This window comes from Haliotis asinina, chromosome 1 (genome assembly GCF_037392515.1).
Source record: "Haliotis asinina isolate JCU_RB_2024 chromosome 1, JCU_Hal_asi_v2, whole genome shotgun sequence".
Classification (NCBI taxonomy): domain Eukaryota; kingdom Metazoa; phylum Mollusca; class Gastropoda; order Lepetellida; family Haliotidae; genus Haliotis; species Haliotis asinina.
In genome coordinates this window covers 30,253,798-30,325,886 of record NC_090280.1, presented here as the reverse complement: position 1 = coordinate 30,325,886, position 72,089 = coordinate 30,253,798, and the positions used below count along the sequence as shown (strand labels likewise).

The 72,089-nt window shown below is 40.1% G+C and overlaps 4 protein-coding genes across 4 annotated transcripts in view; 3 read left to right on the top strand and 1 right to left on the bottom strand.

Moving 5' to 3' along the window:
- Nucleotides 1-20,358: 20,358 nt before the first annotated feature.
- LOC137290254 (uncharacterized) lies at nucleotides 20,359-52,023 on the top strand. Its single transcript, XM_067821030.1, has 6 exons — nucleotides 20,359-20,389; nucleotides 21,456-21,572; nucleotides 49,359-49,505; nucleotides 51,105-51,206; nucleotides 51,348-51,519; nucleotides 52,013-52,023. Exons 2-6 carry the CDS (start codon nucleotides 21,471-21,473, stop codon nucleotides 52,021-52,023), a joined length of 534 nt encoding a protein of 177 aa, XP_067677131.1. The 5' UTR covers nucleotides 20,359-20,389; nucleotides 21,456-21,470.
- Nucleotides 22,763-24,332, top strand: LOC137290261 (uncharacterized). Its single transcript, XM_067821044.1, has 4 exons — nucleotides 22,763-22,905; nucleotides 23,319-23,420; nucleotides 23,568-23,739; nucleotides 24,196-24,332. The coding sequence occupies exons 1-4, from the start codon at nucleotides 22,795-22,797 to the stop codon at nucleotides 24,294-24,296; spliced, it is 486 nt and encodes a 161-aa protein (XP_067677145.1). The 5' UTR covers nucleotides 22,763-22,794; the 3' UTR covers nucleotides 24,297-24,332.
- On the bottom strand, nucleotides 32,730-38,424 carry LOC137278417 (uncharacterized). The gene is made up of 5 exons (XM_067810733.1): nucleotides 38,392-38,424; nucleotides 37,129-37,275; nucleotides 34,433-34,534; nucleotides 34,113-34,284; nucleotides 32,730-32,871 (listed from the first exon to the last, which is right to left on the bottom strand). Exons 2-5 carry the CDS (start codon nucleotides 37,237-37,239, stop codon nucleotides 32,783-32,785), a joined length of 474 nt encoding a protein of 157 aa, XP_067666834.1. The 5' UTR covers nucleotides 37,240-37,275; nucleotides 38,392-38,424; the 3' UTR covers nucleotides 32,730-32,782.
- Nucleotides 52,024-62,982: 10,959 nt separating the features above from the next.
- LOC137271752 (uncharacterized) overlaps nucleotides 62,983-72,089 on the top strand; it is a 9,142-nt gene continuing 35 nt past the window's right edge. Inside the window, exons 1-5 of the mRNA XM_067804159.1 lie at nucleotides 62,983-63,084; nucleotides 69,924-70,070; nucleotides 70,323-70,424; nucleotides 70,570-70,741; nucleotides 72,048-72,089. The exon at nucleotides 72,048-72,089 is cut by the window's right edge and continues 35 nt beyond it. Coding sequence (XP_067660260.1) covers nucleotides 62,983-63,084; nucleotides 69,924-70,070; nucleotides 70,323-70,424; nucleotides 70,570-70,741; nucleotides 72,048-72,089 — 565 coding nt within the window. The remainder of the gene's footprint in view (nucleotides 63,085-69,923; nucleotides 70,071-70,322; nucleotides 70,425-70,569; nucleotides 70,742-72,047) is intronic.

Here is a 72,089-nt window from a genome sequence, read left to right as displayed (position 1 = left end):
TAACAGTTCTATTTTTACTGCAGAAGCAAAAGCCATATTAACGGCTGTCAAATATATTCAAAGACACCCTAAACATAAACAATATATTATCTATTCAGACTCTCTTTCTTGCCTTCAGGCGATTAAAAATATTTCTTGTAAACATCCACTTTTAATTGAAATTATTGAATTGTATAATGATCTTGCTACTGGCCAATACGACATCGTCTTCTGTTGGTTACCCAGCCACGTTGGCATTTCTGGGAACACGCTGGCTGACCTTGCTGCAAAAGCAGCACTCAACAAATCTGTGACACCACTTCCTATTCCATACACTGATTATAAAGCAATCATTAGGTCTTACATCCATGATCTGATGCAGAAGAGGTGGGACACCCAAGTAGGTATTAACAAATTACATGAAATAAAACCGTATATTGGATACACCTACTTGGGTTGTCAGTCAAGATTTGAAGAGGTCATTATGCGACGATGTCGTATTGGCCACACTAGATATACACATGAATATGTGCTTAAAGGTGAGGATCCTCCTTTTTGTATCCCTTGTGATGAAAGAATCACAGTCAAGCATGTCTTGCTTGACTGTGTGGAATATTCCATCACAAGGGATAAGTATTTCAAATCAAGAAATATGAAGGATCTTTTTAGTAATGTTAGTTATCATTTAATCATTGCGTTTTTAAAGGAAATAGACCTGTTACATGACTTGTAAATAGATAAATATTTTATGATTGGAAGTTGAATTAGCAACTGAGATTGTTAGTGGCTGTATCCTCGAAGGGGGTTGAAGTACCGTAAAATTATTGTCCTCCTAAGAGGGTACGTAAGTCCCAAACAGTTGCAGTCAGATTTAATGTTCCACGTTTTTAGTCGTAGAATATGTGTAATTTTAAATTGTGGCTAATCTTGCATACAGTCGCCAGCAGCTGAGGGGATGGTGTAAATCCAACTAGGAACCATGCAGGTAGCTGAGGTACTGTAAGTCCCCATGGTCCCTAGTATGGTGATCTACCTTCGGTTGTTGGCGATCTATGGCCTGTTTTTATATTGTACTGTCCCAATAGTGATAATATTAGCTTTTAAGTTTCTACGCTAGTTTTAAATACTAACTGTGATAGTCTAGTGGTTTTACTGTCCTTCGTCGACAGGTTCTTCATAATATGATTATATATTCCGTTTTATGTCACATATGTTCTCATCACAATATGGCTGCAATATTGCCGACGTGACGTTAAATGATAACTCACTCACTCACTCCAACCTCAAAGCCCATATATCATTTGGCGCCCTCGGTTATGAGGCGGACACGGGTATGGGACGAAAACTGTCAAATCCGTGTTAAATATCACACAACGCTATAACTCACCTTTTCGCTTCATTCTTCTGAAAATCTGAAGACTTTCACAGATTAAGCTGGGCCAATGATTATGAACTATAGACTAGAGGGGCCCATGTTAAGAAGCAAATGAAATATGTACGTAGCATCATGAAGGCTCCTACTGTTCTTTTTTCCCGGTACTGCACGTGTGCTGGCGGTCGGCTTGAAATAGAGACACGCCACTAATCAAGTACGTTCCCGTCGTTAACGATAAACCGTTATTAAATCCCTTGCCCTATACATATTGTTCATTATAGTGGAGTGTGTATTGTGGCGTAAACAATGAGTCCATTTGATCATGGCATATACTGTGAAGATAGTATGAATGATTCATTTCACCAGAATGTCTGATCAGTACATAATTGGAATCAACGAGTATAAAAGGTAACTCAACACTTATTAAAATCACCACAGAAGATACAATTATGGGTGCAGAGTTATATAATTGGTTTGTGTGTAGTTAGTGTGTGTGTAGGTTTTTGTTGTTTATTGTTACTTTTTGTTTTCAGTTAAAATGGTTGTTGTTGTTTAATTTTGATTGGTCCGAAAGAATACAATGTCATATGCAAACAAATGTGGTGCATACAGACAGATGATATACAGGTGTTATGACAACATCATGCTAAGAAACATAAACAAGTCAATAAAAGAGAATTATCATGCCATCAGGTTAAATTCATCAAATACAGGGAAGAGAAAGCCTCATTTATGATTGAAATGTTCGAGTTTACTTTTATTATGTTTTACAGATTAAGATAAATATACAGCAGAGAGGGTTCGGGTGATCCTGGCATATTCAGGCTGGTAAGGCTCTTCATCAGCTCAGGGCCCTTTGCCCCCTCTACACACAGCCCAGACAACGAAAACATGGAACTTCTCACAGGAAACACAGCCTAGTCGAACCCACTAAGAACTTTCCAGAAAATACGACGGCTCCCCAACACTGCTGCCTTCTGCATTACCCTCAGTGTGAGAAGGGCTGTACTCCCGCCAGAGAACCCTGCCACTCTCCAGATCTGCGCCATGAGAGGTACCAAACCAAGAGCACAGAAAACAGTGGGGAGCCTGACGACAGTGTACATGGAATGCAAGAGAGACATTTTAAATGCGCAAACTCGCATAATTAGCATTGTTTTTTTTTTCTGAATCTTACCACGTTGCTGTCAAGAGGGACAGAAAATAATTACTATTATTTCATTATTATTATATATTTATTTAGCATATATGGTTATCCGTAAAGAATTGTTATCATTAATAATGTTATGTTTGGATGCGCATTGTTAATGTATCCCTTTGCTGCAATGATGATGTGATTGAGTAACATATTTTGACGCAGAGTACCAAACCAAAACCATACGTTTTGATAATAGGAATGGACGAGGGTTAAATTGTTATGCCAGATTTGTAGATTTTTCCAAACCTTTTGTGTCTCCTGACATTTCCAATACACATGACAAACATTCCCATTTACGGTGTGTGTTGAGTTGTGTGTGTAGAAATGGTGTACGTTCAGTTGGTGTTTATAGAGACGGTGTAGAGTTGGTGAGTGTTGAGTTAGTGTGTGGTGTTTTGAGTTGATATGTGTTATGTTGGTGTGTGCAGAGCTGGTGTACGTTGAGTTGGTGTGTGTAGAGATGGTGTGTGTTGAGTTGGTGAGTGTTGAGCGGGTGTAAATTGAGTTGCTGTGTGTAGAGATTGTGTTTTGTTTAGTTGGTGTGTCTTGTGTTGGTGTGTGTTGTGTTGGTGTGTCTAGAACTGATGTACGTTGAGTTAATGTATGTAGAGATGGTGTGTGTTGAGTTGGTGTGTGTAGAGATGGTGTGTGTTGAGTTGGTGTGTGTAGAGACGGTGTGCGTTGAGTGGTGTGTGTAGAGATTGCGTGGTTTGAGTTGGTGTGTCTTGTGTTTGTGTGTCTTGTGTTGACGCGTATAGAATTGGTATACGTTGAGTTTGGGTATGTAGAGATAATATGTGTTGAGTTGGTATGTATTGTGTTGGAGTATGAATAGCTGGTGTACGTTGAGTTGGTGAGTGTAGAGTTGGTGTGAGTTATGTTGATCTGTGTAGAGGTGGTGTATGTTGAGTTGGTGCATGTAGAGATAATGTGTTTTGAGTTGGTATGTGTTGTGTTGGAGTGTGAATAGCTGGTGTTTGTAGAGTTGGTGAGTGTTGAGTTGGTTTATGTTGAGTTGGTGTGTATAGCGTTGATGTACAAGAAACTGATTTGTATCGATTGATTCTGCGGATTAGGTTTGTGAAGAGCAAAATGTGTTACATGACTTCACAAAACTAATTTAAAGAATTACTTTGTGAAATGTTGAAGTGTTCAGATGTATGAGATTGGAATTTTTATGAACATTAACATGTTTAGATTTGTGAAATTTAGAAATGTTCCAGAAGGCGTTTCTTCTGTCAACTGAATGTTTCCAAAATGATCTAGCACCTTGCTACGAACAGTCATTACCACCGACCTACATGTATCATATGTGTTGGTCCCATGGAAATCATAATAAATAAATGTCACATCAGCCGTTTCGTCAGTGAATGTGATCGAGTCGGACACCTAAACTGCGGACATACGATGATTTACGAATGTTTCACTCAATGCTGATAAACGGGTGTCATTATGGATGTGGCGTACTAAGGATACTGTACTGAGTATAGTTTATAGGGAACATGGGCAAAAGCTTCAAGAGTACAACCATTACCTGTGGTGGTCGGACTTTGGGTCACTGTGGTTCTCACTTGTGCCGAAGTGGTTGTCACTTGTGCCGAAGTACTTGTCTCTTGTGGCCTGAATGTGATTGTGCTGTCTGCCGTCAAAAGGCTTTGTGCGTTATCTGACGTTGACTGTAAAATGTGTTACATCACTTTAAAAATAATAATTCTTCAATTCAATTTCATAGTCAGATGGATGCAGACAGAATTTTCTCATGAAAAGGGGTGCATTTAGATTTGTTAGATTTAGAAACCTTTAATTCTAGGTGGCGTTGTTTCTAATGTCTGAATGGCTCTAAATGAACCTGCTAGACATGGTAGGTACTAACACGACAAGCCAGAGAGTCCGCACGGAGCTTGGGAATTGCTAGTTAGATCAACAGTTAGCACATATGTTTTCCTGGCACTCGACAAGGTTTTGTAGGCTTACCAAGTGAATAGAAACGTGAGTAAGACCCTTATATAGGTTCGACTCTTCATCTGAAATGTTTGTAAACTTTACCTTCGACAAAGAGGGTAAACCTTAAGTCTGGAAAGGTTATATTTTCTGTTCAGATGGTTTGTGCTGCGAGTATTTATATATCACTGCTGATTGCAGCTTCTGATACATGTGTATCATAGGGCAAACCATTTCAATAAGCTTCTTTATAACTTCGTATGTCCAAAAGACCTAAGTGTTTTAATACATATTTTCATAGTGCAACGAAATTCTGTCTCCTTTGTCTGTCCACCACCACTATCACTAGTACTACCAATCCTACTACAACTACCACTACTATTACTACTGCTGCTGTTGTTGCTGCTGCTTCTACTGCTACTACGACTACGACTACGACTACGACTACGACTACTGCTTCCAACACCACCACTACTACTGGAAACCTAGTGGTTATAGTGTTCACTACTTAAGCCGAGACCCAGGTTCGACTCCAAACATGGGTGAAATGTGCGAAACCTATATCTTGTGTTACCCGTCGTCATATTGCTCGAATATTGCTAAAAGCGGCGTAAGAAACACCTTCTACATTAAAAGTACCTCATGTATGATGTTCTCCGTCATCTGACGACACTCTCCAATAAGGTCCTCCCACTTGTCTGCAGTGCACCTGGCGGTGTCAGAACACGTACAGACAAAAGTTCGCAACGTTGAGGTATTCCTTGTAAGAACAGCTTGACTCAACAGATTACCCTGACTGTAACCCAGAGTCAGAACGTTGAGGACGGTAACAGCAGTTATGAAAAGATCCATCTTGTTCACGTTTCTCTCCGCCAATTAAACCGATCGAGTGAAATTTCACTCTTATAACGCAATGATGTTGTTGACAGTTGCCAATTAGATAAAGAAAAAAACAATGATTTCGATGACGGTTTCGATGACGGTTCTACTGTCGGTCATATTGATCTGATTTTCACTCATGCATCCTCCACAACATCGGTGGTGCCATCACAATTTCTGATCAGACTGTGAGGAACCATTTATGTGATGCTGGTATTCGTTCTAGATCTTTGCGTGGACCTGTCCTTAAACGTCAACATCGGCAACAACGCAGAGAATGGTGTCGCCAACATCTCCCATGGCCATTGCAAAGGTGGGGAACTGTTATCTTCAGTGATGAGTCACGTTACATCCTGCGACGTCCCGACGGGAGAGCACGTCGTAAAGAACGAATTGGATCGTCGTGTGCGACAGCCACAGACGTTAGCAGCTCTGTTTGTGACCTTGAGGGAAGAGTACCAGCTCATTCCCAGGCACTTCATCTGGATTCTGGTCCAGTCTATGGGGTGCCGATGTCAAGCAACCATTATTTCTAATGGTGGCCACACAAGATACTGACTGCTCTGAGACCTTGACCTTGGAACACTTGTTTTTTGTGACGTACTTTCTTGGAGCATTGGACCGTTAATGTTCATTCAGGTTTTCTTCATTACTGACCCTTAACAAGTTTTCAGCCATGCGTTTTTTTAGTAGTATATGTCTAGCGAGTTAATAAAAATTAATAAATGAATACATTATTCACCAAGCATGTAGACTGTTATGTAACTGAAGTTTCATAACCAATTTGAATGAATCAATTGTTTGTACTTCATGATCAGGTAAATGTCTTTGGGGCATCACGTCCTTGTCGACTGCAATTTTATTGAAACATTACAAACATACTGCATGTAATAAACCAACTCTTATGCTTATGCCGTGTCCATGTATATCACAATAAGATCAGTTACAAAACAATCATTTCAGAAATATTTTATAGCGTTAATGCGAAACAGTTTTGGAACTTCACCACTTCAATGAATCCAATTTTATTTCAACACCAAAACGGTGACATATCGTGAGAGTAGTTAACATACGTCACACTGCTTGACGGGCATTTACGTTATGGAAGGTAACATGAGAAGGTAACATGAGAAGGTAACATGAGAAGGTAACATGAGAAGGTAACATGAGAAGGTAACATGAGAAGGTAACATGAGAAGGTAACATGAGAAGGTAACATGAGAAGGTAACATGAGAAGGTAACATGTATTGCTTTAGCAACGTCTTCATCATTTACAACGCCACATTTCTGGGCTACGTCATAAGGTGAATGACAGAATATGATTTACACGCAATATATATAGTACGTACAGGAGGCCAGTGAGATAGATTCAAAGAATGGGATGAACCGAGGTCAAGGAGATGAAGTGATATGTTTTCACTGAGTTGTACAGTGGTCAAGGAAATGAAGTGATGTGTTTTGCCGAAGTCAAGCAGATGTATTGTTTGAAATGTACTGAGTTCAAAGAGAGTTTTCAAGTCAACTGAGAAAATATTTTCTGTTGAAGTAAAACTGTTTCAGGCTTGAAACATAACATTGCTAACATCAGTGTTGAATTAAAAACTGGAACTTATTTTGATGTCATTACTTCACACATACGCATCTTTACGCACACAAACACACTTGATCTGTCTCCACTCATCTCCAGTCCCTTCCATAGCGTCTATGGTGACGATTATGCATTAATTTCGGTCTGTTTAGAAACATCCACAGTTCAACAGATGTGCTTCAGGGGCGTCAGTTGAAATGTGCTTAAAGTACGAAACCATTAAGTGTATCAACTGAATTTCTGGATTACTGATTTGTATTCTGAAAAACAATACAGGAGTTAAAATGTAGACTGACAACTTTGCTATGTGCAGAAAGTACGAAACCATTAAGCCTATACACTGAATTTCAGATTAGTACTCTGATGAGAGAGATAATATTAGAAACGTAACTGTAAAATGTAAACTTACAAGATTAACAGACTTCTACCTAACAGGAGGAAAGAGATTGGTAGGGTAACCCTGAAAGTTTTAGTTTGTCACGCCTGTGAGATGGGCTCGATTCCACACATTGGCAATACTTCATACACATAATGCCCACGTATCCACGCTCGTCAGCATGCTCCTGGCCCTAACACATTATTACCCCCGATAACCCAAACTGTTCGTTAGCGCTAAAAGGTTATGCCACATGTATGACTTATCCCACCGGGTACCAATTTTCTGCTGGTGGAAAGAGGCAATTTCGAACAAACTCCCATGCCTAAGATGAGACCACAAATATCACATGTGTATGTTGTGGGGCCTGATGGAAGTTCTGGAAACTCTCAAGAGTCAAGTTGCCAAACACGATCACTCATACAACGACTCTCCCCGCCCAACGTTCATACAACGACTCTCCCCGCCCAACGTTGCATAACTTAAACTGATTTGTGAGCTGAGCTTTATGCCCAGGACCACAAACAGTAGAAATTATTTATGGTGTCTGCACATTGACTTACGCACGTACGCTCACTCGCTTGCAATCAATCAATCACAGAAACACTGCATATATCTTGGAGCTAGTACCGTAGGACAACAAAGCTAAGTCATTGGCCACTGCGTGGCTGCATCTCTGCCTTGGTCCACCAGGAGATCCCATCTCAACCCCACAGGACATGTATGCTACACTGTGGCTCGCAGAATACGCCAGAGAGTTCCTCTAGTACACAAGCAAGATATACAAGTTCTGCTAATGGAAGGAAATGTCACATTCAGTGTCTGAGACAATCAATGAGGATGAGAGTCAAGGATGCTATTGCGGACATTTCACCTGCCATTAACATTGTTCTCTGTTATATAGGTTATGTAGTTATCGGGACTGTATAGTATGCCAGAATCTTGAAAATGACTGTAAACGTCATACGACCAAAGTTATCAACACTACAACAACAAGCAACATCCCAGAGTCAAATTCACCATGGAGGCAGAAACCAACAACCAGATCCCATTCCTAGACACCCTTGTATCCCGCAACCATTCTAACCAGCTTCAGATAACAGTATACCGGAAACCAACCCACACCAACCAGTATGTCCACTATCAGTCCAACCACCCTCCACGAGTGAAGTCAGAGCTAAGAACGTATGTTCTATAAAACTGCATGAGGAGATCAACCACCTGAGAGATGTTTTTGTCAACCTTAATGATTACCCATCCCAGCTAGTGAACAGGAAAATTGCAGCAACGTTATCACCACCTACTACCAAATCCTCTCGACCTGAATCGGCTCCAATAAAGATTTCCATCCCATACATCGGCAAACCCTCCCACCAGATCAGCAGGCTTCTTAAGCAACAAGCAGGAATAGACACCACCTCTGTCACCATCAACACCCTCCTACAGGTCAATGGAAGAAAACACCCACAAGCCATAAAACCCAACCCCAAGGATGTAATCTACAAAACTGACTGCAATTGTGGGCACTCATACATAGGAGAAACATCCAGGCCTGTCGACACCAAAATCAAGGAACATCAGAAATCTACCATCAAATCGGACCAGAAATCAGCAGTGTCAGATCACATAGCGGCCCATCCCGATCACCAAATCAACTGGACTGACTACACCATCCCCTCAAAGAACCAATCAGACTTTACCAAAAGGAAAATAACTGAAGCAATCGACATCAAAAGATACCGACCCCTGATTAACAGAGACCAAGGTTACCCCATCCCCACAGCTTACGATGAGCTCATCAAACTACTCTAGCCTACTGTACAAACAACCCACTCTGTGTTCCTCACTGACTTACTTAGCTATCATCACTTTGTTAACTTGTATTCATACTAGGCTCTGTGCACTACTGGCTTCCATGTTATCCTTTTACCCGTTGTCTTTATCATCACTTGTTAATTAGTTTATGTATATGTATCGCCTGTTCTCTCCCTGTATCATTTACACTTTGAAAACGATACAAGAACCTGTATCGAAACGTCGTGTTCCACTATTAAAGAAGTTGTCATCCATATACAGTTATCCTATTTACTTCCAACTTCTAAAATATGCCTCTCAAGCAAGTCAAGTTTAACTCATTTTACAGTGACCATTGCTTCGTCTGTTTTGACACTGCGATGTTTGCGATGTGTTTTTTCATGTGTGCCAATGATAGCAACGATAGCAATTAAATAGTTAAACAGTTAAGAGGCGACTAATGAGATAGGGTGGTCGGGCTCTCTGACTTGGTTGACACATGTCATCGTATCCCAATTGCAAAGATCAATGCGTATGTTGTTGATCACTGGATTGTCTGGTTCAGACTCGATTATTTACAGAAAGCCTCCATATGGCTGGAATATTACTGAGTATGGCGTGAAACAACCAGCACACACACAAACAGCCAGCACACACACTGAGTGCAGTGTTTAAAATCAAACAATCAAAACTTGATGTATACCGACACATTCCTGTCGCAAAAGAAACAGACATCGTAAATTCTGTCCGTTATCTTTCTCACATGGTAACACCAAGCAAAAACTTGACAAACACTTTTTATGGTTGCGGATATCCACTTAGCAAATGAGCCCAGGATATTGTATTGTGAATTCAATTGCTAACACAGTCTGCTGAGAAATGCAAAGGATAGGAGTCCGTATTGTGATACCGCAGTTGTTACATCTTTCTGCACCACCGGTCAGCTGTTTACGGTATTGGTCGTGTCCAAAGATGCATATCCTTTCGGGTAAATCCCAGCTGGATCAGTAAGTGAAATATGAATCATTATAGAACGATCTGGTGCGTTTAAGTAACTGGAGCTATACGTAATGTTCAAATGATTAATTTAGACACTCTAGTTGATCCACTGATGCCATATTGTGCTATGCAATCCATACCTGACTCAGATGTTACTAATTTAACGTATTTCATTATTGCCCTCATGCTTGTTGTAAAAGGCGACTAACGGGATCGATCGGAGGGGTGCGTTGGGGAGTGGGGGGGGGAGGGGCGGCAGGCTCGCTGACTTGGTTGACGTATAACATCAATTGCTATCTATGCTCATGCTGTTTATCACTGGATTGTCTGGTCAAGACTCGGATATTTACAGACCACATTCGAATCCCCACATGGGTGCGTAGCCACGACAGAGGGTAGAAGTATCTACAACTATATTGAGAGGATACAAATAGTAAATAGTCATACCTACTGCCGCCCTGAATGTTTGTATATTTCAAATAAATTTAAGAATTTAGAGACATCGGTGACAAAAATGATGTCTGTTGCAGTTCCCTGTTTTAACTTATACTATACGTTCCCGAATTAGTTCAGATGAACACCTGGCTAATCTTAACATATGTTTATGATGTGGGTGCAACACTTGGGGGAGGATACGCTTACCTGTTCGCGAACACCTGGTATCATCACTATTTTATAGAGACCGATAAACACATGCATGCTCTGTCACTGTATCACACTGTGACAATCGCAGGATTGACTGGTTCAGACCACAAGCAACATCCAACAGCCTTAATAATCCTGAAACAAATATAATACTTATGATATAACCATATATATACATAATAGGCTTGTGTCGCTTGTACGTACAATAACTAGCAGCTGGTGGAGAAAGAGAGAGAGACACATGAATGGTTCCCTAGGTCACGAGATTTCACGAGTGACGATTACAAACAATTATAAGTAAATATGCTTTTCTATGAAAGAAATGATAATGCGCGATGCTATCATTTTAAACGCCGTTAACCCACGTCACCCAGCTTGATAGCTGCTTTCATAAGTGTGTCCGGCATCCATTTCAAACAGAGGTATCTAGCACAGAATTTACATAACAAACAACCTTATGTAAATTTGATGAAACAGAATTTAAACTTTTTACGTGTAATTGCTATTTGCCTGTCATCAAGTAACAATATCTCAAATGCGGTTTGACAGGGGTTTTTTTTCACTTATTACTTGTATTTCTTGCCAGTTTCATGAAATAATTGGCAAAATTCAACTGTACCAATACTAAAGCATCAAAAAACAACGTTTATACTCAGCATTGTAAACGAAAGTCATCGTAAGTATGTTAGTTAGTGCGTGAGTAAGTATAGTTTTGCAAATTGTCACGTTTAGCAATATATCAGCAATAGCACCGCAGATATGGGCTTCGTCATTGTACCAATGTTCGGAATCAAACCAACTCTTCGGCGAGGAGCGAACACGTTGACCACTAGGCTATGTGGCATATGTTCAAGAAAACATTAGGCATCATCCCACTTGTCAATGATAGAATACTGAATAGTTCATATCATGATCCCTATAATACTTAAATATTTAGTACTGGTTTGTCTTTAACTTTTTGTGCTGAGTATACTTTTATCATTTATGTACATGACAGCATCAAGGAAATATTCACATTTCATGTATTCAGTTCCAGCAACGAAAACTCCTCACGTTAGAAATATTTGTCACGGCGCAAACAGCAGTATCCCAGCTGTAACATGTAATAGGACACAATAAAATACCATGGTATGTGCGCATACCGTATGCGCGAGGCGGGATGGGACAGAAGGAGCGCGCATTTATGTTACGCAGTCATTTCCCTTGATCCTGCTTCTAATCATACTACATGATAGTTTGGCCACACAAGCATTTATCCTGAGATAAACATGGGCAGGAGGTATCTCTCCTTATCTGACTAAATTCGGGTATGTTTTTTTAATTAGAGACAATTGATACCCTCTTGCAACATACTCTTTTTATTTTTGAATATTAATGTAAAGTGAAAAAATCATTCCATATATAACGGTATCATTATACAAAATGTTTTTGTCATTGATGAATCAATAGTGTTTTATAACTCCTGTTTTTTTAGAAGTTAATTAATTTGTCAAAGCCTACATATTGCCTTGAAAATTCGTTGTTCTGCTTTATTTCATATCAATACTGGAATGTCTTTAGGGAAAACACATACTGATAAATAAAGGCAAACAATTTACTTTTAACAGACATTTTTTTGACACATTGCTTTTAGAAATGGTGCCACAAGAGCAGCCACTTGTCAAACAAATGCAGTGGTGACTTGCTGTTTTTATTAAATAATTAGATTCGGGACACATTTTTCTACAAAATGTAACCAAATTTAACAATTTCGTATGAAACCCCCTTAACATGACGGACTATATGTCATAACGTACAGATACCATGACAGTCAACCATGTCACATGATACAAATGATTGTCCAAACAAGGCTAACTTATAGTTTATAGTTCTAGTTGTGCACTGTATTCTGACCTCCACTACAAAAACAAAGAAAAACACACATGTGTAGTTACAGTGAGTGAGTTGCCAGTTTATGTTGCCAACTGTCTGTAAATATTTCGAGTCCGGATCAGACAATCCAGTGATCAACAGCATGAACATCGATTTACGCAATTGCGACACAATGACACGATATGTCAACCACGTCTGCGAGCCTGACCACCCGATCCCGTTAGTCGCCTCTTATGATAAACATGGATTATTGAAGATCAATTTAGCCCGGTTCTCCAAGAGTAGAAACGAGTAAGGCAGTAACTATATTGCTGGAAAGACTGTGTTGGACAAATTAGAAATACTGATTACAAAACACATACAATATAAAGTTTGTATGTTTGTCTGTTGCTTAACCGTCCATGTGAATTCACTCATTAATTAATCACACGACAGCCTATCAGCTTTTCACCATATGTTCCAGCATCACGAAATTGTTGTCTTCTTGAATCAACGGTAAGAAAAGTTAATATCGATCAAGAATGAGAAAAGGGTTTTGAATTTTGTGTGACAGGTAAAATTTCGTTGACTGTAGAATGTAGACATACAGCTCGGATGTACGGATGTCAGTCTGTATAACATAACCTTCACCTTGTGTGTTTGTGTTCTCAACAAAACAGCAGACAATATGTACAAAGAGGACAGTGTATAACGTCAGTTTGTAAATATTGTCTGACCCCGAGGTTACTGTTTCAGAAGAAAATGTTTCTTGAATGTGACTAGACACCAGTTACGCACCTGACACAATACTCCCTCATTGATGCTTAAAACTGCGCAGTTATAACTGGTCTTTTTGCGGTTGAAGAAGAGAAGAGAGACTTCAGATTGTAAAATGTATGAACGCATATATTATACTACCCATCAAAGTTTAGACTCACTAGTGTAAATGTGGCCACTTACTTCGGTCTAAAATTGATTTTACAAAAATTGTCCAAACTGTTTAAGGGTACTGTTTACAGGTTTGCTGATGTATTGTGAAACACATTCCTAAAGTTGAAAAGATTCTTGACATGAGTTCAATGAAAGATGAAACTCAGTGACAATTGGCGAATTCTTAACCAAACTTTACATCACTTTACATACTATATTCACGTGAAACCATATTTGCACATGCTTTTCAGCAAGTCGATGCATGGTTCTCGTGGAATTCGACATAGTTTGCAGTCTGTTGGTTCGTGGAGAAATTCATCAACATAAAGTTTGCAGTTGGTTGGGTAATTGGAAAAATTCATCGACATACAGTTTGCAGTTGGTTGGTTAGTGGAGAAATTCATCGTCATAAAGTGTGCAGTTGGTTGGTTAGTGGAGCAATGTATCGCCGGTGTAACCATGTATATCTACATAACATATGGCGAGTGCCTTAAGTGTCTTAACGTTTGATGAGTAGTATGCATCACATTATAAATAGACAATAAACTGCTGGTTAGTGGAGAAATTCATCGTCATAAAGTGTGCAGTTGGTTGGTTAGTGGAGCAATGTATCGCCGGTGTAACCATGTATATCTACATAACATATGGCGAGTGCCTTAAGTGTCTTAACGTTTGATGAGTAGTATACATCACATTATAAATAGACAATAAACTGCAAAGTGCACATGTACTTATAGAAGAGGAATCAAAGAGCAAATGAACTATTTAGTGATTAAACTATCAATTAATATGACATAATTTTGGGAGAAGTGTAATCCACAGGCAATGTGTTTACTATTGACAGAATACAGATTAAGATCATGTTTCTTTGGAGAGTTTAGATATACATGTACGTATAGGGGTGCAATCTAAAAGCAGTCAAACGTATGAACATTGACGATCAAAATAAATGAATGCAGCAAAGCCTGTTAGAGTGATCAGTGGGCGTGATAGCGCCAGCCTAGTGATCCAGGGAACTTGAGGAGCCGGGATCGAGCCCACCTGTGACCGTGTGTAAAGCCGTGGAGTCAACTTTGTTTTCAGACTCTTTGTCACAACCCCTAGTGTGCAGTACATTGTTCTTTGCACTTATAAGAGCCCACGGATCCGTTGTTTTTGGATCGGACGGAAGCCACATGAATACGTACAAACACAAACTTGCGGGTACTATGTGTCCCAGTCCACCCAGCTGTGACTGGGTACCTCGTACGGACTGGGAAAGTCATTATGCGCCTAGTTGCTGCACGAGTTGTATATTCCCCAGTGATTGGAGATTGATAATGCGATGTGCCGTTTGAGAGTGACATTCAATGATAGAAGGAAAAGACAAAGCGCCTTCGAGCAGATGAGCAGGATATTTGTGCTACACAAATACTAGCATAGTGGTCAGGCTGGTTCATCATCAGTCCTCGCCCCCTCTTCACGCAACTCACACAGAAAAAACGTCTCCACGAAAGCGACCTCACAAAGAGCAGAGAATATGCAGACTGCCCAACTGCGGTCTTCTGCATTACACAGTTCTTCAGAATTTCTGTGCTCCCAGTTGACCTTCATGCCACCAAGAGGTGCAAAACCAAGGGCACAGACAAGGTACAAAACCATGGGCACAGACAAGGTGCAAAACCAAGGACACCAACAAGGTACAGTGAGTGAATTTAGTTTTACGCCGCACACAGCAAAATTCCAGCTATATGGCGGTGGTCTGTAAATAATCGAGTCTGGCACAGACAATCCAGTGATCAACAACATGAGCATCGACCTGCGCAATTGTGAAATTGCGGTGCATATTTCCTGCACATGACTAACAAGCAAATTTGTGAAAGTATACTGAAGTATTAAATGAAGTAATCTTGATTGAACAATTTCTAAGCAAGGTGATGTGAAGCTCTTTGAAGTCTTCTCAAATCAACTACCAATGGTTAGTGCATATGTTTATATATATTTATTTCGCGGTTAAAGAAGTGGTATTTTCAAGCGATTCTCCTGTACATTACATCGCAAAACTCCCATTTTAGCCACGAATAGGGTTCCCAGATTGTCAGAAGACAACATAAGTGTGAGGAATCTGTTCCTACAGACAGATTCGTTGACAGATGTTTATCACCGCACAGAGCAATATTCTAGCCGTAAGACAGCGATCTGTAACTAGACAATGTTACTCAACTACCAACCGATATCAATTATGTTGACTTGCCGAGGATAGTTTCACTTTCATCACCAAGTGTTGGTATAACTGTTATCAGCTGACTCGAGGGGGAGATACTATTCATAATCCATAAACACTCTTCATTAGTTTTCACTAAGAATGTACATATCTGAACACGATACTACCATTAGACGTGCGATGCAGCGATGTAATCGCATTATGACATCACCACATTCATGACATTCATATACACCAAACCAAATATACTGTTAAAAAAGGAAACGCATAGACGAGAAATATGATGACTTTCGTATTTTCTAACATGCATAACTCGTCTACAAATAGACTTTTGTGCATGATATTTTACATCAGTTTTAGAAGTAGGTAATATCTATACAACCAAACTGATACGATGTTGACGTAGCACGACCCCGACGTCGGGCTTCCTGGCTCTCAGACCAATCCCTTTCAACCTGTCCTGTACAGTTTGACCTAATATCCGCTGAAGTCCAGGCACCCTGGCTGCTGTGCTGTCACCCGTGGATGTACGATCACGCAACTGTAATGCCCGGATGTACTGATTTTCGGCTGCAGTGGTAACTCGAGCTCTACCTGTACGGGGACGGTCATTTCTTATACCTGTTTGGTTGCAACGAGCTGCAAGCCATGATATCTTGTTCAGACTAACATTCAAACGCATGGAAAAGGAAGACTAGTAATCTCCACCATGCATTCATTCATTGGCGGTGTTCAGTGTTGCAGAGTCAAGACGTGAAGTAGCGATAGACCTTGAATTCATTCAAACCGAATGCCAGTTTCTGAACGTAATCTGGATTTTTAATGCCAGATAGTGAATGCTCTTTGCTGCACAATTTCAGCTGGAAGGTGATTTCTGTTGCGAAATTCTAATCCTTGTAAGAAATCTCATCACCATCAACATTTTCCGGTAAAATCGATTGTTTTTACTTGTGAATCATGTAAGATCATGTTATCAACACTTTTGCTGCATATTTTGATGAGTGGTTTGAACACAGTAGATAATTAATAGACTTTTGGATAATACAAATCGCCGATGCGTTTCTTTGGGGGAATGAATGAATATTGTTTAACCCCGCATCAGCAATATTGCAGCTATTCGCGGCGAGAAAAAGTCTCTCGTTGTACAAAACACCGAAAAGAATAAAAGTGATGTTGAAAATCACTAAAGTATCAGTCAATAAAGTATCCAAACTGATCTCTGAAATAAAAGCTATATTTTGTCGTAAAGTTTGATTTCTTTCAAATATGCTAGAAACGTTGTTAAGAAGTGCACGTAAAGTAGGGACATCGTCATAAAAACGCTCTCTAATATGAGCGAAGTCAACACATTCCAGCAAAATGTGCTTGATAGTAATCGGTCTATGGCATGGGATGCAAAATGGTGAATCTTTACCTTTCAAAAGAAAGGAATGTGTATAGTAATTATGGCCGATACGACATCGGCGAAGCACAACCTCATCTTGACGACCAAGTCCATTAAATGGATTTCGTCCAATATTGGGTTTAATGGAATGAAGCTTATTTGAGGCTTGCTCATCCCAACTCCGCTGCCACCGATCTGTTATATATTCTCGAATAGCAGACTTGAGGTCAGAAAAAGGGAGAGTAGTGTTGGTAACTGAACTTCGTAGAGCTTCTTTTGATGCGGAAGAGTTACCTCTTATACCAGAGTGGCTTGGAAGCCAGAAAAATACAGTAACCTTCCCAGTCATAGATATGTCGAAATGGTGACTTAAAATTTTGTCTAAAAACGGGTGATTATGTTTACGGTTTTTGATGGCCTGTAAACAGGACAAACTATCGGAAAAAATGATGAAATTGTTGTCTCGAGATTTTTCAATAAATTGTAATGCAACTAAAATTGCCATAGATTCAGCAGTAAAAATGGAACTTTCATCAGTCAGTCTAAGGGAAAGGGTGTTATTATCAGCAACAACAGCTGCAGACACATTATTGCCATCTTTTGATACATCTGTTTAAAGGCTTTGGAAAGAGGAGAATGTATTTTTAATTTCTAAGAATGCTTGTTGGTACAATAATGTATTTGTAGCAGCTTTCTTCAGTTTTGTCATATCTAAATTCACATCCGGCTGTATGGACTGCCATGGCGATATTTCTGAAATGTTAAATGGTGAGATATTCTCAAAATTGAAAGGGACATCCCTGATATGGGACTGTATACGAATACCTAGAGGTGGGGTTGATTTGGGCTTATTAGCATATAAATCCTTATAGGAAGGATTGAATTCACAGTTAAAAGCGGGGTTAGATGGACTTGAGTGAAGCTTAGCAATGTACTGAAGCGCGAGTTTGATTCTCCGTAACTTTAAGCACGGTTCGTTTGCTTCAACCGACATACTCTCTATTGGGGACGTTCTGAATGCCCCCAAACACATTCTGATACCTTGATTATGAATGGTATCGAGCTCTCTGAGATACGATTTGCGAGCTGAACCATAGATAAAGCAGCCATTGTCAAGTGTGGATCTGATCAACATCTATAGATGTGAAGCAGTGTTTGTTGTCTTTTTGGGGATAGTATATAATTTTTCAGAAATACTTTTACAGTGCATAACAAAATTTGTATTGGTTGATACTTAACTGATCTGCAATGAGCATACCGGATTCCGTTTACCTCATCTGAAACGACATTCCTATTTTGGCCAAAAAAACATTGTTCTGAAAATGTAACTGTCAAAACTAACTTTGTCCTATTACCATACTGAACATATCGATCACACGTAAACCCATGCAAACAATCATTAGTAGAAAAGAAAAAAAATGTTAAGATGGACTGTCTGACATCCCGTGTGTTACCTCTGGGCAGCGTTACCCGTAGCAGTGTGGATGTGATTTAGGTCACTCTTTTACAGAATACACACATAAACGTATGAAGTTGTCACAATCCTTTTCATTGCAAGATTTGTTTCCTTATTATAAACTGTCACGCACCTCCATGCGTTATCTGAACATTTATCCTGTTTACTGAAAGGTTGAACGCAAGTACGACTCGTCAACAACATGCCGGTCTGTGTTCATAGCACGATGAAGTTTACTTTGCATGTTTAACAGAATGATTTCACTTTGGTTACTAAGCATGATGTCGAAAGTAAACATTGTCTAGGACATATCTTGAACAGAAGCAGGTAATATAAAATAATCTCCCGTCTTAAAAATTACCGCTGACATGTTTTGGAAGCGCCTATGTCAACCTGGCCTCTTGCTTCAATAAACACATCAAAGGAGGTTTCTTCTACAGGTATCGTTCACAGACGTGGAAAAGGAAACAATTCATGCTTCTACAAAGTAAGATTTAACCTGGGGTTTGACATTGTTTCGCACAACTGGTCGGCTGTAACTCAACAAATAAATATATTTTATTACAGTTTGTGCTTGTGTTTAGAAATGTGCCAGGCACTGGTGAGGAGCAACCAGGCGCTATTGTGACAGAAGACGTGTTCAATTGCAATCGATACGGATGTTATTTTAATGTCTCGAATTTTTCGAGTGTGTAATTTAGGTCACCTCGTTATCATCGCCACTTGCAAGTTGTCAATTTCTCGTTTCATTTTGGGGATAGATTTTTCGCAACAGGTTTTTTCCAGTTGTGCGTTGAATTCAGGGGGAAATCAAGACCCGAAATCTCATGCCTTTTTCTCTATTAGGGTTGGAGTGAGTGGGTGAGTGAATTTAGTTTTACGAAGCATTCAGCAATTTCCAGCTATATGGCGGCGGTCTGTAGATAATCGAGTCAACAACATGAGGATCGATTGGCACAATTGGGAACCGGTGTGTGTGTGTATGTGTGTGTGTGTGAGAGAGAGAGGGAGAGAGAGAGAGAGAGAGAGAAAGAGTTGAGTTGAGTTTTACGCCGCACTCAGCAATATTCCAGCTATATGGCGTTGGTCTGTAAATAATCGAGTCAACAACATGAGGATCGATTGGCACAATTGGGAACCGGTGTGTGTGTGTATGTGTGTGTGTGTGTGTGAGAGAGAGAGAGAGAGAGAGAGAGAGAGAAAGAGTTGAGTTGAGTTTTACGCCGCACTCAGCAATATTCCAGCTATATGGCGGTGGTCTGTAAATAATCGAGTCTGGACCAGACGATCCAGTGATCGACAACATGAGCATCTGGGAACCGTTGACATGTGTCAACCAAGTCAGCAAGCCTGGCCTCTCGATCCCGTTAGTCGCCTCTTACGACAAGCACAGTCGATTGGAATAGCAGGCATGGATTGCTGAAGGTCTATTCTACCCCGGGACCTTCACGGATCCTCTTAGGGTTGGAAGCTCCGTTACTGTGTTCTGTTTGTAGACAACAGTAACATAGAATTACTCACAAAAGGAGAACATTTCGAAGAACCAATCACTGTTTGTGGGACTGTTGTCACAACAGTCATTGGTTGCTTTCCTCAGTGACTAAGTGTGTCCACCATGTGCAAGTCACGAGGTCCTCCTATAATCAACCATGATTGGACATATGATTGTTTTGTGGCAATAACGTGTCAAGTACATCGGATATAAATACCAGTACGTAGTACGACTTGTCACAGACGGTGGCCAGATACTGATGCAGTATTCAAATACTGGTGCCTCGACAATAAAAAAGGTACGTTCTTTCAGATTGCTGTCACATGTCTGAGCTGTTAGTCTTCACACCATTATCTAAGTTTAATATTTTGTATATTGCCTAAGTCACATATCCACTTAAACCACGAAATAATATTTTACGATGCTCAACAGGGCAGAAGATCGGCAAAATCGAGTGATACCCGATGGAGAGCTGGACGGCGACATGTGGCCATAGGCTATGTTTTTTTGTTTTTGCTGACTTTTCTTGACATCGGAAAGACCACGTTGACATATCGTGGGGTAGTGGCACATCGTCCTTCCATCCACCAGCGACCCCCAGACCGCATGATCGGATGGGTTTTTTTCAGTGCTCTGGTGTGGTATGGTCACCACAGGATAACATAAAGTTGTCTGCCAGAACTCGACTGTTTCCGTTCATAGACCGTATGATTAAACAAAGTCTGAAGGCGGCTAACATTAGCCAGGGTAAGCATCGAGTAGGAGTCACACAGGCATTCTTCAGGCACCGGTAACCTTGAAGTACCTGGTCCGGTATATAGATAATGGTCAGATTGGGACTGCCTGACTCACCACTGGTTGGACTCCGTATGGACTGTCAAAGAGCCCGATACTGTCAGAATGTCATTTATGCAGTTGCAGGAAGAAAGATTGGGTAGCAAGAATAGAGTCGTAATGGAGCCGCCCTTGACTGTTGCGTCGTCCCGAAGACGGCCAGTTAAAAGCTCTGATGCTAGAGCTGGTGAGGGAGCATCATCTCCTCATGTCCACTTAAATGTTGATTGTGTCAAGCACCATTTTTGATTGTGTGGGCTCTTTTTCTAACAAGCGGGAACCGGGCGGTATTAGGCTAGCTTGAAGCCTCTTCTTGGTTTCAGAAGATGACCGACCGATTCTGGTAGATGGCCCCTCAATCATTTGACAAGTTTTGCCTTCCATTTGTTTCAGTGACTAGAGGGGTATCTGCCGATCATTGCAACTATTGCACCGATGTGACACAGATATGGGCGAAAATCTGTCGCATGCCATATTGGGAAACCCACTGATGTCCCAGCAATAACTTAAGCATTACTTTCACGTTTCAGTCCACAAAATCCACAATGGCGATGCTTCTGATGAGCCTTGGTCTTGTCTTGTCATCTGCTGCAGCAGCAACAGTATCAGCACCACCAACAGCAGCAGCAGCGACACCAGCGTATGAGGTAAGTGCACTGCATTTACGCACAGTGGTAAATCCTTATTAATTGTAGGTTAGATACGCGGTGAGGAATAAACCTAAACCACACTAATGTTGTCTTAATAGTCACTTAAGTCACCGTTTAGCATGGATACCCCGTGTATTTTATTGACTGAGAGATAACTAGTCCTTGTCCAGTGCTAAAAGACAATATTTTATTCTGAAATCTCCACCTGCCAAAAGGCACCAGTACACCACCGAACCTATCTATGTGTCGGAGTTGGTGAAGAATTTAAGTCAAAGTCAAAGTCGTTGTCATGGAATTAAAAACAGAATACAAAAATAGAATTCACACACTATAGTACCCCACAAACGGCACATCTATGGATCATGGTGAGTATGTGTACCAAGTTTGATAAAGTATAGTTCGGGAGATCTGTTTCAGGCAAGATAACCTCCTCAAAGCCTCAACCTGAGCCATGCGCTTCATTCCCTGCCAGAGTGCTTGTTACAATTATCTAAGATCCTCAATCTTGTTTGTTGTATAGCATGTTTTATGACAACGATCCTGTGGGCGAGCTGGCTATGGCGCCAGGCTAGTGATCCAGCGAGGTTGAGGTGTCGGGATCGAGCCCCATCTGTGACCGGGTGTAAAGACCTTGGAGTCAACATTGTGTGTAGACTCTTTCAGTGTTGTCACAACCTCTAGTGTGCAGTACACAACCCCGTGCACTTAAAAGAACTCGCGCATCCGTTGGTAAATCACCAGATGGTGGCCACATGAATACGTACAAACACCTAGTTGCGGGTACAGCAATGTGCAGTAAACGTTGACAAAGTACCGTGACTATATGTCTCAGTCCGCCCAGCTGTGAATGGATACCTCGTTAGGATGAGAGAGCCTCAATAAACTCAGTGCGCCAAGTGGCAGCAAGAGTTGTACACTCCCCATGGAGTTGAGATTAAAATACAATGTGCTGTTGAGATTAATATCCAGTGATCGAGAGGGAAATAACAGCGCCTCGAGCATGCACTAGTGCGTGAATATGTGCGCTATATAAATATCCTATGTCATATCATATCATATCATGTCAGAACGATACATCTAATGAATGAAATTTCATTCCTTGCAGCTGATAATCAGTGTATCTTGTGTATTTGTTTTGCATCTTATGTGTTTTGGGAATATTGTTTAATTCATATATTTGCAGTGGAGAAATATCAACGCCACATACGGGGATGCGACAATGCTACTGAACGTCGCAATCGGAGATGGCATCATTGAACTTCACTCCCACAAACCAGACAATTCGCCGCCCTCTTTCAAAGAAACAAGCAATATCCACGTGTTTTCCAGGGTGTTTGTTGTCATATTTTTTATTACGAAATTAAGTTTCAATCTTTAACCGAAACTTGTAATCTCAATGTTCCTTGCAATGAGCAACTTTCCATATATACGTTATTGCAACACCATTAAGCCCTTGGAAATCAGATAGGTACATGGTAACATAGGAATTATGTTCAAAATTCTTCTCACTGCATACAAGTTATACCATGATCTGGCTCCATCTTATCTGCAAGAACTGCTGCACACATATTCTCCACCTAGAGCTAATTAACGCTACCTGAGACTGACCTGATTTGAGATGTTAACACCATTTGTACTGGGTTTTGCATATAGTCACTGCCTTGCCTGTTCATTTTTTATTTGCGCACCGCCTCAATACATCGGTAAAATTTCATGTCAGCATAATCTGTTATCTCATTTCAGCAACTTGTTGCCATGAGAAATTCCGTGGACAAAGAATGTTATGTCAGACATATCATAGAATCCTTTGAAGATCTGAAAGAGAAATTAGCCGGTATTGAACAGGTATGTACATATATGTGATGCTGATATAGGTCCATTTATCATCAATTAATGAGATTTAACATTTTCTAAACGTTTTCTTCATAGGTGTCTTGGGCTCTGACCTGAAACATTTGTTAATAGGACATATTCTTTTTTTTACTTCTGAAGCACGACGCGTCCAAAGGCAAGCTCTCCGAAGACTGGATTGACGTGAAGAATGTTTGCCCCATCGAGTCGTGGGCTGTGGAAGATCTCCTGGGAGATGAGATCGCCTGCTTCTGCCGCTTTCACAAGGTCTACTTCGTCGGTCTCGTACACACAGGCGTCGTGGACCTCACATGTATGTATTGTTTTGCATTGATAGTTTCTTTTCCTCAAACTTAAAACGTCCATTATATGTTTACTGTTACGCGTGGTCCACTTGTATTTTCCGGTTACATCAGTTAATATTAAAAACAATAAGCTTGGACTATAGAATCCTTGTCGCCAAAGCCTGTGATTATGCACTGCCAAACTTCGATTTACTGTTACACATTGAAATGTGTATTTCTATATTCTATAGTACACAAATGCCAACGTTCATCAGACTAACATAATTTGATCATTTTCTACATTATCTATTACAACTGCCACAATATATTGGACTTTATTGACTTAATTTCATCATTTTGTATGTTATCTAGTACAATGCTAAGATAAATTAGACTTTAGTGGCTGAATTTGACCATTTTCTATATTATCTGAAACACATGTCCCGATTGATTAGACTTTATCAACTTATTTTGATCATTTTCAGCTCCATCAAGACGACACAAGCGTGCTGCTGCTCGTGTATCTGTTGCCAGCGCTTGTTGCTGTTGCCCCCGGGAACTAAGCGCTCTCGAGGATGCCAAATAACAGTAGTATTATGCAGTTTCAAAATTCCAAATGATGTAATATTTACCTCAGTGGTTCAATAAATGTTTAAAAGCAATTACTTTCGAAACAATTTCGTGGGTTTTTTTAACAATTAGAACCGATATAAACAACGATTTTTACTATTTTTAACAACGCTCAAACAATTGTTCAACAGGCGGGCAGCATAATTCCTCAGATAGTTTGGGTAGTGGGATAGTCTAGTGTTTAAAGTGTTCGTTCGTCTCGCCGAAGTCCCTTCACTGTGCGAACCCCATTTCTGGTGTCCCCAGCCGTGGCTTTGATGGAATATTACTAAATGCGGCGTAAAAGTAAACTCACCCAGTTTTAAGATATTGAACGATATACATGCACTTTTGTGTAATAATGGTATGGTATCAAGAACAAATTGTACCTGTACATATTTACATCGCCAACACTTCATCGACCCGTGAAGGTCCGGGGTAGAATAGGCCTTCAGCAACCAATGCTTTGCGGTAAAAGGCGACTATGCGTGTCGTAAGAGGAATCGGGTGATCAGGCTCGCTGACTTGGTTGACAAATGTCATCGGTTTGCAATTGCGGAGATCGATGCTCATACTGTTGATCACTGGATTGTCTGGTCCATCCTCGATTATATACAGATCGCCGTCATATCACTGGAACATTGCTGAGTGCGGCGTAAAACTAAACTCACTCACTCAACACTTCATCTGTTTCACCTATCTTGTGACACTCAAACATACTATGATAAAAAGTATATGCTTCGTGGCAAACTTTGTGACATTCAAGTAGAAAACATTAAAAAGCATCCAACAAAAACTATATCTCCATGTTTTCATAAGAATTGGATTGCAAATAACAAAGGCTACTACATACAGTCATTGTGGTGACTGGGAAATGAATGTTCCATATGATGATTTTATATGAAACATCGACGCGGGTTGCTCCACATGAGCTGACACCATCTTCGTGTTGTGCTGTGAACGAGTCTCAATCTTCCACAGACGATCGTAGAAGTCCTGGATGGTTGCATTTGGAGATGTCCAAATAGCGGGCAAGAGGGTCGAAGGTTACACATCTGGCAATACTAATGTGCCAGAGGGCGCAGTCGGATTTGGAGCTTTCTTGTCAGCGGGCAAGAGGCTTCAAGGTTCTGCATCAGGATCTCGCCATATCTCGTACAGCCTTCTGGATCCAATACCGAAGCGTTTTTGACCTCGCTTGAAGTGACCACACCGCGAAAGGAGCGTATTTCTTAGATATCCTCCGAAGACAAGTCTCTTTTTGGTGGCATAGTTTTTTGGGTATATGCTATACTTATAAAAACAAATGTCCATATAGAAATCCCAGTACTATACCAGGAATATCAATACTACACCAGGATTCCCAAAACTATGCCAATACTATACCTCGAATCCCAATTCTATACCAATACTATACCTGGGATTCCTGAATTCCGGGATTTTCTGCACAGGTAGACTCCTTCCGGAACTTCGGCAGATTTTCTATGTTTACTACCCGGTGGTGCTGATACTTCCAACCCTTTTGGCCCGCCGTAGTTTGGTAATTGGTGAGGCATAAATTTTAAATTAAACCGTTGAGCGGGTTCTGATTCGTCTGATAGTAGCCGGAAAATACATTGATTATTCTTACATGGGCAATTCTTTGCTAAATTTCTAACGAGTTTTGTAAACCGTAGGGCCCATCCAGCACAGGCCCTATCATATAAATTTTCTATATTTTGGATAAACCCATATATGATTAGGCATTCTGGAACCTCCAGTGGGAGGCGGCTCTGAGATGTGTAGTCTATATCTTTATTTTGTCCATAAAACACATTGCTTGCTTCCAACGGTATGGTCAGTTGCACCACACGTACATTTGAATTGTCTCCATCAAAGATCAGAGGGCGGCCTTGATTAACAGTGAAGCATTTACCTTCAGGCTCCGAGCAGTTTGAGAGTATAACCCGCAGTTTTCCATTAACTGCGTGAAACTGGTTTGGCTGGAAGAGTTGAACGAAATCAATTACTTCTCCATTTTCAACATACTCATGGAGGATGCACAAATAGAGTTCTAGAAATTGTTTTGGAATTTGGTATTGTTCGTAGAAGATGTATCCCGATTGATCCAGGATTTGTTTCTCTTGGTCAGAGAGAAACACATGTGAGACACCTATATTTTTTTCTTCTTCAGAAGCGACCTGCGTAGGGGGTAGTGAAAGGAAGCCTCCATCATCTGAGGCCCCTCGGATTTTCATATATCGAGCTTGTGATATGTGATATTTTTTCTCCGCTTCCTGAACGGATATATTACCTGACCTGATCTCAACATAAGCTTCCCGCGATAGTTTGGTTCCTGGCATTTTATACCCTTTACTTTTTGTATTTTTAATTGCAGGTGCACTTTGCGTTGGGGTTACACACGTTATTGAAATATTTAGGGAGTCAACGGTACATAGTTTGCTATATCCATGTTAATCTTGTCAACAGTCCAGCCTTTATTAGTGTAAAGTTCTCAATATTTTTCTAATAACCGGTCAATAGCATCTGGGTGTGTTGTAACTTCCTGAAGTTATTAGCCCATTCACCTGTTGTTGGGGAGACACCCCACGTAGAACAATGTGAGTGGGTCACTTTGGAGTGGTTAAAAGGTTATGAAACATCCAATAGAAGATTAAAGTGCCTTTACTCCCCTCTGTCAAATTTATATGTGGATAGTTTTTGTAGATCGAAAAGTGGTCGTATAATTAGTACTAGATGTGGGTGTACCCTAGATTTCCCTGCAAATTTACATGCGATTTTGCTCTACGGTTGAGTTGCCTCGTTACCTATACTACTTGGGCTTACTTCCATCGAAACGAAGCCCTCGGGAGACCGAACCCAGTCATAGCGGGTGGAGGTGCACTCAAGTGTAACGACGGCTTCCGATTGGCTGGTTCATTTGCTGATACGCTGCTAACTCGTAGTGTGTTCAGAAAGATGCTGCGTTTGATATGGTGGTTGATTTGGGCCATCGCTTTCTCGCACTAAATTTTTGAGGCGAGAGAGCGATATCACGAGACGGGAAAGCGACAACACGAGACGAGAAAGCGATAGCACAAGACGAGAAAGCGATATCATTGTGCGAGAAAGCGATAGAGTAAGGAAGCGAGAAACCAATATTACCCACAATTCAGTCCTGTCCTGGGTACGAACGACTACAAACTGGAGCTTAATCGCCATTCGTAGTTTCTCAATAGTATAAAATGGTTTTCAGTAATGTTCTTGGTACTGTTTGACTTGACGTTTAGAGAAATGTAAGATAGATGTAGACTTTCCTTTGGCATACTATTTGAATGTGAAAGACTGGAAACATTCATTTTGTGAAGGAATTACATATTTTATGTCATCACTGAACTGGAACTGTCTTAACCAACTTAATGACATCAACCAATTATTATATGGGGGGGGGGGGTTCAAAAATTACAGCTGTACTTTCCTTGATTTCTTCAAGATGATAAAATTTATAAACTGACGATCTTCACCTTTATGAACCCAAATCGCTCTTACCCAAGGAACGAAGAGGCGCACTGGACAGTAAAGCAAAATTACATTGGTACCTAAATGTAGAAACAGAACCATTACACAGTCAGTGGTCTAACCTAGGCAAAAGGATGCAGTCCAACGTTCGTCCAGTCCTAGCTGAAAATATACAGTATACACTAAGCAATTAAACCCTGGTCTAAGTAACCATAGTGAACTTCGAGAGGTATTTAGCAGTTGGTGTGCTAAACAGTGGGGGTAGTTCTATGGATGTGCAGCTTCTTTATTATAATATAAGCAACGTTTTTGTGTATACACTGTTATCAAACACGTGATGTACAATACTGCAGGAAACGCTTAAGTGAGTGAGATTCGATCGATTTATGTCGCTCTTAGCAATAATCTAACAAACCGGAACCATTAACAATGATGCATGATGAAGCCATGTGAATAACAACTGTTTGCTCTGCATCACGTTTATCTGTCATACATATCATCACTTAGAGTACGTTGTGAATATATTATTGAGACAGTTTAAATGGTGCTTATATGTCGAAAGTTGGTGTGTAAAACATATCTGACAGCGTCATAACTCATAAATACACTGTTTTACCTGTCTCTGTTTGCATGTATTACATGTATATATCACAAACTGTACAGCTGCTCGTGGTCGCGCAGCATTTGATAAGCTGATTGGTGACGCGTGTATCCAATTAACCTTTTTTCAGTCTGTTTCAACATCATGAGTTTCGATCTACGTGATTGGGTAACGATGACATGTGTCAACCTAGCCAGCAAGCCTGATCACCCGATCCAGTTAGTCGCCTTTTACGGCATGTGCATATTTCCATTGTCAGTGCCTCTTATGTTTATCCTATCATGAAACAAGTGTCATGACATTCAAACATACCTTGGCAATGGCTAAACGATTCGTGGAACACTTTGTGATCTTTAAACAGAAAGCATGAAAAAGCTTCTGACGAAAACTATACGTCCATATATTTTATCACAAGAATTGAAGTGCACTGTCATGTCAAAGTGACATCAAAGGCTACTATTTACAGTCCTTGTGGTGTCAAAGTGACATCAAAGGCTACTATTTACAGTCCTTGTGGTGTCAAAGTGACATCAAAGGCTACTATTTACAGTCATTGTGGTGACTGAGAAATGACGGCTTCATATGCTGATTTTATATAAATACTTTGTTCGTTTACTTTCAACACAGATGTTTCGTGTTACAAACTGCATTATCGCGGTTCAAAATATAGTAAATATTCGCTTGTTGAGTCTTGTCGTTATGTTAAAATCATAACATCGTTCGAAAACTTTCTCGTTGGTAAAGCAATTGATTGAGTCAATTATTAAGTCCGCACTCAGTATTATGACAGTTATATGGTGGCAGTTTCGAGTTTGGACCAGCCAATCCAGGGATCAACAGCAAGAACATCAATCTGCACAATTGGGATATAATGACATGTATCAACCACGTCAGCTAGTCTGACCACCAGATCTTACAACAAGCATGGGTTGCTGCAGATCATTTGTAACCCGGATCTTCACGGGTATGTTGGATAACTATGAGCACCGGACGTCGGACATTAAATTACCCTGAACCCAAGACAGTTAAAGAACTCTGAACTCCTAAAATAGATGCAAGCCTGACTGTACTTTGAAACAATCATAGCGACACATGCATTGACTTTGAAATTATCAAAGAAAACATCTAAAGCGGTCGTTTTTCAGGGACAGATGTCAAGCCCTCGGCGAGATTGATTTAAATTTGATCTATCGAATCATAGTTTTACGCCACTTTTAGAATTTGTTCCAGTGATATCACGGCGGACACACAAGAAATGGGTTTCACACATTGCTGTCATATTGGGAATCAAACCCGGGTTCTCAACCAAGCTACCACACTGCCCCATGTCATCATGGAAGAGTTCATGAATATCCAGGATGAATGTACTACTGACGAACCAGTATTAGATGAGCCACGACCTAACAAATGACACCAGCTGGCATATGTGGGAAGGTCTCCAGAACACTCTATTTGAAAAATGAGTGAAACAGGTTGTCGCTTACAGCTTGACAAATTCAATTTCCTCGTGCGAAGCGGCAGTACACTGTCAGCGTGTATTGCACGTGCTTAATCCCTCAATCCCTAATCCCTCTCTTACTCGCTAATCACATCATGTACGTGTAATTGTGTTTTAATTATGTTTGATTTTTTGGTTGCATGTGACCTTTAATTGCCAATCTATCTGTAGCAACCATGTGTATTCGTCCAGATTACTTGTCCCGCGTACTTGTCACAAACGCGTTCACTGCGCTGGCTCTTTTAATACTTGTCAAGCAGTATATTAGTTGAAAGGTTGGCAACGTACTACCCACGCTTCGGATCAAACAATATTTTTCATGTCAAAATACAATATCGACACCATCAAAGGTACACTCTCATTTCTTCATTTGGTTGTGCTCTCAGATTTCCTGCCCCATGTTACTCACGTGAAATATGTTTTATTCAACATTGTAAGCGCCAATCGTGGTATTCAGATCGTTCTTCGCCTCCATTACCCTGTCAGCTTCCAATTGAACAAAGTGACGCAACAAGAATAAGCAGACATTAAAAAGAAATATCATACTGTCTGATTTTATCATTAACCTGTTGGAGTTTATTTTCTTATCTATCTTCGCTATTGTTAGAATTTTCGTAACATTTAACACTAATGGCACAATGGGCGAATGAAGCATGGGAGGTAACTGTAAATATTCCATATGGAATAATACCCTCCTGTTCCTTCACTCCGTTGAACCGGAAGCTGCAAGGGGTAATGGAGACGAAGAACTGCCTGATATACCACGAGTTGAACTTAAACTGTTGAATAAAACACACTGAACGTGAGTAATTGTTCAACATGGGATGGAAATGTGAGAGCACAACCCAGTATTTTGACGTGAAAACTATTTCTCGAATCGAAGCGTGGAAAGTTCTTTGCCATCCTTCGCTCGCTTCGCACACATGTACGAAAACTGGTCATTTTCTCTATGCTGCGCAACCCATTTGCGCTACAGTTTGCCCGTGACTAAACTCACTCACTCATGTTGATACGTGTGGTTAAAGCAAAATCAAATCAATCTCGCCGAGGGCTTGACATCTCTCCCTGATAATATCAAAGTCAATGCATGTGTCGCTATGATTGTTTCAAAGTACAGTCAGGCTTGTATCCATTTTAGGAAAGCTCTTTAACTGTCTTGGGTTCAGGGTAATTTAATGTCCGACGTCCGGTGCTCATAGTTATCCAACATACCCGTGAAGATCCGGGTTACAAATGATCTGCAGCAACCCATGCTTGTTGTAAGATCTGGTGGTCAGACTAGCTGACGTGGTTGGTATATGTCATTATATCCCAATTGTGCAGATCGATGTTCTTGCTGTTGATCACTGGATTGGCTGGTCCAAAACTCCGCCACCATATAACTGTCATAATACTGAGTGCGGACTTAATAATTGACTCAATCAATTGCTTTACCAACGAGAAAGTTTTCGAACGATGTTATGATTTTAACATAACGACAAGACTCAACAAGCGAATATTTACTATATTTTGAACCGCGATAATGCAGTTTGTAACACGAAACATCTGTGTTGAAAGTAAACGAACAAAGTATTTATATAAAATCAGCATATGAAGCCGTCATTTCTCAGTCACCACAATGACTGTAAATAGTAGCCTTTGATGTCACTTTGACATGACAGTGCACTTCAATTCTTGTGATAAAATATATGGACATATAGTTTTTGTCAGAAGCATTTTCATGTTTTCTGTTTAAAGATCACAAAGTGTTCCACGAATCGTTTAGCCATTGCCAAGGTATGTTTGAATGTCATGACACTTGTTTCATGATATGATAAACATAGGAGGCGTTGATAGTTGAAATACGGACATACCGTAAGAGGCGACTAACTGGATCGGGTGGTCAGGCCGCCGCCATAGAGGCGGAGTGCGGCTTTAAACTCACCCACTCACTCACTTTATCAACGAAGAAGTCATCGAAGGCTGCTACTGACGATCAGACTGTACGATTCAATAACATAATAAGACTGAACAAGCGAATATAAATGCCTCTGACATTCTGAACTCACCCAATACTATTTATAGTAAGAAACATGTGTGCTGAAAGTAAATGAACAAAATGTTTCATATAAAATCAGCATATGGAACATTCATTTCCCAGTCACCACAATGACTGTATGTAGTAGCCTTTGGTGCTATTTGCAAAACCAATTCTTATCAGAAACGTGGAGATATAGTTTATCATAGTATGTTTGAATGTCACAAGATAGGTGAAACAGATGAAGTGGTGAGTGAGTGAGTTTAGTTTAACGCCGCACTCAGTAATATTCCAGCGACATAATGGCAGTCTGTATATAATCGAGGATGGACCAGACAATCCAGTGATCAACAGTATGAGCATCGATCTCCGCAATTGCAAACCGATGACATGTGTCAACCAAGTCAGCGAGCCTGACCACCCGATTCCTCTTACGACACGCATAGTCGCCTTTTACAGCAAAGCATTGGTTGCTGAAGGCCTATTCTACCCCGGACCTTCACGGGTCGATGAAGTGTTGACGATGTAAATATATACGGGTACAATTTCTTCTTGATACCATACCGTTATGACGCAAACGTGCATGTATATCGTTCATATAGTTCATATAGCCCACTACCGAAACTCTCTGAGGAATTATGTTCACCTTTTGAACAATTGTTCGAGCGTTGTAAAGAATAGTAAAAATTGTTGTTTACATCGGTCCTAATTGTTAAAAAACACGAAATTGTTTCGAAAGCAATTGCTTTTAAACATTTATTGATCCACTGATGTAAATATCCACATATTACATCATTTTGAATGTCGACAATGCATAGTGTTACTCTATTTTGGCCATATTGAGACGGCTTACACTACGACGGATCCCGAGCGACAACAGCAACAAGCGCTGGCAACAGATACACGAGCAGCAGCACGCTTGTGTCGTCTTGATGGAGCTGAAAATGATCAAAATAAGTTGATAAAGTCTAATCAATCGGGACATGTGTATCAGATGATAAAGAAAGTGGTCAAATTCAGCCAATAAAGTCTAATTTACCTTACCATTGTATTAGACAACATACAAAATGATGAAATTGAGTCAATAAAGTCCAATATATTGTGGCATTTGTAATAGATAATGTAGAAAATGATCAAAATATATTAATAAAGTCTGATGAAAGGTGGCATTCGTGTAGTATAGAATACTCCAGTGGACAATACTATAGAATAAGATCAAACTATTGTCCAAACTAAAGTCCAATGTACCTTGGCATTAGATAATATAAAAAATGATCAAAATATGTCAATAAAATCTAATGAACGGTAGCATTTGCATTAGATAATATCGCAAATGAATAAATCAAGTCAATAAAGTCTAATCAATTGTGGTACGTGTATTATATGATATAGACAATGATCAAATTCAGTCAATAAAGAGTAATGTATCGTGGCATTAGTATTAGACAATACAGTCAAAAGTACTGCCAATCTGAATGTCAGAACAAAGCGTTGGAAAGGCATCAGAATATTACTACCCAGCTCACTCATATATTGTAAACTCAAACGCCAACAACGTTGACACCAACGACGCTATTATATCATCAACATACATGTTTCCACATACATACTACAATCCCAAACCTGACACCACACTGACTCACTTACTGACTCACTGATTCACTCACTGACAGACTGACTCACCCACTCACTTACTCATACATTGTAAACTCACTCACAGACTCAGTGACTCAAACGACAACAACGTTGAAACCCGTGACAGGAACCAAGCACCTGAACTCATTGCCCATGGGGTGTGCATAGAACCTCTCAGGTGTATCATCCAACTGGCAGCATCATTGAATGGCCCAGTGTCCGTTTTCAATCATTCTTTTTGTGAAACTTGTTGAACATCACATAAGCAAGAGCTTTGGTGTAAATATTTCAGTAGTCCTAGCTTCTTGTTAATCATTTGGAGTCAAAACTGATTTAATCGGAAATACACATGGCAATGTGTAACAGTAAAGTTTGGTAGTACATAATCACAGGCGTTGGCGACAAGGATTCTATAGTTCAACCTTATTGTTTTTATTCTTAACTGATGTAACCGGAAATACAAGTAGGCCATATGTAACAGTAAACATATAATGGACGTTTTAAGTTTCAGGAAAAGAAACTATCAATGCAAGACAATACATACATGTGACGTCCACGACGCCTGTGTGTACGAGACCGACGAAGTAGACCTTGTGAAAGCGGCAGAAGCAGGCAATCTCATCTCCCAGGAGATCTTCCACAGCCCACGACTCGATGGGGCAAACATTCTTCACGTCAATCCAGTCTTCGGAGAGTTTGCCTTTGGACGAGTCATGCTTTAGAAGTAAAAAAACAAACATAACCTATTTTCAAATGTTTCAGGTCAGAGCCCAAGACACCTATGAAGAAAACGTTTAGAAAATGTTAAATCTCATTAATTGATGATAAATGGACCTATATCGGCATCTACATATATGTACATACCTGTTCAATACCGGCTAATTTCTCTTTCAGATCTTCAAAGGATTCTATGATATGTCTGACATAACATTCTTTGTCCACGGAATTTCTCATGGCAACAAGTTGCTGAAATGAGATAACAGATTATGCTGACATGAAATATTATATATTAAGGTGACATGCAAAGAAAAAAATGAACAGGCAAGGCAGTGACTATATGCAAAACCCAGTACAAATGGTGTTAACATCTCAAATCAGGTCAGGTCAGTCAGCTAACGTTAATTAATAATAATAATAAGAAGAAGAAGAAGAAGGGGAATATTTTAGGGGGACTCCTTCAGTCCTTTGCTTTTTTGTCTGTCTCTAAATCCTTTGAGTTTTCTGCTCAATAGGGAGGAAGGGTACCATCCCGGACCTCCTCAGCACAGATCTCCAACACCTCTTACTCATCGTCTCTACATGGATGACATCGAGCTCCTTGCCAAAGGAGATACCAATTTGAAAGAACAGGTTCTCCTTGTCGAGTCCTTCTCTAATGATATTGGCATGACATTTGGACTCGACAAATGTAATACTCTTCATTTGAAACGTGGCAAGGTAACTAATGATGGATCGGTCAAGTTACAAGGGGGAGGAGTTATTGAGCATCTTGTGGAAGATCAGGCCTACACCTATCTTGGAATGCAAGTTCGAGACAAGCTCCAGAATGCCCAGATTCAAGATAAACTTCGGGCCGAGTATAAATCTCGTTTAAAGAAAATCTGGAGTTCAGAGCTAAATGCTCGAAACAAAGTCAAAGCCACCAATACTTTTGCTGTGCCAGTCCTCTCCTACTCCTTTGGAGTAGTTGATTGGACAAAACAAGACATCCAGGGTCTTGACCGCCTGACCAGAAGGATCATGTCAGATAACAGAGCACACCACCCTCGTTCGTCTCTTAATCGTTTATATATGCCAATCAATTCTGGAGGTCGGGGTTTGATTAATGTGGAAGCTCTTCGTGACAGAATTTTATTGTGTACTTTCGCACATATTTATTTGTCAGATGATCCTCTGGTGATGCACGTCAAGATTCATGATGAAAGCAAGGAATTCCACAGCTACTTTAAGCGTGCCAAGGTTGTTGGAGACAATTTGAAATTTGAAGTTGATTTTGTTGATGGCGATGTACTGCTGGACGGTACAGTGATGGGAGTAAACCAGGTGAAGTCTTTCACCAAGTCTGCCCAGAGTCGGTCCTTTGTGGAGAAGTTGTCTGAGAAGCCATTGCATCGTGTGTATATGCAGTGTGTGGAACAGAACAGCAATCCAACCGACTCCTTCGCCTGGATGAAGTCGGCTGGTCTCAAATGTGAAACTGAGGGCTTCCTTTTTGTTGCTCAGGACCAGTCACTTCCCACTCGCAATCGCCAGAATGTGATTCTTAAAGAAAACATCAATATGAAATGTCGTCTTTGCAATCAATTTACAGAGACAGTCCAACACCTTGTCAGTGGATGCCCTTCCTTGGCACAAACAGCATATCTTAAAAGACATGATGGCATGGCTCGCTGCTTTCATTATCGTCTCCGCAATGCCTGTGGCTTTGACTCCGAGGTCCATCCATGGTACGACCCTGAACATGTCCAGGGCGTCCTGGAAAATGATGCTTTTAAACTTCTCTGGAATAGGCCAATATACAGCCTGAGAAGAATTCCAGCCAACAAACCTGATCTTGTCCTTTTTGATAAAACCAATGAAATTATTTATATCATTGAATTTTCTGTCCCTTTTGACAGCAATGTGATTGGCAAGATTCAGGAAAAGCATGATAAATATGCGGACCTCGCCTTTGAAATGTCTCGCTTGCATCCCAAGTACACTGTCGTCAGGCTCCCCATTGTTCTCGGTGCCCTTGGTTTGGTACCTCCTGATCTCTTGGCGCAGATCAGAAGAGTGCCCGGGTTCTCCACCGGGAGCACAGCCCTTCTGACAATCTGGGTAATGCAGAAGGCTGCAGTTTTGGGGAGCCTCCATATTCTCCGGAAAGTTCTTGGTGGGTTCGACTAGGCAGTGTTTCCTGGGAGAAGTCCCATTCGCTGTCTGGGCTGCGTGTAGAGGGGGCGAGGGCCCTGAGCTGATGATGAGCTTGACCAGCCTGACTGTGCCAGGATCACCCAAACCCTCTCTGCTGCATTTCTATCTCAATCTGTAAAAAATAATAATGATAAAAATGTACATTTCTATAGCGCATCTGTTCGCATAACAGTATGCTCTGTGCGCTGCTCAGACAAAGTGGCTCTTAGAGAAATGTCCTTTGAAAGAGATAAGGCTTTCGATTGTTTTTGAAGGAAAGGACAGTTTCAGACATTATGATGGATGCAGGCAGCTCATTCCATAAGGTTGAGGCAGCATAGGCAAAGGTTCTCTTACCAAATGTGGCCGTTTTATTCTTAGGAACAGTACAGAGATACTTGTGCTGAGATCGAAGAGCTCTTGGTGGAGAATATGTGTGCAGCAGTTCTTACAGATAAGATGGAGCCAGATCATGGAAGCACTTGTAGGCAGTGAGAAGAATTTTGAACATAATTCCTATGTTACCATGTACCTATCTGATTTCCAAGGGCTTAATGGTGTTGCAATAATGTATATATGGAAAGTTGCTCACTGCAAGGAATATTGAGATTACAAGTTTCAGTTAAAGATTGAAACTTAATTTCGTAATAAAAAATAACAAACACCCTGGAAAACACGTGGATGTTGCTTGTTTCTTTGAAAGAGGGCGGCGCATTGTCTGGTTTGTGGGAGTGAAGTTCAATGATGCCATCTCCGATTGCCACGTTCAGTAGCATTGTCCCATCCCCGTACGTGGCGTTGATATTTCTCCACTGCAAATATATGAATTAAACAATATTCCCAAAACACATAAGATGCAAAACAAATACACAAGATACACTGATTATCAGCTGCAAGGAATGAAATTTCATTCATTGGATGTATCTTTGTGATATGATATGATATGATATGATATGATATGATATGATATGATATGATATGACATAGGATATTTATATAGCGCACATATTCACGCACTAGTGCATGATCGAGGCGCTGGTATTTTCCCCTCGATCACTGGATGTTAATCTCAACAACAAATCGTATTTCAGTCTCAACTCCATGGGGAGTGTACAACTCTTGCTGCCACTAGGCGCACCGAGTTTACTGTGTCTCTCTCATCCTAACGAGGTACCCAGTTGACAGCTGGGTGGACTGGTTATATACCAACGGATTCGTGGGTTCTTTTAAGTGCACAGGGGTGTGTACTGTACACTAAGGGTTGTGACAACACTGAAAGAGTCTGCACACAATGTTGACTTCAAGGTTTTTACACCCAGTCACAGATGGGGCTCGATCCCGACACCTCAACTTCGCTGGATCACTAGCCTTGCGCTATAGACAGGATCGTTGTCATAAAACATGCTATACAACAAACGAGATTGAGGATCTTAGATAATTGTAACATGCACTCTGGAGGGGAATGGAGGGGATGTTGATATGGATATTTGTTTTTTCGGTTTCCATGGAAACATGGCTCAGGCTGTGACTTTGAGGAGGTTATCTTGCCTGAAACAGATCTCCCGAACTGTACTTTATCAAACTTGGTACACATACTCACCATGCCGTTTGTGGGGTACTACAGCGTGTGAATTCTATTTTTGTATTCAGTTTTTAATTCCATGACAACGACATTGACTGATATTGTGCTCCTTTCCGGAGATAGATAGGTCTGATGGTGTACTGGTGCCTTTTGGCAGGTGGAGATTTCAGAATAAAATATTGTCTTTTAGGACTGGACAAGGACTAGTTATCTCTCAGTCAATAAACTACACGGGGTATCCATGCTAAACGGTGACTTAAGTGACTATTAAAACATTAGTGTGGTTTAGGCTTTTCCTCACCGCGTATGTAACCTACAATCAACACGGATTTAGCAGTGCACTTACCTCATACGCTGGTGTCGCTGCTGCTGCTGTTGGTGGTGCTGATACTGTTGCTGCTGCAGCAGATGACAAGACAAGACCAAGGCTCATCAGAAGCATCGCCATTGTGGATTTTGTGGACTGAAACGTGAAAGTAATGCCTAAGTTATTTCTCGGACATCGGTGGGTTTCCCAATATGGCATGCGACAGATTTTCGCCCATATCTGTCAAATCGGTGCAATAGTTACAATGATCGGCAGATACCCCTCTAGTCACTGAAACAAATTGAAGGCAAAACTTGTCAAATGATTGAGGGGCCATCTACCAGAATCGGTCGGTCATCTTCTGAAACCAAGAACAGGCGCCAAGCTAGCCTAATACCGCCCGGTTCCCGCTTGTTAGAAAAAGAGCCCACACAATCAAAACTGGTGCTTGACACAATCAACAGTTAAGTAGACATGAGGAGATGATGCTCCCTCTCCAGCTCTACTATCAGAGCTTTTAACTGGCCGTCTTCGGGACGACGCAACAGCCAAGGCCGGATCCAACACGACTCTATTCTTGCTACCCAATCTTGCTTCCTGCAACAACACTGCTAAAATGGTATTCTGACAGTGTCGGACTTCTGACAGTGACATTCCAAACGGAGTCCAACCAGTGGTGAGTCAGGGACACTGACACCTACCTGACTCAACTCAATCTGTCCATTATCTATATTCCGGACCAGGTACTTCAAAGTTACCGGTGCCTGAAGAATGCCTGTGTGACTCCTGCTCAATGCTTACCCTGGCTAATGTTGGCCGCCTTCAGACTTTGTTTAATCATACGGTCTACGAACGGAAACAGTCGATTTCTGGTAGACAACTTTATGTTATCCTGCGGTGACCATACCACACCAGAGCACTGAAAAAACCCATCCGATCATGCGGTCTGGGAGGTGCCTGTTGGGTCGCTGCTGGATGGAAGGACGATGTGCCACAGATCCTTACCGGTGGGCGTGTGAACAACCAGTTGCCGCAAGGGAATAACTACTCCACGATATGTCAACGTGGTCTTTCTGATGTCAAGAAAAATCAGCAAAAACAAAAAACATAGCCTATGGCCACATGTCGCCGTCCAGCTCTCCGTCGGGTATCACTCGATTTTGCCGATCTTCTGCCCTGTTGAGCATCGTAAAATATTATTTCGTGGTTTAAGTGGATATGTGACTTAGGCAATATACAAAATATTAAACTTAGATAATGGTGTGAAGACTAACAGCTCAGACATGTGACAGCAATCTGAAAGAACGTACCTTTTTTATTGTCGAGGCACCGGTACTTGAATACTGCATCAGTATCTGGCCACCATCTGTGAGAAGTCGTGCTACGTACCGGCATTTATATCCGATGTGCTTGTCAAGTCATTGCTACAAAACAATCATATGTCCAATCATGGTTGATTATAGGAGGACCTCGTGACTTGCACATGGTGGACACACTTAGTCACTGAGGAAAGCAACCAATGACTGTTGAGACAACTTTGCTGTTTCCTAGTCCCACAAACAGTGATTGGTTCTTCGAAATGTTCTCCTTTTGTGAGTAATTCTATGTTATTGTTGTCCACAAACAGAACACATTAACGGAGTTTCCAACCCTAAGAGGATCCGTGAAGGTCCCGGGGTAGAATAGACCTTCAGCAATCCATGCTTGCCATAAAATACGACTGTGCTTGTCGTAAGAGGCGACTAACGGGATCGAGTGGTCAGGCTCTCTGACTTGGTTGACACATGTCAACGGTTCCCAGTTGAGCAGATCGATGCTCATGTTGTTGATCACTGGATCGTCTGGTCCAGACTCGATTTTTAACAGACCACCGCAAAATAACTGCAAAATACCTCTTGCGAAAAGTCTCTGAAAACGATGCATTCGACCTATTTGTGAGATTTGTTACGGATGTGTATTTGTATTTTTCATGTACTATCCCCAACATGAAACGAGAAACTGACAAATTGCAGGTGGCGATGATAACGAGGTGATCTAAATTACACACTCGACCTACAAGACATATCAAAATCATCAAATACAAATAACATCCGTATCGATTGCAATTAAACACGTCTTCTGTCACATTAGTGCCTCGTTGCTCCTCGCCAGTACCTGGCGCATTTCTGATCTAAACACAAACACAGACTGTAATAAAATATATTTATTTGTTACAGCCGAAGAATTGTGCGAAAAAGTGTCAATCCCCAGGTTGATTCTAGCTTTGTAGGAGCATGAATTGTTTCCTTTGCCACTCCTGTGAACGATACCCGTAGAAGAAACCTTCTTTGAGGTGTTTGATGAAGCAAGAGGCCAGATTGACATAGGCTTCTGTTTAAGATATGTCCTTACAATGTTTACTTTCGCCGTCACGCTTACCAACCAAAGTGAAATCATTTTGTTAAACTTGCAAAGTAAACTGTCTTCATCGTGCTATAAACACAGACAAGCATGTTGTTGACGAGTCGTAATCGCGACCTCTCTCTCAGTAAACAGAGTATATTTTCAGATAACGTATGCAGGTGCAATGAAAAGGATTATGACAACTTCATACGTTTCTGTGTGTATTGTGTAAAACAGTGACCTAGATCACATCCAGACTGCTACAGGTAACACTGTCTAGAGATAACACACGGGACGTCAGGCAGTCTATGTTAACATCCTTTCTCTTTTCTACCAATGATTGTTTGCATGTGTTTACGTGTGATCGATATGTTCAATACGGTAATAGGACAAAGCTAGTTTTGACAGTTACGTTTTCAGAACAGTTCCCAGACGAATTTTGGCCAAAACAGGAATGTGCAATAAAAAAGACTCCGCCGTTTCAGACGAGGTAAAACTGAAACCAGCTGCAGTATGCTCATCCCAGATCAGTTAAGTTACTGTACTGTACCAACCAATAAAACAATTGTTATGCACTGTAAATGTATTTCTGAAAAAATGTATCATATATTATCCCTAAAAAGACAACAAACACTGCTTCACATCTACAGATCATTGATCATACCCAAACTTGACAATGGCTGCTTTATCTATGGTTCTGCTCGTAACTCGAATCTCAGAGAGCTCGGTAGCATTCATAATCAAGGTATCAGAATGTTTTTGGAGGCATTCAGAACTTCCCCAATCGAGAGTATGTTGGTTGACGCAAACGAACAGTGCTTAAAGTTACGGAGAATCAAACTCGCGCTTCAGTATACTGCTAAGCTTCACTCAAGTCCATCTAACCCCGCTTTTAACTGTGTATTCAATCCTTCCTATAAGGATTTATATGCTAATAAATCCAAATCAGTCCCACCTCTTCCTATTCGTATTCAGTACCAGGGATGTTCATTTAAATTTTGAGAATATATCACCATTTAACATTTCAGAAATACCGCCATGGCATTCCATGTACAAAACTGAAGTACAAAACTGACGAAAGCTGCTACAAATACATTATTGTACCAACAAGCATTCTTAGATGGATTAAAAGATGGCAATAAGTTGTCAGCAGCTGCTGTTGCTGATGACCCTTTCCCTTAGACTGACTGATGGAAAGTTCCATTTTTACTGCTGAATCAATGGCAGTTTTATTTGCATTACAATTTATTGTAAAGCCTCGAGACAACAATTTCATGTTTTCCGATTGTCCTGTTTACAGGCAATGAAAAGCCGTAACCATAATCACCCGTTTTTAGACAACATTTTAAGTCGCCATTTAGCCATATCTATGACTGGGAAGGTTATTGTGTTTTGTTGGCTTCCAAGCCACTCTGGTATAAGAGGTAACTCTTTAGCAGATTCCGTAGCTAAACAAGCTCTACAAAGTTCAGTTACCAACACTACTCTCCCTTTTCCTGACCTCACACCTGCTATTTGACAATATATAACAGATCGGTGGCAGCAGGACTGGGATGATCAAGCCTCAAATAAGCTTCATTCCATAAAACCCATTTTTGGACGAAATCCATTTACTGGACTTGGTCGTCAAGATGAGGTTGTGCTTCGCCGATGTCGTATCGGCCATAATTACTATACACATTCCTTTCTTTCGAAAGGTAAAGATTCACCATTTTGCGTAACATGCCATAGGCCGATCAAGCACACTTATCTTGAATGTGTTGACTTTTCTTATATTAGAGAGCGTTTTATGGCGATGTTTCTACTTTATGTGCACTTCTTAACAAAGTTTCTAGCCACTTAATTTTAGCATATTTAAAAGAAATCAAACTATATGAAATTAATATAGCTTTTATTTCAGAGATCAGTTCTTACCCGTGCACTTAACTGATACTTAACTAATATTTTAGTGGTTTTCAACATCACTTTATATTATGTTCCATGTGTTGTACAACGAGAGACTTTTTCTCGCCGTTGCAATATTGCTGATGCGGGGTTAAACAACATTCATTCAATCTCCAAAAAGAAACGCGATTTGTAATATTTAGAAATCTATCAATTATCTATTGTGTTCAAACCAATCATCAAAATATGTAGCAAAAGTGTTGATAACATGATCTTACATGATTCACAAGTAAAAACAATCGATTTTACCGGAAAATATTGATGGTGATGAGATTTCTTACAAGGATTAGCATTTCGGAACAGAAATCACCTTCCAGTTGAAATTGTGCAGCAAAGAGCATTCACTATCTGGCATTAAAAATCCAGATTACGATCAGAAACTGGCATTCGGTTTAAAGGAATTTCAAGGTCAATCGTTACTTCACGTCTTGACTCTGCAACACTGAACATTGCCAATGAATGAATGCATGGTGGAGATTACTAGTCTTCCGTTTCCATGCGTCTGAATGTTAGTCTGAACAAGATACCATGGCTTGCAGCTCGTTGCAACCAAACAGGTATAACAAATGACCGACCCCATATAGGCAGACCTCGAGTTACCACTGCAGCCGAAGATCAGTACATCCGGGCATTACAATTGCGTGAGAGTGCCGCCACAAGTGAGAACACAACAGCCATGGTGCCTGGACTTCAGCGGATATTAGGTCAAACTGTACAGGACAGGTTGAAAGGGATTGGTCTGAGAGCCAGGAAGCCCGACGTCGGGATCGTGCTACGTCGTCACCACCGTATCAGTTTGGTTGTATAGTTAGTACCTACTTTTAAGCTGATGTAAAATATCATGCACAAAAGTCTATTTGTGGACGAGTTATACACGTTTGAAAATACATCATTTTCGCAACGGATTTCTCTTCTATGCGTTTCTTTTTTAACAGTATATTTTGGTGTACATTTCAGACATTCAACCAAACTTAACAAGATGTGACACGTTGATTTGCTTATATATAAAATGTATTCATTTAGTCATATATAGCAAATATGTACAGTTGATTTCGTGTTCTGTCTGCAACATTGAGTAGATCGATGCTCATGCTGTTGGTCACTGTTTGTCTGGTCCAGACTCGATTATTTATCATTCCACTGGAGATATTGCTTGTGTGAGGTGTGTGAAGGGGATATCTCCTAGGAGATATCGTTTTGACAGATTGTGTACCATGCCTTGACAGCGTCATTGCGTCATGAACACGAAGATGTCATAATTCGATTACATCGCTGCATCGCACGTCTAATGGTAGTATCGTGTTCAGAGATGTACATTCTTAGTGAAAACTAGTGAAGAGTGATTTTGGATGATGAATAGTATCTCCACCTCGAGTCAGCTGATAACAATTATATCAACACTTGTTGATTAAAGAGAAACTATCCTCGGCAAGTCAATATAATTGATATCAGTAGATAGTTGAGTAACATTGTCTAGTTACAGATCGCTGTCTTACAGCTAGGATATTGCTTTGTGCGGGGTTAAACACCAGTCAACCAATCTGTCTGTAGCAACAGATTCCTCACACTTACGTTGTCTTCTGACAGTCTGGGAACCCTATTCGTGGCTAAAATGGGATTTTTGCAATGTAACGTACATGAGAATCGCTTGAAAATACCACTCCTTTAACCGCGAAATAAATATATATAAACATATGCACTAACCATTGGTAGTTGATTTGAGAAGACTTCAAAGAGCTTCACATCACCTTGCTTAGAAATTGTTCAGTCAAGATTACTTCATTAAATACTTCAGTATATTTTCACAAATTTACATGTTAGCCATGTGCAGGAAATATGCACCAGTGTTACAGACACGATTTGTTTGCAAACAACACCGTACAGCTGTTCGGAAACCAATACATTCTCATGGCAAGAATTGTAGAATGGAGATTTCTTATGGATGTTTCGTCACTTTTGTCTGGACACTGCAGTCTCGTAAGTTCCATACTGATTTTTGTTAATGGTTCTGTATTGCTTCAACTGTCCACTCTACGTAATTCGCATAGCTGTCTGTGCCCTTGGTTGGTACCTTGTCGGTACCCGTGAAGGTCCCGAGGTAGAATAGGCCTTCAGCAACTCATGCTTGTCATAAAAGGCGACGACCCGTGAAGGTCCCGGGGTAGAATAGGCGTTCAGCAACTCATGCTTGTCATAACAGGTGACTATGATTGACACATGTCATCGGTTCCCCATTGCGCAGATCGATGCTCATGTTGTTGATCACTGGATTGTCTGGTCCAGACTCGATTATTTACCGACCGTCGCCATATAGCTGGAATATTGCTAAGTGCGACGTAAAACTAAACTCACTCACTCACTGTATCTTGTCAGTGTCCTTGGCTTTGTACCTTGTCTCTACCCTGGGTTTTGTACCTTGTCTGTGCCCTGGGTTTTGTACCTTGTCTGTGCCCTTGGTTTTGTACCTCTTGATGGCTCAACCGGGATCACAGAAATTCTGAGGAACTGTGTAATGCAGAAGACTGCAGAGTTGAGGAGTCTGCATATTCACTGTTCTTTGTGAGGTCGCTGCATGAAGAGGGGGCGAGGGCCGTTAGATGATGATGAACCAGCCTGACCACTATGGTAATAAATGTGCAGTACAAATATACAGCTCATTTGCTCGAAGGCGCTTTGTCTTTTCCTTCTATCATTGAATGTCACTCTCAAACGGCACATCGCATTATCAATCTCCAATCACTGGGGAACATACAACTCGTGCACAACTAGGCGCATAATGGCTTTCCCAGTCTGTACGAGGTACCCAGTCACAGCTGGGTGGACTGGGACACATAGTATCCACAAGTTGATGTTTGTATGTATTCATGTGGCTACCGTCCGATAAAAAAACAACGGATTCGTGGGCTCTTTTAAGTGCAAAGAACAATGTACTGCACACTAGGGGTTGTGACAAAGAGTCTGAAAACAAAGTTGACTCCACGGCTTTACACACAGGTGGGCTCGATCCCAGCTCCTCAAGTTCCCTGGATCACTAGGCTGGCGCTATCACGCCTCCTGATTACTCTAACGTGCTTTGCTGCATTCATTTATTTTGATCGTCAATGTTCATACGTTTGACTGCTTTTAGCTTGCACCCCTATGCGTACATGTATATCTAAACTCTTCAAAGAAACACGATCTTAATCTGTATTCTGTCAATAGTAAACACATTGCCTGTGGATTACACTTCTCCCAAAATTATGTCATATTAATTGATAGTTTAATCACTAAATAGTTCATTTGCTCTTTGATTCCTCTTCTATAAGTACATGTGCACTTTGCAGTTTATTGTCTATTTATAATGTGATGTATACTACTCATCAAACGTTAAGACACTTAAGGCACTCGCCATATGTTATGTAGATATACATGGTTACATCGACGATACATTGCTCCACTAACCAACCAACTGCACACTTTATGACGATGAATTTCTCCACTAACCAACCAACTGCAAACTTTATGTTGATGAATTTCTCCATGAACCAACCGACTGCAAACTATTTCGAATTTCACGAGAACCATGTATCGACTTGCTGAAAAGCGTGTGCAAATATGGTTGCAGTATGTAAAGTGATGTAATGTTTTGTTAAGAATTCGCCAATTGTCACTGAGTTTCATCTTTCATTGAACTCATGTCAAGAATCTTTTCAACTTTAGGAATGTGTTTCACAATACATCAGCAAATCTGTAAACAGCACCTTTAAACAGCTTGGACCATTTAAATCAATTTTAGAACAACTGACCGAAGTAAGTGGCCATGACAATTTGAAGTCTGTCTTCTCTTCTTCAACCGCAGAGAGACCATTTCAAACTGCGCAGTTGTAACTAACAATAGGAGTATTGTGTCAGGTGTGTCACTGGTGTCTAGTCATATTCAAGAAACATTTTCTTCTGAAACAGTAACCTCGGGGTCAGACAATATTTACAAACTGACGTTACATATCCTCCTCTTTGTTAATATTGTCTTCTGTTTGGTTCAGAACACAAACACACAAGGTGAAGGTTATGTTATAAAGACTGACATCCGTACATCCTAGCTGTATGTCTACATTCTACAGATAACGAAATTTTACCTGTCACACAAAATCCAAAACCCTTTTCTCATTCTTGATCGATATTAACTTTTCTTATCGTTGATTCAAGAAGACCACGTACACTTAACATTTTCGTGATGCTGGAACATATGGTGAAAAGCTGATAGGCTGTCATGTGATTAATTAATGAGTGAATTCACATTAAAGGTTAAGCAACAGACAAACATACAAACTTTATATTGTAGGTGTTTTGTAATCAGCATTTCTAATTTGTCCAACACAGTCTTTTCAGCAATTATGTTACTGCCTTACTCTTTTCTACTCGTGGAGAACCGGGCTAGAATTGATCTTCAATAATCCATGTTTATCATAAGAGGATCGGGTGGTCAGGCTCGCAGACTCGCAGAATGGAAAACAGCTGTAAATCAGTGATGACACCAGGTGTTCACAAGATGAATAAGCATGTATGCAAACACTGGCAATTCGATGAGTGAGTGAGTGAGCTTAGTTTTGCGCCGTCCTTAGCAATATTTCAGCAATATCAAAGCGAGGTACCACAGATATGGACTTAACATGTGAGGAATCGAACCCATGGCTTCGAACCCATTGCCATCGCCTCGTACAGCCTTCCACAGTAAACTGCTTCGTTGCATCCCGTTTCTTGGTTTGTAGTTGCACCACACAGCCGACATCACTGTGGAAAAATTACTTTTATGTTTTCCGAAGTATAACATGTCTCAAAATCTTACAGAGGCACGGTCATGTTGGCAATGTTTACATTCCCACAATGCAATCGTGGAATGTCGCTTAACTTGTCAGCTTCTTCTGAATGTGCTGATCTAAACTTTCATTGGTAGTAGAAATGAGGCGGTCATATTGCCGTGTATGGTTTAAGAGAATCACGGATGTAATTAAAATGATCTAGAGAAGATATTTAACCCGAACATGCGCCATCACCAAACTGTTCATCATTTGTTTTTCTAGTAATCTTTGTCTTAACGTAGGGGGCTGACACATGAAAAGAACAGCGCGTCAGTTAGCCCTGTACGAGGATTCTTAACTTAAGTCACAGACACCGTCGTTTGTTTTATGCCTTAGATTAATCGAAATTAGGCTTACAAGTTATTGAATACTGCATCTTAGAAGCGCAAGCGCCCTCTTGCTTTAACTATAATAGTTCAGGGCGAAAGTGTGCTTTATTACACTGTACATGGTGGTAGAACGAACTGCATTTCTTAAGTCACATCTATCCTCCAGGAATGGAAAATCAAAACACAAGAACACAATAGTCTAGTTCAGTCTGCACATGACCAAGAGTTAACCAGTTTTGTAGTGCTGATAACTTTGGTCGTATGACGTTTACAGTCATTCTCAAGGTACTGGCATACTATACAGTCCCGATAACTAAATAACCTAAATAACCGAGAACAATGTTAATGGCAGGTGTAATGTCCGCAATAGTATCCTTGACCCTCATCCTCATTGATTGTATCAGACATTGAATGTGACATTTCGTTCCAGTTACGCTGACGATGACTGAAGGCATAGCTAAGTTCAAACTTCTTTAGTTGGTTGTACAAGACATGACTAACAACTATACAAGACAGAAATACGCTGGGTAGCGGGCACAAACATAAATTCCTGCTCAACCTCAGGGCATTTTTGTACGCGTGGCATTATCCTGCTCGCAGTAGTCCTTACAGTCCCCAACAGTGGACAACAAGACCACGAACACTCAACAATGAACAGACAGAGAAACAATAGCAGTTACTTGTAAATTTGATGTGATGACAGACGCGACCAAGAGGGGAGGCTATTAATGTAATATACAGTAATTAATGACAGTGACAGAGCTGTACAGGGTGGCTGAAAACACACAAATCTTCTACTGTAATGATAAGGATCAAGAATGCAGATTAAATGATTACAACTAAATCTCACATGGTTTGGCTACATGGGCTTTTGAAATATCTGGACGATGACTGTGACGAATTAGATGATAAAAGCAACAGGAAGACACATGAATATGTCTACAAGTTACGATTACAGTACGTCAGATGGTTTGGTGTGCAAATGGCAGAGTGCAAGGAGAGTATTGTAAGGTTTCACAGTTCTGGTCCGGAAAAGAAAAACACTACCACCAAATTCATTCGTGGACGAACTTGTTGCTATGGAAACGCAGAAAAAAATATTTTATTCAGAAATCCAAACCTGACAAAAGGCACCAGTACACTACCAGACCTATCTATGTGCCAGGGTTGGTGAAGAAATAGAAAACGGTCTTAAAGTTCTGCTCCGGAAAAGGAGCACAACCACCAATATCAGTCAAAGTGAAACTTGTTGTCATGGAAACCACAAACATGGAATTCACAATCTGGTGTACATACCTCCCGCCCCTCCCTCAAAGGCACATCCATCCAATGTCATGGTGCACATTACAGTTATCTGAGATCCCCAATCTCATTTCTTGTATAGCAAGTTTTATGACAACGATACATGTAATGAATTATATTTCATTCCTTGCAGCTGATAATCAGTGTATCTTGTGTATTTGTATTGCATCTTATGTGTCTCTGGAATATTGTACAACTCTTATATTTGTAGTGGAGAAATATCAACGCCACCTACGGGGATGGGACAATGCTGCTGAATGTAGCCATAGGAGATGGCATCATTGAACTTCACTCCCACAAACCAGACAATGCGAAAGCCTCTTTCAGAGAAACAAGCAACATCCACGTGTTTTCCGGGGTATTTCTAATTTTATTTTTAATTACAAAATTAAGTTTCAATCTTTAACTGAAACTTGTAACTTCAATTTTCCTTGCAATGAGCAACATTCCATATATACGTTATTGCAACAACATTAAACCCTTGGAGTTCAGATAGGTACTTGGTAACATATGAATTAACGTTAAAGGTCACATGCAACGTAAAACACAACTTTGCAGATTCTGGTACCTTTCGGTATGCACTTTCCGAAACAAATCATAAAAAATGCCAATTCAACCTATAAAGTTGAAAAAAACGCGATGAAAAAAAAGCCCGCGAAATCGGAGTTCAAACGTTTCACTAAATTCCCCCCAGCCCTGGGGGGAAAACTGGTTTCAACAGCTGTGATGCGCTGCGTCTATAACGCATGCGCAGTGAATAGGTCCGCGGAGCTTGAAACAGTATGCATGCCCAGCGTCTGAGGTCGTGAGCAGTAGTCTAATCTTGGTTGTGTACACAAACAAGTAAATAATCTACTCGTTGCGTAAAAAAAATTTTGTTGATTGTGGTAAGCAGTGTCTGTCACAGAGAAAGCTCAGTGTCTGGTTTATTCACACCTATATGTCTGTCTGCCTGTCTGCTAAAGACAACATGCAATACACAGCTTCAATCATTGACCAAGTGCAATTCGAACTTAACACCTATCAGACTATATGACATAAAGGAAATAAGTTGATTTATGACTCGTGCACCCGAGTCCCGTGTCTGCCACATTATGTAATTAGGCACGTGTGATACACATGACATGTTTTATGTCTGTGGGTTGCAAACAAACTACATTCATTTTTTCGGATGACTGGATCTGACCGAAACTGGTGCAAACTCTTGTCAGTTTCAAGTCCTGCTTTGTACTTGGACGAATGACAGATTCCAGTCAAGCAGAAGTTTACCATCTCTACTGACATGATTTTTTATTGGATCGAGCGCAAATTCAGAGAACATGTACTTTCCAAACCCAACATCTCTATATACATTCTTCATGGATAACGACTTCTTTTAGTGTATATGATTTTGTTTGACAACAGTATGTGAATCCATACTGAAACGACCCATCAAGTACACAAAAAGAAGTTGTTATCCATAAAGAATCTTACTTTCTTGTGACTGGCTATACTTCTAAAATGCCCATCAAACAGATCATCTTTCTGTACACACAATGAACCCTCAGCATATCAGCAAATGAAACAGTCAATCGGAAGCCGTCGTTACACTTGAATGCATATCCACCCGTTATGACTGGGTTCGGTGTCCCGAGAGCTTCGTTTCGGGGGAAGTAAGCCCAAGTACAAAATATTGCACTTTTGAATCGCGATTGTACGCTTATAATTTAGTTTCTTTGTTTTTTTTAAAAGCAGCAATGTATATTATATGTCATAAATAAGTGATAAATGTGTTTTAATTATGTTTGATTTTTTGGTTGCATGTGACCTTTAACTGAGACTGCTTTGTGATGTTTACATCATTTGAGCTGGGTTTTGCATATAGTCACTGCCTTGCCTGTTTATTTTCTGGTATTTGCGTGCCACCTCAATATATCGGTAAAATTTCATATCAGCATAATCTGTTATCTCATTTCAGCAACTTGTTGCCATGAGAAATTCCGTGGACAAAGAATGCTATGTCAGACATATCATAGAATCCTTTGAAGATCTGAAAGAGAAATTAGCCGGTATTGAACAGGTATATTCATTTTCAAAAATACTACCAGATATATGTAGATACTGTCGTAGGTCCATTCATCAGATCAAAACATTTTTACAATTTCTTCATGGCTGTTTTGTTCCTACTTAAAAGTGATATATTCGTTTATTACTTCTAAAGCACGACGCATCCAAAGGCAAGCTCTCCGAAGACTGGATCGACGTAGCGGATGTTTGCCCCATCGAGTCATGGGCTGTGGAGGAGCTCTTGGGAGATGAGATCGACTGCTTCTGCCGTTTCCACAAGGTCTACTTCGTGGGCCTTGTGCACACCGGAACTGTGGACCTCACAAGTATGTATTGCCTAGAGATGGGTTTAGCAAAAATTACAAGTTTAATTTTACATACTGCTTATGTGCTTCTCCCACACCATAATGACATCTCACGTTTATGACTGCTCCTATAGTTCGATCGCGGAAGCAAGTTTAGAATTCTATATCTATTCTATACCAGTGTTCAATATTGAATGGTGACTAGTGCTTAAGGCCCGGGCTCCATTCCCAACATGGGCACAGTGTGTGAAACCCTTTGCCAGTGTCTCCGCCGTGGTGTTGCTGGGGTACAGCTAAAAACGGCGTAAAACTCACTCACTCACTCACTGACTCTACCGACGGTGTCTAAATACTGACTGCTGAAGAACCATGAAGCAGATTCCCATCTTTGTGAATCGAATGGGTACTTTTCAGTCAATGCGAAATGTTGGATGACTCCGCGTTAAGACTAAGTTTATCAACTTACTCTCATGCCGTCATTATACATAATGACTTCATTTCATATTATTTTCAGCTTCATCCTGACGACGCAAACGTGCAGCATCTGCCCGTGTTGATGTTGCTAGCGCTTGTTCCTGTCCTTAGCCAGCATCAGCATAGGACGTTCTCAAACTTTAAAAGTACGATGTCATAAGGCAAACATTAGAATACTAATAATGCAATGATGAAATAAACAAATATTAAGAAAAGCAGATCGAGTGTGAATTTGTGTGTTTTAGAAACATGAAAACGTTAAGATTAACCATGTCTTTAGAAAGATGAGCGTCACGGGTTGGTCAGCCTCGTCACATATACTTTCATTTAGGTACTACTGAGTTTGAATGGTATAGTGGTTAGGAGGACTCCCAGCAGTAAAGATGTCTAAAGTCAAATCTTTTGTAAACAGACAGCTATTTCTTCGTAATGACGCCACGCTTGTTAATTTAAGACGTTTGAGAAAGTAGAGCTTTCAGCTAACTGGACCGGTACAAAGACGCGTTAACGGACGTAGCAATGTTTCATCATGGATTCCTCATTTACTATGCTCTGATATGTAACATGAGAAAAGAGATGAAAATCATTTTTGAGAATTGTGGTTTGGTCTGGTTGTTGTTTAACGCTACACTGAGCAGTCTTAAAGCTAAATGGGGCTAGTTGTAGAAGGTCGAATCTGGACCAGACAATCCAGTGATGACCATTACGAGCCACGATCTACACAGTTGGGGTACGATGACATGCCAACCATGTCAGTGACCCTGACCCCGATAATCGCCCAAGCATGGGTTACCTAAGATCAATACTAAACCAGAATTAATAATTGTGGGGATACTTAAGCCTTTGTTTGTATATGCCCTCCCATATCATTGTGTTCCGTTGAACTCGCTTCTTGCACTTCCGTTGTAACGAGTTGAATGACTCGTATTCACCATTTTATGACAGGTTAAGATATTGGAAACAAAACTGATCGTTGGACAGACGCTTAAGCTAAACAGGAACGGAAGGGCACAGGTGTAGTCTGGCAGAAAATGTTTCAGGACGGTGTTTGATAACGTTACTTTAAAACTATAAGTGCTATCCGTTTCCAGTTTGGTTGAGGCTTTATAATTCTTCTACCATTGAGGATTTTAATTGTCATAATTTATCACTCGATAATAAGAAAGTTGTCTATAAGAGCTGTCATAATTTCAAGTCACTACAACACCTCACATGTCAAGGGTGTTTAGCTACTTACCGGAACAGCGACCCGGTCACGCAAATAGGCAGGTCACATCTCCACCTACTCTTCACTATCGTATTTGCTGTTCCATTTGATATTTCGGAATTGTGTAGAATGCAAGCTTTGATTCTCTATTCTCAACATAACGTCCAGCAACTGCAAGATTCCAGCATTAGTCCAAGTGATCTGGTATCCTTATCTTCCTCACAAATGTTTCTTCAACAGCTTCGGCTTGTCATTCTGTGAACTTCTCCACTGTACTGTACCCAGTGTGTGGTGCATTTCTGCCGTGATTCACCATTGATGTCCCAAGTTCTATGTACAAGTCAATAAGAGGGAGATATAAAGTTGTGTGTGGCAGGTTATGCTTAATAACGAAAAACAGTACTTTCTGCGGCATCCAACTTCTGTCCAAATCTGAGATTCATTTCTGTCCTTGGTGTTCCACTTGGAGCATAATGAACACAACATCATTCCGTTTTGTCATCTTCTCAGTACTTTAACCAGGGACGGTTTTGCTGCCACTTTGTGTCAAATGCAGGTTTGTGACCACCATCTTTCTTCTTTGTTGTCAAAGGACACTACCTCTGACTCGTCTAATCCCCGTCTGAAAAGTTACAACGTAAACATATCATTGTCGAACATATATTCTTAGATAGTAATATTTGAAATCGTGATTAATATTACTAAAATATCACACTTACAATGATGTGAGTAAGAACTCACCATGAAGGTACTTGAGGAATTAATTGTGTTTATCTTGAGTGAAGGTGACCTTTAGTAAAACAAGTGTTTTCGCTTTCTCTCCCTATGGAAATGAAGACAATTCCATGGCTAAATGCAGCAATGAATATGTCTTCTTCATCCCTCCCGACGGCACCAAACATAGAAAAATTACATTCACCATCAAGACGATATCCAGACTAAATGCAGTAATAAACACGTTTTATTTATTTCTTCCAGACAGCATCAAAATACCTATACCTTCAAGCATGGAAACATGAAGTAAGGCATCACACTACTTGGAATTATAAAGACAATGCTAAACAATATGTTAACCGCTGTAATAAACACGTTTTATTTCTTCCTTCCAGACAGTACCAATTTTGGAACCCGAAGTTCGTCATTACACCAGGTAGAATTAAAGACACATGTCCTGGCTATTTCGTAGACATTGACAATATGTACCCCTCACCTGGGAACAATACTTTCAATGCCTATGCCGACCCACTGACTTCGTAGTCGTTGATGCATGTATACAATTTCTCAATTTCAATTGAGTCAAGTTACTACCCGATTTCACCTGTTTTGTTGTTGTTTGTTTGTGTGTTTGTTTGGTTTTTTTCTGTTTTGTTTTAGTAGTATTATTAGGTTTTGGTACCAGGTGTTGTAACCTCGGTTTATTGATACCCTAATTTAATGTTATATTAGATTGGAGTTTGCGTTTTAGACGATGGTAGCTAGTGCTTTTACTTTTGCAGTCGCCATTATTGGCTTATTATACCTCAATTTCTGTTACCTGATTCATGTTACAAGTATTATTAGATAATGTAGAGACAGGAGTACAAGACATATTATTATCAACTAAAATATAGATGGCAGTGATGTGAGTATATACAGTAGAGGGGGTTGATGTATAGTGTGTTGACATGAGGCTTGGTTGTGATAAGAGACGACGAAGCCAGTAGGCAAAGGTGTGTGTGTGTGTGTGTGTGTGTTCTTGATTAGGTTTGATTCGTTGATAGTAAGCCGTAGGGATTTAATATCCTTGATCTCTCTTCATTGTTGAGTCGTTTGATGTTGATTGCCTCTAAGAGTTTCCTTGTCTTATAATCTGACCGGTTGGTTTCTAGGATGCATTGCCTCACAATCTGACGTGATTCGAATACACATTATACATTCGCATTAACATGGGCATTTTAGAGAGCATTTTAAACATATTAATTAAATTTTGGATCACGAAATTACAGTAGCCGTAACACTGACGAGGTATGCGCACCAGATCCCCAACTTTACGCGCTTATGGCGGTTACATGACGCACTGACTATCAGACGTGACTCAAATGCACATTATACCTTGCACATTTTCAAGGGCTTTCCGATCTTAGATCTTTCAATTTGGATGACGAATATTAAAATAATAGTTGACGGAACATGTGCGTCATATCTCAGATTTTCCCACCACAGGCACAGGTGCCGTTACATAATGACGCATTGCCTGACTATCAGATGTAACTTGAATGCACATTGTACGTCGGCAGAACCGCATTTTCAAGGGCTTCTCGGTGCATTGTAGACATGAAACTCCGGATGATGCCGTAACAATGACATGCGCACCAGCCCTACGACTTTACCCGGTATAAGGCCAAGTGCGGTTGCCTTATCATGCACATAGCCTCACTATCCGACGCGACTCGAATGCACATTCTACAATGGCCATGTGAAATGCGTGAATTTGATTGGTCAATCAATAATAATAGACACTATCAATTTCGCTACGCGTTAGGTTCCAAATGGAATTTAGAGACTATCAATTCTGCATAACATTCATCTAATTTTCCAACACAGTATGTTTATCTCCATTCTACCATTACCGATTTAAAATCGAACTCCTTCCTTCCGCGGAAGGCACTGCGTAATCCGGCATGGCGGCAGTGGCGAATTGAACTCGTCTGTGTAAGGTATTACAGGTGCCTTTCGTATTTATTAACATAAATAAATCGTAAACGTATTGTCTACAGAAAACAAACAACTGTCTATACATTGCAATAATTTAATGCTTAACAGCTTGGTTCACATAAACAAATCTAAATACAACGGAAACCAGTCTATTTGGGTAACCCTCTCCCAACACGATAATGGACTGGTCTGACCTAATTAGATTCCTGGAAAAAAATTGTTTACCGTGACGTTACAGTTTGAAATTTGGAACGAGACGGACGAGGCAGTCTTTACACTCTGCGCGAGATTGAAATTTGAATTTGAGGTGACAGTGGAGGAAGCTAAGGTACCGACTGTCGAATGGGAACCTTGCAGAATTGAAGATTAGTATCTTTTCTGATTGACCGACGAGTCAGTGTTGTAACTCACCAAAGACTGTTGATTTTTGTGACCAGAGAGCTTGATGATGTCACGTGCCTCTACCCCGGCATGCGACGAGAGAGTGATAGTGATGGCCCTAGCACAATGATTGGTGTAAATGCGACTAACCTGGCATTCTTTTGAAATGGTTTTCATCATTTCTGACAGAGTATTGTGGCCAAACGGTTTCAATATGTACCAGCATGGATCGCCATCAGTGACATTCTTCCGAAGAAGTTGGTAGAAAGCGGGATTCTGCTTGTTGAATTTTGAAATGTACTTTTTGAAGGAAGCAACTGGGCATGATGCAGAGTAAGTGGCGTAAAATCGGGGTTTCGCCTGGCCCTTACCTTTCGGAGTGTGTCATTGTTATATACTCCATACCTACATCGTCGGATTCAACAGCAAATGAATCAATCGTCAAATCATTTTCATTTCCAATGCGACCAAAGCCCAAAGTCAAATCAAACCACACCTTTTTCTGCAACTGAACTGGTGTGTCAACAGATAGAGAACATCTATTTTTTTGCGAGATCTGCCTGTGAGATGGACTCGTGGTGTTGTGCATTGTCGAGACTAAGTTTTTTAATTTTTCTTAGCATTCCTATGAAAACATCGTTAGCACTATGGAACTCAATGTCCTGCAAAATATTGATGTTTCTTTCTAACGGTGGAGATTTCAGATGCATGTGAATCGCTGATCGGATTCCGACGAAAGAAGACTTTGAGTAGAATTTGCCATCTTTAGTGCAAAGTTCCACATAAAAGAGTCAGGGGTGTGACGCCAGTTTTCCTTGGGAAGTGCATCGAACTTGATGAATACCTCATAATGTGTCAGCCATTCTAAATGGAAACAAACATACTCTTTACCAAGTAGGCACTTATTTTACATTTTGATGTCATCTTTTCTATAAATAGGAATATTTACAAGGCTTTTTGCAATGTTAAATATTCCAATGTTTGTTTATGGTTGTGCATATATAGTTCAGCTAGCTAAACGTCGTGTTCCTGCCAAGGCATACACCGACGGTTAGCGTCCCAACCCTATTTTATGAGGTGCACTTTCCCGGCGATTTTTATCGGGAAGGTTTTTGACTCTAGAAAACATTGAAAAATCGAAAGATCTAGCCTTTAGGTACAAAATCCGATTGATGTCCTACCTTGGAAAAAATTATTTAAAATTCAACAAAAGTATATTCATCACTTCCCTGTATTTTCCACAGTCGGGTGCCGCCATTTTGCCTCGTGCATGACAGGGTCGTGTGTACCAGTTGGGTTTGTTAAAACTGGGATCAGCAGGCAAACGAAGCAAAGCAGTTGTTGAAAACTAACAGTAAATGCACGAACTGGCTTGGTATTGGAGAGTCGATTTTGTACATGCTTCAATTAGGCTAAGTTGAAATATTAATATACCTTTTGAAGATTAATTATTAAATAATAACAAAATACCAATGTTTGCTTTTTATGTGTTTCCTTTTTGACTGTAAACATATTGTTTATGTTAAAACAACATCCTACTGTCTCACAAACGTTTTCTTCCAATTTTACCCATTGACTTAATTTTGTTGTAACTGTTATGATGAAGTGCTTTTGGTAAGTATACTTTCTCTTCTTACTTGTAACGTTTTCAGAATATCCAAGACGCTGCTACATTCCACGTCGGCTTACACAGTGCACACACTCATTCAAAAAACAATTCAGTCCACATGTAATAAAAATAAATTTCAAAACTTCTTCAGAAAGAATAATTCCACAGACATAGCATCCACATGATTCAATAACACAGCCTATTCATGGTGTGTGATAAGTGAGTGGAAAGCTTTAATCTGACCTCTCCAGATTGCCAAATATATTTCTTCAGCACGTTTATCTCCTAATTCTACCCTGGCGTAGCGTGAGGTTTCAAATGATTAATTTAGAGACTATAGCGTGAGGTTTCAAATCATTAATTTAGAGACTATCAATTCTGCATAACATTCTTCTAATTTCCCAACATAGTTCGCGTGAAGTTTCAAATGATTAATTTAGAGACTATCAGTTCTGCATAACATTCATCTAATTTCCCAAAAGTACGTTTATCTCATAAATATACCTCGGCAGAGGGCTTTCCACCACACTAAAAGTTTTCTACAGGTATTGCTGTTACGGCTTTTTTTATTCTATAGTAACTTTAGTTCTGTCAAGTACATTCATTCCTGTATAGTTCGACTATCTATCGTTGCGCATCAACATATTACATACTTCCAGAATATCTCATGAATGATTTTGCAAATCCACTACAGTTGTAAATACTAACGCCACCAGTACAGCCGGTGTACAAATTCATCTAAATTCTGTCAATCTATATCAACTCAGTATGTGTAAAAGTTGCATTTCGAACATTAATGCCTACATAGCTCCACCACTAAATGTACAACATGTGCGTTTTATACATTGTCCAAAACACGCTTTGAATGGCTTTTAAACGGAGTATAGAAATGCATAAGTAATTTTCTGAGGTGATGTGTAAGAGTAGTAGCCGTTATATCGTGTCCGCATGATGGTGGCTTGATGATTGCTGTGATATAGAAGAACTGAAGTTTAGTAAAATTACACAAACCATTTTATCGGAGATTCAACCTGGACGGGTTACCAGGGGCACCACTATATCCAGGTTGCCATATTTGGAGAGTTTCCAGCAATGTATCACATACAAATGGTATTTTCTACATTTTTAAAAAGTTGCTGAAAACCTCCAGTGGCCATGGACGTCAACGTACACATCGCAATGGATGTCAATCATATTTTTCTTGCTTGTCTGATTCTTTATGTATATACGTTATTAAATCGTATCTCGTCCTGGCAAATTTGGGCGAAAAAGGTTAAATAACTAGAATTTGTACTTTACTGAGAAAGTGAAATCCCAAATATGACATGTTTCAGTGTGGTACTCAGTCTAAAAGTGTAACAACAACACTGAGTGTACTTAAAGTATTGTTGAGGATATTTCCAAATTGTACATTGTACACATTCTGCTTGGGAACCGTGCATGAAACAAATGTTTTGTAAGCTTCCATGGTCCCCAAAGATCTATTTTCCGTTGCTGGCGACCACTTCCCACTTTAATCTCGCATCGTAAAGTATTACTTTTTCAAATTTTCCTCGAGATAGCTCTGGGCGAGTGAGTAAGTTGTAACGTATCGTCATATCTGCAATCTGTCACAATCTGACAGTCAGGAGCGCCAACTGCTATTTCGTTATCAGTTACAGGAATGAACCCATCCCTTATATCGAAAAACCTCGCACACAAGACCAGTTTCTATGTGGTATCAGTCACACAAGGGTCACATCGCCCTTACAAATAACTCGGTTCTAGTGTATTGTGCAATAAAAATGAAACTATTAATGTCATTTATGTCTGACTAAATATGGGTGTGATCCTGTGAACACAATTAGTCTTTCTTCTAATATGTTTCGGTACGAGACAGACTGTATTCTCTTACGGAATGACATTGGACGTTTGTCTGTATGACAGACTGATGGATGATATTGTGCAGTGCAGTGAACATAACAGTGAGTCCAATGAAGTCGTCTTACATAAATACCCTTCGGTATTTTCAGACAAGCGTCTATAGTTACATCACGAAATGGTACGTCAACAGACAACCATTTGCCCTTTGTCTTAACTTGGATCCATTAAAATGTGTCAGAAGGCACAGTGTCGGAAGGCATAGCGAGAATATGTCACACAGTGCTATTAAGAAATACTACATTTTCATACAGTCATTGCTTTCAGCCAATGCCCTAATGGTTAAAGTGCATCTGGTACGCGATAAGGTAGCTTTTGGGAACGTTTAGGTATGTTCCAGTTCAGATTACAATTTAAAAATGAAATGAAATTCAAGGTCTTTATAGAATGTCTGCATTTGTTTTCACTGAACGCTACTACAAATCCATATGCAACCCAGTCTTGTCTAACGCCGTATACATTGAACAATATCACACAACCAGTCATAGTAGTTGCTATATTAGTGAGAGCACTTATCACTGATGAAGATCAGGACAACAACTGATCTTCAGCAGCCTATGCTTGTAAGAGGCGACTAACGGGATGGGTGATCAGGCTCACGCATGTCATCGTATCCAAACTGCGCAGATCGATGTTCATGCTGTTGCTAGCTAGATTATACACCGCATATAGCTCGAATAGTGATGGGTGCGACGTAAAACTAATCTTACCTCCATAACGAGCACAGTAGAATTTCCAATCGGGTCTGACCCCAACACAATAAGGATTCCTGTAGTTTTGAAAACCTCAAATGTATTATTTATAATCTTGTTCTGTCACAAAAGCTCTATGCAAAAAAGAAAAACACCATTTTGGGATGTTTTCATTCATTGGGTCATGGGACATTAGTCGCTTTAACAGTTATATTGTTAACTCTTCAAACTGTTAACTCTAACTCTGATAATATTAACGACCCGTGAAGGTCCCGGGGTAGAATAAGCCTTCAGCAACCCATGCTTGCCATAAAAGGCGACTATGCTTGTAGGAGGCGACTAACGGGATCGGGTGGTCAGGGTCGCTGACATGGTTGACCCATGTCATCGGTTCCCAATTGCGCAGATCGATGTTCATGTTGTTGATCACTGGCGTGTCTGGTCCAGACTCGATTATTTACAGATCCACTGTTGCTTCTCATTTAGTTATTGTTTTTTTAAAAGAAATTGATTTTTGGGTTGAATTTTGAGTAATATGTTCTGTAAATAGATGTATTGTAAATATTGGTAGCTTAGATTAGTAACTTGAATTGTTAGTGGCTGTACCCTCAAAGGGGGTTGAAGTACTGTACAATTATTGTCCTCCTGAGAGGGTACGTAAGTCCCCAAACATTTGATATAAATTTAAGCCTACCAGGTTTTTAATCGTAGTATTCATGTTATTTTAATTTTGGCTAACTTTTCGTACAATCGACAGCAGCTGAAGTGATGGTATAAATCCAAATGGGGTCCACGAGGATTGCAAAGGTACTGTAAGTCCCCATGGTCCCTAGTGTCGTGATCTACCTTCTGTTGTTGGCGATCTATATTCTGTTTTCATATTGTATTGTCCGAATAGTGATATTAGTTTTAACTTTCCATGCTAGTTATAATTCAGATTGTGATATTCTAGTTGTTTTGCTGTCCTTTGTCGACAGGTTTTCATGGTGCTCATATATTCTATTTCAGTGTTTGTTCCCGTCACGATATGGCTGAAATATAGCCGATGTGACGTTAAATATTAACTCACTCACTCACTATTTACAGACCGCCACCATATAGCTGGAATATTGCTGAGTGTATCGTCAAACTAAGCTCACTCACTGATAATATCAACAGCTGTTAACTGTCACAAATATTAGCAAACACCATCTGCTGTTTACATTTGAAAATAGATTGTGAAATGCTGCATTTGGCATCACCTCTTTCAGGCGAGTAGATAAGCCATTTAGACAAGTATCGTTGGCACCCCTTTCATGGTTCTCCCTTTGCGTTACGTTGTTTGCTCAGACTTTGAGGGACTTTGGTCAAGTATTAGGTATATCTATGTTTTCATATCGTTCAATAGAAGTCACTCAGCGAAATACTATACTTAATAATATCCTTTCAACTAGTGCAGCTAGAAAAAAGTGTCACTGCTGTGTCATGTTTAAATCTATATACAGAGCTGCAATATGAATAATACCTTTACAATATAGGTTTCATGTTCTTGTCAGCAGTGATGCTTTGTGTGTCAGCTCTTCGGGTACACAAATGTCAAACATTGAATGACTTTGGTTACGACATTGAAAGCTTTCAAGCTCATTTAACGTGAAACATCTGCAGGTGAATATGGTATAATCGCAGTTAAACATACTACAAGTAAAAAGTATGGGACACCATAAAATGTGATAGTCACACATATAAACTTAAACACAACGAAGCCATTTATACCTTAAGGAAGATGCAACTTCTTGTGTGCTTAATTTGCACTGATATCGACATGCTAGAACATGCAGTGAAGCAATTGATTCCATATTCGTTTAGTTTTAGTGAAATAAAACATTGTCAAAAACATCGAAAAAGAAAGGTACTGAAACACTCCAGTGTCATAGATTAAATCATTTCAATACGTTTCTTTATAACTTTATTTATTCACAACAACAATCTATTTGCTTCAATACAAGCCCTAAGTGCACCGAAATTCTATCCCTTTTGTATATGTATTGTATTCAGCAAACAGTCGGTGCAACCATTCTTATCATAACCAATGTGGAATACAGACAGCTGTCTGTCCTGTTCTCTTCCAGAGGCCTGGAAAATGTCCCCTAGTCTGACAGGGACACACCTGAAGACGGTGAGCAACACTTCGTAAGGATTCACCATGTTGTAACCATACAATGACTCTGCTTTTGTCGTGAACTCTTAGCGGTATGAGCAGTGTGACAGAATTCCAGTGACTGAGTGTGTGACCATCAAGTGCAAGTCAAGTGACTCTTATCTCATCGCATGTGATTGGATGTTTGAATGGTTTATACATGTAACTTGTGAAACTGACTAGATGTAAATACAGGTACGTAACACGATTCTTTACAGGCGGCGGCCAGATATTGAAGAACGATACAATAATTGAACCCCCTCGTACGTCTCATCACTTTGAACTCAAAATATTTGTAAATTAATTTCCTATTCAGTCCACAAACTCCACAATGACGATGCTTCTGATGAGCCTTGGTCTTGTCTTGTCATCTGCTGCAGCAGCGACAGCAGCGACAGTAGCAGCACCAGCGAAAGCAGCACCAGCGTATAAGGTAAATACACTGCAATTATGCCGAACCATGATAAGATGGCGAAAGGGCACACAGACGTACAGTGGTAAAACCTTGAATATTGTAGGTTCAGTATTAGGTGAGGAAAAAAATGGATTTATCATTCCACAGACGTTTTGTGTGTTTTTTTCTTTTGTGTGTCTGTGCGTCTGTCTACCACTGACCGCACTAACGTGGCCTTAATAGTGTTTTATAAGTCACTGAGTCCGTGTCCGACAGGTTCTTGTCCTCTACTGTAAAACCTATACACGTGGAATGAAAACCAGCATGTTGACATATTACCGAATCCGGGGTTAAACAGTTTTTCCTTGTTGGGGGCTCTGCAGAAACAGAGTGAGTGAGTGAGTGAGTTAATATTTAACGTCACATCGGCAATATCTCAGCCATATCGTGACGAGAACATTCAACAATGAAAAAGAGCATATATACATCTTAAAAACCCGTCAACGAAGGACAGTAAAACAACTAGAATATCACAATTTCAATTAAAACTAGCATGGAAAGTTAAAACTAATAGCACTATTTAGACAATACAATATAAAAACAGACTATAAATCGCCAACAACAGAAGGTAGATCACCACACTAGGAACCATGGGGACTTACAGTACCTTTGCTACCTACATGGACCCTAGTTGGATTTACACCATCCCTTCAGCTGCTGGCGATTGTACAAAAAGTTAGCCGAAATTAAAAGAACATGAATACTACGATTAAAATCCTGGTAGACTTAAATGTACTATGAATGTTTGTGGACTTACGTACCCTCTCAGGAGGACAATAATTTTACAATACTTCAACCCCCTTTGAGGGTACAGCCATCAACAATTCAAGTTACTAATCCAAACTACCAATCATTAAAATACATCTATTTACACAACATAACATTCAAAATTCCACCAAAAAATCAATCTCTTTTAAAAAACCAATAATTAAATATGAATTAACGCTAGTAAAAAGATCCTTCATTGTTTTAACTGTAAAATACTTATCCCTTGTGATGGAGAATTCAACACAGTCAAGCAGGATATGCTTGACCGTGGTTCTCTCATCACAAGGGATACAAAACGGAGGATCCTCACCTTTCAAAAGGTGCACATGAGTATATCTAGTATGGCCATTACGACATCGTCTTAAAATAACTTCTTCAAATCTGGACTGACAACCCAAGTAAGTGTAACCAATATACGGTTTTATTTCATGTAATTTATTTATACCTACTTGGGTGTCCCACTTCTTCTGCATCAGATCACGGATGTAAGTTCTAATGCTAGCTTTATAATCAGAGTATGGAATAAGAAGTGGTGTCACAGATTTGTTAAGTGCTGCCTTGGCAGCAAGATCGGCCATTGCGTTACCGGAAATACCTACGTGGCTGGGTAACCAACAAAAGACGATGTCGTATTGGCCAGTGGCAAGATTATTATACAATTCAATAATTTCAATTAAAAGTGGATGTTTACAAGATATATTTTTAATAGCCTGAAGGCAAGAAAGAGAGTCGGAATATATTATATACTGTTTACGTTTCGGGTGTCTTTGAATATATTTAAGAGCTGTTAATATGGCGTTCGCTTCTGCTGTAAAAATAGAACTATTGTCTGGTAATCTAGAAGATATTGTTCTGGATCCAATGACAGTAGCACAAGCAACTGCGCCACCGTCCTTGGACCCATCTGTAAATAAGGATTTGTAATTGTTATATGTATGTTTCAATTGATTATATTCTTGTTTATACTGTAACTCATTCGTTTCTGATTTTGTAAATTTAGTTAATGTTAGATCAACCTGTGGTTTAACCAACTGCCAAGGGGGAGAGGAAAGAAAATGGAAGGGAGCTATATTGTTCAGCTCAATACCAGCAGCAGCAATAAACGGCTTTATTCTGAGCCCAAGAGGTGGAACAAGAGAAGACTTTTTGCTATACAAATCCTCATACAGAGGATTGAAGACACAGTTATATGCAGGGTTAGATTCGTTAGAGTATAGTTTTGTGATATATTGTAAAGATAATTTGATACGGCGTTGTGCAAGAGATGGTTCATCGGCCTCAACATATAGACTGTCAACAGGAGAGGTTCTAAAGGAGCCAAGACAAAGTCTTAGACCTTGATTATGGACTGAATCTAATAGTTTTAAGTTGCTTTTGCAGGCTCCACCATAGGCAATGGAGCCATAATCAAGATTAGAACGTACGAGAGATCGATATAGATGGAGAAGGGTAGCTTGATCCCCTCCCCATTTAGAATTTGATACCACTTTCAACAAGTCAAGTGCTTTCAGGCATTTAGTTTTAAGTGACTTAATATGCGGTAAAAACGTTAAGTGTGAGTCAAAAATGAGACCCAAGAACTTAGCTTCCTTCACAACTTTAACTGGTGTGCCATCTAGAGATAGTTCAGGGTCTTTATGTGGTGTATATTTACGACAAAAATGGATAGTTAGTTTTCGATTTAGAAAATTTAAAGCCGTTTTCAAGACACCATTTATTAATCTTGTTTAAACACAGCTGTAGTTGCCGTTCAATGGTATGCATATTTTTACCACGACAAGAAATATTAAAATCATCCACAAATAACGATCCATCAATTGCATCATTTAAAACTTTTGATAAACTATTTATCTTTATACTAAAAAGTGTGACTGACAAAATACTGCCTTGTGGAACACCCTGATCCTGATTATAATGATCAGACAGGGTAGAACCCACGCGGACTTGAAATTGTCTGTTATTTAAAAAAATTGCCTATGAATTGAGGCAAGCGACCTCGCAAACCGAAATCATGTAAATCTCTCAGAATGCCATACTTCCAGGTTGTGTCATATGCCTTCTCAAGATCAAAAAAGATAGACACAGCATGTTGTTTATTAATCAGCGCGTTTTTCACAAATGATTCTAAACGCACTAAGTGATCGACAGTACTTCTGTTTTTACGGAAACCACATTGTATATCTGTGATAAGGTTATTTGTTTCCAAGTACCAAACAAGTCGATTATTTATCATGCGTTCCATGGTCTTGCAAACACAGCTAGTTAACGAAATCGGACGATAATTGGATGGATCCGTATGATCACGTCCAGGTTTAGGTATTGGTACTACTGTAGCATCACGCCATGAAGAAGGAAATTTTCCGGAAGTCCAACTATCATCAAAAATTGACAAGAGCGTCTCTAAACAGGATTCTGGTAAGTGCTTCAGGAGTTGATAATGGATGTTATCAGCTCCAGTAGCAGTGTCATGAGCTTGATCAAGAGCAGTATGGAGTTCATGAATAGAAAAAGTTTCATTATAATCTTCCCCATTATCAGAATTGAAATTAATAGTTTTCTTTTCTTGTTGTTTTTGATATTGCTGAAATTTAGGTGTATAATTCGAAGAGGAAGAGTGTTTAGCGAGAGTTTCGCCCAGTTTATTCACAATATCTTATTTATCAGTAAGTAATTGATCTCCATGTTTAAGATGATGGACAGTAGATTTAGTACCTTTACCTTTGATTTTCTGGACCATGTTCCATACCTTGGACATGGGTGTCCGAGAATTTATTTTGGACACATAATTTTGCCAAGATTGGCGTTTGTTCTGTTTAAACGTACGCCGTGCTTTAACATTTAAAATTTTAAATTTATTTAAATTATGCACGATGGGATGGCGACGGAAATAATGTTCTGCCTTTTTCCTTACCTTCCTAGCTTGTTTGCACTCATCGTTGAACCATGGTTTTCTTATGTGTGGAACTGCAGAGGAATTTGGTATGCACTCATCAGCTATGGAGTTCAGTTGATCAGAAAAGCATTTAATAGGATCAGGAACGTCAATAAAACGTTCAGGTTTAAGTTTCTCAGCACACAGTGTTTCATATAAAGCCCAGTTAGCCTTTTTCGCCTTGATGATGGAGGAACATCAGATGGAGTTACAGCTTTTAATATAGTAGGAAAATGGTCACTTCCACAGAGGTCATCGTGGACTGACCATTCGAATTCATTTAGTAGTTCTGAATTTGTCAATGACAAGTCAAGAGCAGAATAAGTCCCTGTACCAGCGTGTAAATATGTGTTGGAACCATCATTATAAATGCATAAATCATTGTCAGAACAAAAGTCCTCCAACAATTTACCTTTAGTGTTTGTAGTTACTCTACCCCAAAGTGGGTTGTGCCCATTTAAATCTCCCATTATAATACAGGGCTTCGGGAGTTGGTCATATAGAGCTTGAAGATCAGTTTTGGCAAACGTCGAAGACGGTGAAATATAAAGAGACCATAGCGTAAACGCTACATGTAAAGTAATTCTCACTGCAACAGCCTGCATATTAGTATTAAGTGGAACAGGGCTTTGAATAACGTTTTGTCTGACTAGAATGGATGATCCGCCAGTGGCCCTATCACCCGGAGGTGCAAGACAATGATATGCATTAAATTGACGAAGGTCAAATGTATCTGTTTGTTTTAAATATGTCTCTTGGAGACATATCGCTGACGGTGTAAAATCTTGGACTTAATAGCTGTAATTCATGCAAATTAGTCCTCAATCCTCTGCAGTTCCACTGTACAATATTATTGGAATAAACTATCTTTTAGGGGGATTTATTGGGGATCTACCCCGCACTCGTTTGGAGGGCGACAAGCTATGTGCCCTAGAATGGACGTTTTCAGAAACGTCCATGTCTTCAAGAGACCCGTATTTATTGAACAATTGAATTTTGTTCTGTGACCCTTTAGGAGCTCTGCCACTTGGTTGTTTTGAAGCATCAGGCTTTGGCTTTGGTTTACTTTTCACAGTTTGTTGACTATCAGCTGTCGACTGAGACTTTGAGTGTGACTGAGATGATGATTTGTGATCAGAAGAAGACTTTGAGGTACTAGGAAGTGATTCCTCAGTCTGAGATGATATGGCAGGGTATAAAAGCTGTGGAGAATCGCAATTTACCCAAGTCAAGGTAGTCTGGCATCCTGTGGATGATTTTGTTATTTTAGAGGTAGACTCCGATGATGGTTTTGCTACTGTAGCATAACTTTCTGGAAAATCAGACCTCTTTACCAGTTTTTGTGCCTCAGAAAAGGAGATATTTTGAGTAAATTTTATTCTGTTTATCTCCATTTGTTCTTTCCAAACAGGACACTGTTTCGAAGAAGATGAATGGTCGCCTGAACAGTTGGTGCATTTTTTTAAATCACTGTCACAATCTTCTGTTGTGTGTGTTTTCTCTCCACAGTGAGCACACACAACAGACAATGTGCAAGTATTCACGCCATGTCCATATTTCTGGCATTTAAAACACCTGAGCGGGTTGGGGATGTAGGTGTCAACTTGTATGTTACAATAGCCTGCCTTCACTGATTTAGGAGCATTTGGACATGAGAAAGTAAACAGATATGTATTTGTTGGAAATGTTTCATTGTTCTTTCGAGTCGAGAAGCGCTTGACGCACAGCACACCTTGATCTTTCATTTCTGATCCTATGTCAAGTTCGGACATATCTGCAAACAATCGATCACGATCTCTGATGATACCTTTACTAGTGTTCAAGGTCTTGTGAGCAGAGACCGTGACCGGAATGCCCACGAAAGATTTCATGTTCATCAGGTTCGTTGCTTGCTGCTTTTTCCCGCATTCGACTAGCAGGGCACCCGAACGCAAGCGTCTAATATTTTTCACCTCCCCAGCAATACCTTGAATACCCTTGGATACAGCAAAGGGGTTCAACTTTAACGGTGTCTTGTCAGGAGTCTCAATAACAACGAAACGCAGCCAATATTCAATCGATGCAGACGGTCTATGGTCAGTATCAACAGGGTCAATATCAAGTGGACGTTTTGTTTTTTTTGGTTGGGGTTTCATACGCCATACTTAGTGTAATATGGTTCATCATCCGAGCTCCCCACACACCACAGAGTATCACAAGGACAATGCTAAAGCAAGCGGGCCTCCAGCTTACAGCATCAAGGATACCCGGATGATATACTCCAGCAGAAGAATTACAAAGAATTAATCTACCAGATTGGCCCATGAGCCACCGCCTTCTGGGCATAAGACTCTTGGCAAAGTTCATATCAAAATTCAGAACAACATACTTGAAAATCAAAAATGTTTGAGATAACAAAGCCAAGTGCAAAGTTACAATTCTAAATGATATATGTGCATTAATAAATGTAATAATACCACATGCACAGGGCTTGGCATGACCAGCCGATTGGTCGAACCGGGCCCATTCGACCACCCGTCTAGGCGAAGTCAGGGCCAAAGTGGTGTATTGAGCAACAGGAACACGGTTGCAAGCTCCTATTGCCCTCAACCACCAGGATCCCCTCCTCCGCCGACACAGGGCCGCAACCCACGGCAAACGGGTTGGTGGACCAAATATCCCCCCGGGTTCACTACGGGGGTGTCGGCGAGCTTTAGCACCCACCACGAGGAGGTGGCTCGCCACGGGTGCCTCTGCAGAAACAGAAGAAACGCAACAAGGAATCAGCACTCTCTCCATCACCTACCACAGTATACATTAGATTTATCTGCGAAAGATTGTTCAGAAAGGATGAAGTCTAGTTTGAAAGAAAAATGATCTCGCTTGTAGTATGGCATACGTTATGACAATGATATGTAATTGAATTTCATTCCCTGTAGTTGGTAATCAATCTTTCTTGTGTGTTTTGATGTATCAAATAATAAGTATATATACAGAGCTACGTCATGTTCAGTACCATTGTTCGAGTCCTCACTTAAATACTATGCCCCACGCCCACGTACGAGACTCGTCGTTGGAAATGCCTCATGTTTCAAATATTGCTGAAAGTGGTATTGAACAACCGGTCTTATATTCATAGTGGAGAAATATCAACGCCACCTACGGTGATACGACGATGCTACTGAACGTGGCAATAGGAGATGGCATCATTGAACTTCACTCCCACAAGCCAGACAATGCGAAACCATCTTTCAGAGAAACAAGCAACATTCACGTGTTTTCCAGGGTATTTGCTGTTTTCGCATAAATTATCGTTAAATTAAATATCCGTTATTGTGACACCATTAAGCCCATGGAATTGATGGTACCTGGTAATATATGCGTTAAAGTTAGCTGAGACTGCTTTGTGACTTTCATCCCATCTATATTTTGTTGTTACTAACAGTCACTGACTTGCCTGTTCATTTTCCTGTATTTGTGTGCCGCCTCAATATATTGGTAAAAATGCATGTCAGTATAATTTGTTATCTTATTTCAGCAACTTGTTGCCATAAGAAATTCCGTTGAGAATGAATGCTATGTCAGACATTTCATAGAATCCTTTGAAGAATTGAAAGAGAAATTAGCCGGTATTGAACAGGTATGTGCATTTTCAAAAATATTACCAGATATATGTAGATGCTGTTACAGGTCCATTAGTCCAAAGCATTTTTTAAAATATTTTCATAGATGTCTTCCCTCTACTTGAAACATTTAGAAATAATACATTTTCGTTTATTATAAAGCACGACGCATCCAAAGGCAATCTGTCCGAGAACTGGATCGATGTTACGAATGTTTGCCCCATCGAGTCATGGGCTGTGGAGGAGCTCCTGGGAGATAATATCGACTGCTTCTGCCGTTTCCACAAAGTCTACTTCGTGGGTCTCGTGCACACAGGGGTCGTGGACTTCTCAGGTATGTATTGTCTTGCTTCAGTGAAACTGTAAACATCAATTACGTATGTCCTGTTACATATGGCACATGTGGATTTCCCGTTGAAGACAACGCTGATTAATAACAATAAGATGGGACAACCCAGTCTGTAATACCAAAGTGTTTGCTTCTATAGTGCTGAAACCAGTTTCAAAACACATATTGAAAACTACCATATCACTGGACCCTTCACTCACGCTGTGAGTTTGATAAATCATCACTGGGAGGATTTTGTGCACATATGACAGGCTAGCTGTGCGTTTCTTCCAATAGGCTGTTGTTAATTGTTCATATAATGACAACAGAGGCTTTGATGTTATCGACGTGCCTAAGTTACGGTGAATAATTTGCCGTGACAAAAGGTATAAGAAATCCCCTCAGAACCAGCAAAATACAAAACTGAGAAGTTTGATATTTTCAATAACTTGTATTCAGCAAAAACAGCAAGATACAAGGTACACAATAGAGGTTCCATGTACAATGCAACTCAGTCAAATTCTAAAGTAATGGGTCACAAATATAATTTCAACTCAGTGAAGTCTTGATGTGAGAGTGAGAAACAGGTTTACCCCCAGCAAGCGGTCAGGCAGCGCTTAGGTAGGTCAAGCGTTGACGGAAGCAGGTTGATATACTCCAGTTATTCTGTGGGTGTTTTCTGTGTCGGCAACACGACAACTAGCCTTTACATTTCCTGAAAGTTCGAACACACACGACAATTGTCATCAACGCAGAATTCTCTAGAACAGTAGTAGTCTGACGGAAGTAAACAATCAAGGGAGGCAACCCTCGAGCACTTTCTTAATGCCTGCTGCCAAAATACGAAAGGTACTGATCATTTATGATCTGAAATGTGACCCATAATAATTATGACTTAATTAATAATGCAATTTACAGAAAATACACTCTCGTAACACTTATTCCACACGAAAGTGACATATTACATTTTAGTTTACGCTTTCTATTATAGTTCGAACATGAAAGCATGTATTCTGTATCTATTCTGTACCAGTCTAAACGTCATCAACATTGACATACTTCTCTTCTTCAAATACAATCGAAATTCTCATTGCTGGAGTATCTGTATTTGGAATCAAATACCTATCTTTATGAGTGAGTGAGTTAATATTTGACGTCACATCGGCAATATTTCAGCCATATCGTGACCCCATCTTTATAAATCGAATGAGATACACTTAAGTCACTTCAAATGTTGAGTGATACTGATACTGGTAGCATGCACATTATCACCCTGTACTTCACTGTACTGACTCAGTTCCATGTATTTCAGCTCCGTACAGTCGAGGCAGGAGTACAATATCTTATCCTGTGA

What these genes read in the sequence shown, in the direction of transcription:
- LOC137290254 (XM_067821030.1), top strand. Translation starts at nt 21,471, where the DNA reads ATGGCGATGCTTCTGATGAGCCTTGGTCTTGTCTTGTCATCTGCTGCA. An exon ending in CAGCGACACCAGCGTATGAG is followed by an intron (nt 21,573 to 49,358) that starts GTAAGTGCACTG and finishes TTATATTTGTAG; the next exon opens with TGGAGAAATATCAACGCCAC. An exon ending in ACATCCACGTGTTTTCCGGG is followed by an intron (nt 49,506 to 51,104) that starts GTATTTCTAATT and finishes ATCTCATTTCAG; the next exon opens with CAACTTGTTGCCATGAGAAA.
- LOC137290261 (XM_067821044.1), top strand. Translation starts at nt 22,795, where the DNA reads ATGCTACTGAACGTCGCAATCGGAGATGGCATCATTGAACTTCACTCC. An exon ending in ATATCCACGTGTTTTCCAGG is followed by an intron (nt 22,906 to 23,318) that starts GTGTTTGTTGTC and finishes ATCTCATTTCAG; the next exon opens with CAACTTGTTGCCATGAGAAA. An exon ending in AGGCGTCGTGGACCTCACAT is followed by an intron (nt 23,740 to 24,195) that starts GTATGTATTGTT and finishes GATCATTTTCAG; the next exon opens with CTCCATCAAGACGACACAAG.
- LOC137278417 (XM_067810733.1), bottom strand. Translation starts at nt 37,239, where the DNA reads ATGCTACTGAACGTGGCAATCGGAGATGGCATCATTGAACTTCACTCC. An exon ending in ACATCCACGTGTTTTCCAGG is followed by an intron (nt 34,535 to 37,128) that starts GTGTTTGTTATT and finishes ATCTCATTTCAG; the next exon opens with CAACTTGTTGCCATGAGAAA. An exon ending in AATTAGCCGGTATTGAACAG is followed by an intron (nt 34,285 to 34,432) that starts GTATGTACATAT and finishes TTACTTCTAAAG; the next exon opens with CATGACTCGTCCAAAGGCAA.